Source organism: Lepisosteus platostomus, chromosome 6 (genome assembly GCF_059453375.1).
Source record: "Lepisosteus platostomus isolate fLepPlt1 chromosome 6, fLepPlt1.hap1, whole genome shotgun sequence".
Taxonomy (NCBI): domain Eukaryota; kingdom Metazoa; phylum Chordata; class Actinopteri; order Semionotiformes; family Lepisosteidae; genus Lepisosteus; species Lepisosteus platostomus.
The window spans coordinates 62,675,214-62,742,823 of NC_142616.1; the positions used below are offsets into that span (position 1 = coordinate 62,675,214).

At 38.8% G+C, this 67,610-nt stretch overlaps 1 protein-coding gene across 2 annotated transcripts; it reads right to left on the reverse strand.

Moving 5' to 3' along the window:
• Nucleotides 1–5,671: 5,671 nt before the first annotated feature.
• Nucleotides 5,672–60,622, reverse strand: LOC148662072 (POC1 centriolar protein homolog A-like). 2 transcript variants are annotated; one of them, XM_088636776.1, is made up of 12 exons: nucleotides 60,193–60,622; nucleotides 59,678–59,762; nucleotides 59,233–59,404; nucleotides 53,159–53,338; nucleotides 52,169–52,276; nucleotides 51,288–51,403; nucleotides 48,658–48,791; nucleotides 38,306–38,374; nucleotides 35,940–36,092; nucleotides 18,321–18,524; nucleotides 9,533–9,590; nucleotides 7,025–7,134 (listed from the first exon to the last, which is right to left on the reverse strand). In XM_088636776.1, exons 1-11 carry the CDS (start codon nucleotides 60,205–60,207, stop codon nucleotides 9,546–9,548), a joined length of 1,281 nt encoding a protein of 426 aa, XP_088492902.1. In that variant the 5' UTR covers nucleotides 60,208–60,622; the 3' UTR covers nucleotides 7,025–7,134; nucleotides 9,533–9,545. The 2 variants fall into 2 exon arrangements, with proteins under 2 accessions (XP_088492901.1, XP_088492902.1); XM_088636775.1 differs by lacking the exon at nucleotides 9,533–9,590 and having other exon boundaries at nucleotides 5,672–7,134; nucleotides 60,193–60,619.
• Nucleotides 60,623–67,610: the final 6,988 nt, after the last annotated feature.

Sequence of the window (67,610 nt, forward strand, 5' to 3'; positions counted from 1 at the left end):
GTGGGATTGACCAGCGGGTTGATTCAGTGGCTGCAGTAAAGCGGACACTGTAACAAACAGAAGTGGTCAAGCAGGAGCTGAACTTTTGGATGAAGCTCTCTGTTTCCTGGCTAAGCTGCACCCCCTTCCTCTCCTTTGGTGGCAAGCCTAGCGCAGTGACCAAAAAGAATGAGATTACAGGTACAAGCAGTGGAAATGAGGTTCCTCCATTTTGCTGCTGGGCTTGCGCTCTGTGGCAAGGTGTGGAGCTCGGCACGCTCGTCTAGAGGACCTGGGAATGGAGCTGCTGCTCCTCTGGATCGAGAGGAGCAGGTGGAGGAGATTCAGGCATGTGGCGAGGATGCCTCTAGGGCACCTCCTGCTGGAGGTGTACCAGGTACGACCAACTATGAAGAGACCCCCGGGCAGACCCAAGACACACCGGATGGATTGTATCTCTCAGGTGGCCTGGGAGCACAAAGGAATCAGCCAGAAGGAGCTGGAGACAGCTCTTGTTAAGTCTGGGCTGCCCTGCTCAACCAGTTACCACCACGACCATCACCAGGGGTGAGCAGCTAGAAGATGGATGGATGGAAGGTATTTCGTGTATTCCCATACTTAAAACACCAAACACTAAAATGTATTTTGTTTTTGAGCCTTTAAGAGGCTGCCATTGTTTGTAGTCAAACACAAGCGGTGAAGTGAAACTGAAATATTCAGGGCAACGACATTTTATGCATTTTTTTTAAACGCCAATAACATTTCAATAATTTATATTGTTGAGGTGCACTTCCTCCAATGCAAAGATAATGCAGAAAAGCACTGTGGAACAAATGCTAATGTGGTCCACAGAGATTGCAAGAGCAAGGAAAAACGGAATCAGTTAAAGATGGATTATTTAACAAAACAGTTTATTCCCCAGGAAAGGGGCGGCAGAATGGGGCGCTCACAGGATAGAAATGAGGAGCCGTGCAGGGACTCTCTTCCCAATGGATGATGGCCACCTGAACTTCAAGACTCACATATGAAGGCTGGTTAAAGAGCTTTGTAAAAAGACCCTACAGTGAGTCATGTTCTTAGTGAAGAGGCGTGCAAGGCAGAGAGAGAGAGAGAGAGAGAGAGAGAGAGAGAGAGAGAGAGAGAGAGAGAGAGAGAGAGAGAGAGAGAGAGAGAGAGAGAGAGAGAGAGAGAGAGAGAGAGAGAGGAGAGAGAGAGAGAGAGAGAGAGAGAGAGAGAGAGAGAGAGAGAGAGAGAGAGAGCCTTTTACCAGCACTTAATTTATCATGATCATTAAAGAACAGGGAGCTATTTAAAAAAAAACAGCAATAGCGTGGCCTAAATTGCCACTGTAATGCACCTCTACAAGCTTCGAGACAAGAGATGTGATCCCTGCGTACAGGTTTATAATGCTCTGATGAATCTCTGCTTTGAACACTTAGTCTACTTTTCGTTGTCACTTCACAAGAAAGAACATTGTGTCACTAAAATGACTCCAGGTCGAAGAAAGCAGAATAATAATGGGATTACAAGGAGTATCTTCAGAACAGAGATTAAAACTGACCTTTTGTGCCTGCAACATTTAAGGTATCAGGCAGGTCTTCCAAAACATGAAGCAAGACGTCAGGGGCGAAGCCCTCCCTCCACACACAGAGAGTGGGGCCACAGAACACTGCATGATACTGTAACGCATTCGGCCACCACTGCAGGTTGTGCGAGCCGGCTTACCAGCACGGTGACGTCACCGCCCTTCCCTGTGAATAGCAGGGGCCACAGCCGTCAGGCTGACGGGAGATCTCCCTTTAGCTCAGCTGGCTGGGTCCCTGTTGAGTGACGCCGGAGGCCCGGGTTCGAGCCCCCGATGGTGAGGGGCCGACCTGAGGCAGCAGCTGCAAAGGCGCATACCCACGTGAACCCTGGAGCGTTACAATACTAAGCACAGGCAGTTTCAGTACTTTTAAAAATGTATAAGGACAAAATTACCAAATCAAGTTTTATGTGATTTTGCAATTTAAAGATAAATTAGTTGGCTACAATGGAATGAATACTCGTATGAAGTGAGCAGCTTCATTTTTTCCCTCTCAAGTTTTACATTTTTATCCATTTGTGTTTGGATGTTTAACAAAATGTTAAACCCATAACCTGTAGTTTTAATTTATTCCTCTTATTCGCCATTTGGATTCCAAAGCAGAGGTCTGCCTTTCCAGTGTTGGTACCCTCTGTCCTTTTCTTTTTGTTTTTCCACATGGTAACACAAAACAGAAGAAAAATAAAGCTCCTTAGCAAGAAGGAAAATAGATAAAAATCTTCCAAAGCCTCAGTGGAATATTTTTAATGTTCCTGCATAATCTTCAAGCATGCATTTTAAACTGGTAGCCTCGGTCATAAAAGGGTCAGATTTTGAACGTAGGCCTGTTTACTTATTTTCTAAGATGCTTCCCTAAATGTGTTCCAAGCTGAGTCACCTCTGAACTTTGACAACTTTTCATCTCCTGTTATCTTAATTACAAACCTGTCACAGAACCAGGAACATTTTTCTAACAGCTCAAACTAGAAGTGACTCATACCTAATCTGCAGGGTTTAATTACAGCCTGTTTCATTGTAAGGTACAATAATACAAAAAAAAAAACATCTAGGCGGAGTCCACTTTGCTATTCACATGAAATATTTGTTTTACACCTTTCAGGTCATGTAACCAAGAAACAAGGAAAAAAATGGTTGACCAATTACTTAAACCACAGTCACAATGACACACAGTAAGGGAGGAATCCTCTAATTTGTTGTGAACTGTGATGTTTGGTTTATAAGCTATTTCCTCCTAGAGGTGTTGTTAAAGTAGGTCACTGAATGTAACCAAGTATAACACACAAGTGTTTATATACTTAACCTATGCATCACTGCAACAGTACCTTTTACTGTTTTAAAGGCTGCCCACAGAAGAATGAACCCCGTCCAATTATCGTATTCCTCATATTTTCAATTCTTCGTCAATAATTTTGACAATGAAACCAAGATCTCACTTGATTCCATTAAAAAACCTCATTCCTCCTAAAAAACACTAATGATTTCTTGACCTATGACAATAATTTGCAATTGCATACATCTCTCTATCCTTCTGTATATTCTTTAATCCATCCACAGCATATTCAGAAATAATATTTCAGATATTTAAACAGCTTTATCGGTAACACGTGAGAATAGGCTCACAGTGCTCTTACAGCCTCACGGCTCCACAAGACTGAAATGGGAAAAAGATCAAATGCAAATTAAAGCATAAAGCAATAGCAGAACAGGTGAAAGACATGAAGAACAAAACACCTTCAAGTAAGCTACTTCATATCCAGAGAACAGAAGGCCTGTGACAGAGGTCCTTTATTTTATATGAATTCAAAACCTTGTGCCAGCTTTTTTCTGCATGTGCGCGAATTCAAGAAATGGAGCTCAGCTCGCTTGGAACATAATTTTTGAGCAGGGGCCTGGGTTTCTATGGAAGACACACGTGGGGAATGACTGGATTCCTAGACAAACAAAAACTCCATACTCGCTCAGGGAGTGGGGAGAGGAAGTGAAGCAATGGAGTTCCGCGCCAAGCACATGCAATATGACTGTTCACAGAAACCTGAGGGTCAGAGGAGGTCTTTGTTAGAAGGTAATTTGTCTTAGCGCTTAAATATCCTGCACAACCAAACTGCTCCCAAGTAACAATCAAATCACTTAAAAGATGTTCCCTTATAAAAATAATTCACTGACTATTAGGAATTTAAGACATCACTACTGAAAATCACGAATTTAACTAAAGACACAATCTTTCCCAAGGTTAACTTACTTTGTGTTTTCAGTGTTTGGCCTGGTTCAGATCTGGTCTTCTTTTAAATGAAATAAATCTAAGAATGGCACAATGGCATGACGATTAGCTCTTGGGTACTGGGTTCAAGTCCATCCTTTTGTGTGGAGTTTGTTGCTTCTCCCTGTGTTTGCACTGTTTTTTGTTCTCAGTACCCTGGTTTCCTCCCACTTTGTAAAGCCGTATTTGTTAGATTAACTGGTTCTCTGTAAATTATGTTTTCTGTCCAGGGTATGTCCAGGGTACAGTACCTCTGGGTTGTTGACTTTCTAATAATGATGGATGTTGTGCAAGGACAAGTAATGCAGAAGAATGTGGTGAAGATAACCTTTTGTGATTACATGTCACAAAAGTATAGAGAGCACCGAAATGGGAAAATTATCATTTTATACTGCAAAATTTTACATTTTATACTTTTAAATATTGTCTTTTCTCCATAGGCTGTGGATCAAAGCTAGTTTATCTTTATATTTGCACAGGGCAGGAATTTCTGGCCCAAGTTCATTATCCGTTCACTGACAGGAGTGCTGCACAGCTATTGCAGAACAGCGACATCTCCTGGAAGACACTGACTATTACAATGGTAGCCAGCCTGTCAAAGTGCCATTCACTTCTGGCTGTTTTAACAGTATTGCAACCCTACACACGTGCTCGTCATTCAGGTATTTTCTTCTGTATTTCACTGCTGCTAGGTTCAAACCTTTGTAGATACTGCGAGAATGGGAATCCCTGCAAATTAGAGGCCAGAAAAACAGATAAAACAAAGCCTTGTGCTCGTCATTGTGCAGAGTGAATTAACCATGACACAGTGCTCACTTCCAAAACAAAGGCCATACCGCAGGAAAGAAAACTGCGCACAGATGTTATCTACAAAAGAGCTGGGAAACATTACGATCCAGAGGCTCCCCGGCCACACATGCTGTGCAAGCTGAAAGATATCTCCTGCAGACAGCCGCGCCAAGAAAGGGGAATGAGGGCAGTGAATAAGAAAAGCTTTGCCTCCAGAATCTGATAGTGATTAAAACGAGTCTTGGCCGTGCTCTCCTCGCACTCGCACTCTCTCACTCCTGGCGTGGTGGTGCGAGGGTAGTGCGCTCTGTGTATATACTGTGTCCCAGTGTAGCCCGAGCCCCCAGACAGGAAGGAAAAGAGTGGGCCCTGCTCGAAAAGGTCTGTTTTGTTTTTTTTCCACAGCCCCTAAATGCTTCTCAACAGACTCTTCAGGCAAAAATTCATTTTCTGCAGCTTTCAGGCACACACGTTCTCTCCCCCCCCGGGATCAATCAGAACACAAAAGACTCTTGCTGAAACTTCAGTGAGGTCATCCGTCTGGCAGCTTTAATGACAACAAACTTTCCTCCCCCCCTTTCCTTAAAAAAAGAACTTGGCCGAAGGCTTCACTTAGGGTTTTACACAGGACCAAAAAAAAGTGGTCTGATTTTTAATACATTACAAAATAAAAGACAAATAAGCTTTCGTTTTTCCTTGTCAGGGATGAAGAAAGATGTCAAAGTGAAAACATTCTGCCATGAATCATTCTTCAACTGTCCTTGATCAATAAGCTACCAACAAGCAAATGAGCTATGCAAGGCAAAAGCTCTTCTCCATTGTAACCTACCTTATGTATACAAACTGATTTGTAATGAACATTAACAAACAAGACACAGGTGTTAACATGTATTTCTGCAAGTCCTTAGACTTCTCCAAATGTGTATAAATAGGTGTGATGTTAAATTACAGTGCCAAGAAAAAGAGAAAGACTAAGGCTCAACTCAGGTGACAACTAAAGTGGAAAGGTGCTTTAAAATTTAACACTTTTTTGGAGGAATACAAAAAAAACACTCCTACAGTAAGGATCAGTAACTTTAATGATCAGAGAACAGAGTACATGGTTTTTATATCAACGTAAACAGAATACAAACAAATAAGTTTAACAGACATCACTGTACACCATTTAAATTAATAAAAAAATAAAAACTGATTGCAAAGACAGCAAAAGTGGAAAGAAATCCATATACGGAACTATTATTGCTTTCAGCACATGAATCTCTTTGAGGAGAAGGCATACAAAATTACTGGCTAACACTTCGATTTAAGGTTGCTGACAGAGTCTTCATAAATGCAGAACTAACAACCTATTAACACCCATAAATTTATAAAACACTATCACATGTTGGTAAATGTGATTATTAAAACAAGTCTATCTGTACCAGCCAATTGACACTATTAATGTCTTGTTAATAATAAATGGTTATAAAATTTATAAAAGGAATTTAATCTGATAAATGATTTTATGTCACAAACTTGTGGTTTTTATGTTTTTTTGCTATGCAAAGATTGAATTATTTTATGTATCTTTCAAGTATATTCTCTCAACAATAGCAAAACAGGTTGTGTGAAAAGTGTGAAATCACACAGCAAATCCTGGGAGACTTTTTACTTCACGAAATCTTAATCAGTGGGCCCTTACTGATGTATGGAGTCCTGTTTAACTTTCATCAGGTTAAGAAATTCTTTCCTTTTAAGGTGGTCACTCACCTCATCTCGGTAATTCAGAAAAAAATCTATTGAGGTCTCTGCGAAGAGATTCACTGACCTTCATGTTAAAATTAAGTCAGTTTGAGTATACTTCTGAAATTGAATGACGCTTATGTCTCAAATTATCTAATCCATCCTAATAAATTTCATCCCTAAAGAGACAGCACATGACAAAGGGTTCTATTGCTTGTAATGTAGCTTGCAATGCGAGATGAAAAGCCTGTTCTATTATGTAAACAGGTTTTGAGCCCCGTCAAGTTCACAGAACTAGGTCTGAGGGATTTCAGGATGGATGGCACCATTCAATGGGGCAACTTATTTTACATAAATTGTTTGAAGGAGCAATCTTCTGTCAAATAATAGGATTTATGGAAGAATTCCAGGATTAGACTTCCCTAATTCACTTTGGTACCTCATGCTAGATGTACAGGAAGGTTTAGAGAAACACAATGAAAACATTAAAGTATTGAGCAGTATGAGCTATACAAACCATACAAAAGCAAAGAAATTTGTATAGTGTAAGCAAGGCAAACTCATGGGAAAAACTGCTAGGCACATTTATCATTTTCTGAAAAGCGGTCCTCAGATAAACTCATGTTAAAAGTAGAAATTCTAAACTATTTAATAAAAACACATCAGGTCTTCTGCCACAGCACTGCAGAGGTCATCTGCTGTCACTTCGTCTCAGCTGGAGGGTGATCTTGTGCTGGTTGTCAATGCACTCTCTCAGTTTGTCTTCTGTCAATGTCAGCCTCTGTTCCAAGATAGCCACTGTCTGGTGGGTGGAAGGAATAGTAAAACATAAAAAGGGGAAAGTATGAATGCATCTACTTTAGTCTGCTAACAAATGTTCCGTTATCACCAAACAATCACGCTGATTATGACGATGGAGCCCCCAGCCTGCTCTGTGTTTCAGAGAAACATAACATGGCGCCTTGTATTTCTGACAAAATTCTAAAAAAACAGCAACCTATCTGCTCCCCACAAACACAGAGGAGAAGACGTAGTAGATCCTCAACGAGAAAGCAATCTTTGCTCTTTGAGAAAAAATGTGCTGATAATTTAATAAATGCTATACATTGGCCAGCTTCAGCAGACACATCAGCCACATTACTGAGCCTTCGGTCTTCCATCCGGCCTGCTAAGGCCTACAATAATCACATGAATGTGCTTTGGCTGCACTGACAGACATAATGGAAGAACAACCATTTCTGTCTGCTGAGTATCCGGTGGTAACTCCGGAAATTGTTCCCTAACAGTCCAGAAACACACATGTACAGTAGATGCCTTGTCTTACAAACAAATATGTTCAGTTTATTTAAAAAAATAAAATAACGTACTCAGGAACTTTCCTAATAAATCTGAGTTAGTCAATGAAAGCACTGCTAAACTCAGCTGATCTTTTGAAATTGGATTATTGCTTATTTATTGCTGGTTTAAATCACATTTTAAATAGATTTTAAAATTAAATACACAGATTTTTAATTGAATAGGTCACAGCTGACAGAATAGGTCAGTAATACCATCATTTAAATAATGCTAACCGTGCTTTTGACTATTATTGTTTATATTGTATAGTTATTATTTCAGTGTTTTGATGTCTCTTTTAATTATGTTGAAATACTACAAACAAAACCGAACACACACTTCCAAAATCGTACTTGGCAAGGAGGATAGCAGTCCAAAAAAGTGCGTTGCATTGAACAAGCCACCAAACTTCTGTGCCGTACATTATTTGCTTTCTACGGTTTGGTTCGGCTGCGGACATACCAAGCTCTGTAAATGCGAAATTGCTTCTGAGAAAGGCTCTCCATTAATTAAGATCAAACAGCTACTGTATTTAATGTCACTGCTGTTTGGACTGCACTTCCTCTAGTACGGGTGAGTGCTTAGAGATGAAAGGCAGACAGAGGGAACATTGTGTTGCGGATACACAGAACGTGGGTAATAACGTGATAAAAATGGCATATTCATTCCCAACCAAACGCAGGAAGTACATTATCGCTTGGACATTTTTTTTTTTAAGTTTTAAAGAACTCCTCAAAGACGGCACGGCAGTACTTCTTAAATTTATGGTTAGACAAATGTCCTTTCGCTCACTTTGTGATGACCATATGTAAATAGTAAATAAACGTTAATGTACAAGTACAAATAATAATGTAAATTTTTGAATTATTATGAAGCAGAATTTTAATGCGACAGTACCAGTGCAGAGAACTAGGTGAACTGCCTGTGGCAGAAAGAAGATGAAAAGGTGAAGCTAGGGTAAGTCATTCGGTGAAACGTGTTGTAGTACTAGCTTGCCATCTGAGGTAGAAGTCACTTGACAGATGAAGAAAACTAAAGTGTCATATCACAAGAACTGATTATCCCTAGTCCTCAATCAATTTTTCCTAAAGTAGCATTAGGCAACACACGATTACTGCTAATCAGCGTCTCTGAAACTAGCACCAAGCCTTAAGAGGCAATAATTTACTAGTTACTAAAGAAACAAGACTATTTTAATAGACCTTTGCTGCCGAAAGTCCTCCAACCACCCATTTTTAGAACTCAAGCTGCACACACAAGGCAAGAAAAAAAAAACATGCTCATGTATTTCTTGTACAGAGCTGACGATAAGAGTGGCTATTTTTAGGGCTTGAAAATGTAGTGATTCACAGTAAAAGTATGGTAATTCGAATCCTATTTTGGGGAACTGGGCTCATGCCTCTCGAGTTGTGTGTTGTCTCCTTATACTATGAACACAGGGCCCCTCGCGCTGCCTCAGCCCGAGAATGACCCTGTCTGGAGACTTCCAACATGTACGCGAGACCGAAAGGCAAACTGCAGCGAACAGGCTTCCTGAATACTCCCTCGGGGCCTGGGAGCCACAGCAAGATAACATCTGCTGGGATTTCATGCTACGGGGAAAGAGTTTGCGTTTCCTTCCTTTGTGAGTGTGCTTTTCCAATCAATACCCAGGGCTTATCGCACCATCTCGAGGTCTGAAATGCGAAAGATATTATTTGACCTGCCAGGACACAACGCGCCAGCCTCATCTCATCTCTCCTGGAAAGGGGTGCTTTAGCTGCCAGTTTAAATTATCCTGGCAGTGTTCTCTTCGTCAAATTGGGTAGTTTTTACGCAGCAGAAATAAAGGTCCCCCGTGAAGCTCATAATCAAAAGGGGTTTACCAGCCAATTTCTTTTATGTCTGTGTTTTCTTCTCGTCTCTCAGGGGTGACGAACTGCTCTACATACACAGGGGGGAGTGAAAAGAAAAATGGCACTTTATTGTGTGAAATGACATGACACGTGAAATCATAGTGGACGCTGTTGTGCAGCCTGTCCTATTTGACACTAATGATCACAGCTGTTATCTGAATGTCCTCGGATGGGCATTTGTGGGTAGTTTTTTTTGTACCTGTCATTTTGATCAAACTAAAATGTTCTACAGAACCACATTCATGCAAGGCTTTACTTAATCCCAACAACTCCTCTTGTCTCTTTCCATGGACTAACAACACAAGACACATGAAAACTGGAGTAAAAAAAACAACAAATTGCTTTTATACAGCATTGACACATAGCAGACGACTTCATCCACTCATCCACCACTGACTTACAGCGCCCACCCAGCTGACATGTTCCAGAGGTTATGAGCCAACAGCCCCATTGCACAGCAGATCAGATGAAGGTGTGAAATAAATCACTTTAGTAAGTAACATAAGGGGGGAATTTGGGGAGCTGTGATGAATTGTCATTCATCCCCGAGAATTCACAAAACGTACTTTAAAAAACAGTGTTATTTACCTTACAGTGAGGTCAGGCAGGGATAGGTTTTCTTGAAAGCGCACATGCCAAACTGCGTTTCTTTTTTAGGATTACGCCACAAAGAAATCGCAGCGTATGGGGAAAGCAACACAAAGACAGTAGCATGTTTCCGAGACGTTCATCAGGTCTAGTGCCAAGTTACAGTGTCGAATGCTAAAAAAAAAAAACTCTTCAACCTATGGAGTATATGTGCTTTGTGATATCATCATAGTCATAAGGAGACGAAACTTTTAGTCTCTGAAGGTTTTCGGCCCCTTTTGTAAGAACACACTAGAATTGTCCTTTGAAGTGGAGTGGGGAGTTTAAATCCTATTTTATAGTCAGGAGAGGGAAGGAGAAGAGAGGAGGCAAATATGTTTATACTCATGGCTGGCTCCCTATAGAAGGAGTTGCAATAGCTCAGAAAAGAGAAGACTACATTTTGTGAATAAGGATTGCCATTGCAACAGGCAACAGAAAGTTCATCACTTTTTTTTCCCCAATTTTGATTTTTTTTTATAGAAGAGGCTATACCAGGAATAATTTTTCCTTGTTTGTGGAGAATTATCCCCCCCCCCCAAAAAAAAATTTTTTTTTTCAAATTTCTTTCAATTTTACAACACAGTTTCTGATTACATTAGTGATTGTGCAAGCCTAAAGGGGAATTTAGCCAGGATACCAGCTCTACATATGCCACAGGATCTGTAATGACCACAAGTTAGCCATTTTAGACACCACCTCTTAGAGAATAGTGTGGTCTAGAGATCTGTGTCACCTGTTGGTCTACCAACACCTGGTTTTCCTTGGAGGTCTCCCATCCCAAAGGAAGCCCAGTCCTGCTTGGTTTCAGGAATCTACTGATATCAGGGGTGGTAACTGTCAAAGTCAAAGTGAATCTAAAACCAGCAAGGCTGCCAGTTAACTTCTTATTTGGATTATGAAATAAACAGTATTAAACAAATATGTCTGAGAAGACCTTTGGCACGATTAAAGAAAAATATTTATAATGAATGAATGATTAAATATTGACAGACTGCACATCCAAATAATAATTTTGATGAAGGAATATGTTTTTCATTACAACAAAAAAAGGACCATCTCTTTAACTGATGAAATAAGCACAAATCTAGAGAGTCATGCAAACAAATATTAGCTGAAAGTGTTAAAATCCACATTAAGAAACATAAATCTAGTGTTCAGTACAAATGGAAAATAAGCATAGATAAAAGCCAAGAGGAAGAAATGTTTCCCATTCCATCACTGATCAGACAGACAATGGGTAAGATGTACTGTAAACTGTAAGGACTGTAAGAACCTTATGAGAAGCAGTCACAACACTTGTGTTAATATTTTCCATTTACTGCCGATTTAGGCTTGAAGGAAACCTAAAAGACTATTAACTTCAAGTTAGTCTTCATAGACTGGAGCTATTTTTGTCTGCTGGCTGCTTAATTTGGCTCTTTTCAGCTGTGGTTGGGTGTTTGCGATCACTCTGGATATTTGTTTGGCGACTGCCAGGCTTGTTCTATGAGACGCTTACAAGTTTTGCTCTCATTTTAATGTGTTACGCTTTTAAATATTTCAAGCTGTCGCACCATACGGAGTTCACAACAAATGTTTCTCATATTCCCTATTATCTGTAAAATGTGGTTCAGAGGACAATCTACTGCGTCACTTGGGATGCAGAAAACTTTGTAAGCTTCAGTTGCTAATGCGGCAGATTCACGGGTTCACGTGCCTTTGAAAAAAAGTGAATTATTTCTCTCTTCATGCAACACAGTACGATTATGGTGGTACAGTTTTTGTTGCACATGAGCCCTGGTTTTGAAGCAAAGTGTTAGCAATCTGAATCTGTAATCATGTAAACGGATCAAGGGGAGACATTATGTTTTTTTTCCACCATGCATATACAACCAAAATCACATGTGGCAATTTTGCTGATTTGCCTCGGTTAGCGCTTTCATTGTTAATCGGGAAAGCCCAGATCCAAGCAGAAAAAGCGGTTACTTTACGAGACTTTGGAGAAGCTGAAGAAGTGTGACTAGGAAGGAGAGACGGCGAGTCCGAAAGGTCAGAGAGCACAATTCCCTGTACACGGCTGTAAGCCTGGAATGTCAATAAATGCTCCCACGTGCCTGGAAACCTCTTTCAAAACTGAATCTGCGAAGGTCAGAGCTATTTCCAACATGCCGCTGGAGGTGCACAGGGACGGAATGACTTCCACTTGCAATGGAAACCATCTGCTCACCCCAACCCTTAGGTAACAAACAAATACCAGCATTCAGCTGAAGCAGAAAAAACACATGGAAATGTTCTTTAGCAAAGGAAACACACTGGCATGGTTCTGTTTGTGAAGATCAGTGCACAGCACACATCAAAATGGAGGCCCTAGGGCCTATACAGGGTACAGCTAAATGCATCAGACCCGACCTATCTTCACTACTTGTTTAACACTTAAAAACATGAGACTGTTTACAAACACTTTAATGTGGTTTAAATGCATCAGAATTTTACTCCTACAAAAAATAACTCCTGGTATCACTCCTAATCGATAAGTTCTCTCTATCCAAGAGGGTGGCCAGCATGAAGGCTTTATTGTTGTGCTGCTGCTTCTTTCACTATAATAAGAACGAAAATCAAAACTCTTCCCTGTCCAGTCTAAAATATCACGATGATCCTTCAGTCACAACCTTTAACATGTTCCTCTCAAGCCAGATCAAAACTGAATTTAAAAAGAACTGCTAACTCACGCAAACTAATACACTTAAGGGGAACTGAGTAGCTTTCTGTATGTCTATTATCTTGAGCCTAAAGCTGAATACATTTGAATTATAGGTACATTAATATTTAATGTATTGCAAACCGTGGGAAAAAAGTTTAATGTGCCTTTGAAAGAGATATCTCTACCTGTTTTCCCCTCATCTGCTCTTGATATAATTTCCTGACTTTTTCCTAAAGAAACAACGAGCAGTTCTACCAGTGACATGTCTTCCACTGAGAAAATGAACGCTGAAATAAGACACAAAAAAACAAAGAACAGCACTTTCACCACAGTGAGCCACTCACAAACTTGTTATACAGGTCAAATAAGGAACATCTTGAATTCGTCCCCAAATGAGCAGATGTTTACCGTAAAATTCCAACAAAATAGTTTAGAATAATGAAAAGGCGTGTTGCCACAACATACAAAATCATATTGCTGCAACATATTTTAAAGCTATGAAAGGAAAACTAGGGACTAACAAGTAAGGAAGGGTACAGTACATCACCAGTGAGACTATAAAGTGAATTCATAATGCTAGATAAAACATAAAATGGAAAGAAAGGTGAGCTCTCTGGATTTAATTTTGCTTACCAAATTTCTAAAAGGGGTCAAATCAGATTTCAACACCCATCTTTAATTACTCTATGATTAACAATAAACTAGTAAGCAAATTGAGCGATTAAATATTTTAATGGCACGTTTTCTTACTAGTCCATTTTGTTTTTCCTTCCACTGACTAATACTGCATTTCAGCCTGTGGTAACAAAAATTAACAAATCTAAAAGTCATACAGGGTTGAGGCTCATATTCCAACTGAATGTCAATGACTATGGTCATTTAATAAAAGCCACTCTGAAAGAAAAAGAAAGCACCATACTACAGGTATGGTAAAATTACCTTCATGTTTCCCAAGGAGAATAAAAAATAATCTACTGAAAATGGAGAAGTTTATGCTGTTTAAGTACTAACAGATCAATAGATGTGAAGTCATGCTTTGCTTTAATAAAGATAAATAAGTTAAAGCTAAATAATATGCCTGCTGCTTTTCTCTAGTCAATCCGCTTGACGTTGTGTGGAATGGATTATTATTGGTAACCTCAGAACTGACATGCAGTTCGATATGCTTTCCAAACAGACCTGATTTCTCTTCCTCCTAGATGCAGCGTCTAAGGTGAAAGTATTAAAATGTGTTAGCACTGCTGCTGATTAGCTTTTATAACAGCGTGAACACAGTCCCACATTTCTTTGTTAAAATAAACACTGATAAAATATGGAATTTATGTAAGATGATCACAGTTTACACTGCAAACATAAAAAATGTAAGTGTATGCACTTCAAAGCATTAAACATTGTTGTTGTTAATAAGCACAGATTTGACAAGAGGTCATCCGGCTACACATCAGCTTCACTATTCTGTGGAATGCAACACAAAAATAAACGATTATGAAGAGGCAGCTAAGAATGACAAACTTGATCATATGGTGCTTAATAAAGGTAGTCTTGAATGCCAGACTGTGAAAGTAGGTTCATGAAACCTATGGAGGTCACAAACTCAACTGCACAGGTATTCACGATAAAGTAACTTGACATCTTTTTACATTCAATCTATCTATTAACAGATTCACTGAAAAAGACAAATGTAAACAAACTCTAACAGCCTTCTGTGTTACATCTGTTGGAGATATCTTTTATGGATTTAAGATTAAATACAATAATACAATACAATGTAATACAATAATGACTGTACAGTATATATCAGATCCCAATGTAATATCAATCAGCTATGCTGTCCTACAGTAATGACTTATCCCTGTGATGCACACAACCATTTCTCGAATATCAGTGGAAATCTCCATTTGTTAATCACTCATGACTTATTTTCCTGATGGGGAGCTCTAAAATAAGTAGAACAGAGTATTTTTTACAATACACATTTTTAAATGACAGAAATTACTACAAGAATACATCTTCATACTCAGTTATAACTTCATCTGTGTTTAAAAAAGGTATTTGGCAGATAAATATGAAAAGAACAAAGTCAGCGCCTGTTTCCTTGTAAGCTAGATTCTATTTTTAGATGTCACGATCTAGGCTTTTAAATTGTAATTCCCTTTTAGACAAATTTCATTAGAAAACTCTTAAAATAATCAATATTGCTTTGCACAAAGTTTTATGAGATGAACCATATGCTTTCAAGACTTTTGTAAGCATGCACCTGTGTTTCTAGGAATTTTCCTGATGAAGTCAGTGCATCAGGCTCAATGTGCTTACAAGGTCAGTCTTACAATCAGTTGTCCTTATAAGGGGCTTTGTTAATAACGTTCATGTTAGGATTCATTTTTTGGCTTGATTACAACTTCCTTAGGATGGTAAAATACTGCAATGCAAACGTGTGCATGCTGTCTGGAATCACATCTCTGTATTTTATTGATGAAACACTACGATTTTCAAATAAAATAAACTTGCACATAACTTAGACATAAATGGAGTTTGGAAAAACAGGTCTTAAAACAACTGAAGAAAATGGGGATTTTTGATAACCGATGAGACAGATCAAATCATTCTTAAACTTGTTTCAGAAATTTGCAGTTACTAAATAAGTCTTTCATTCCCTACATTTTCTGTATATCAACATTTATTGCACCTAATCCTAATGAAATAAATACATTGGTATCTGCGTTATATAACTTTCCATTATTACACGGAAGCCCTCTGAATTCACTTATTCCTTTTTCTAATGTTACATTCATCAAGTAACATACAATACCTAGCCTGACTTGCACAGTTTTAATGAGCAGGGATCAACTGAGGCAGCAAACAAATTAAACCCCCTCCTGATAAAAGCTAAAACTTAGATAAAAAGTTTATCTGACCTTGAGTCATGGATTACTCATAAAAGCACGTTCACCACCAACAAAAAAAACAGAGCATTGAGAATTGAATACTGTAGAAATGAAGTATCATTTACTAAATGTTTTTGAATAAATGGTTTCCACTAGAGACACAGGGTAGCATTTCTTAGTTGCAGCATGTTCAGGGCACAAGTGCGTGAACATATATCACTTGTTTCAGCTTTCTTGCACTGGCTTCCTGTGTATTTCAAAATAACACTCAAAAGACTCCTGCTCACCTTTAAGGGCTTAAACCGCTTGGGTTCTGACTACTTCAGTGAATTGTTAACTCCCAATACACTGACGCACTGTTTGCACTTCCTGGACTCTGGCCCTCTTTTTCATTGCCGATATGAGGCTTTTGTTTATCCAAGACTGTGGAGTGATCTTGCAGCTCAAATCAGATCTTGGAAGCCAGTCAGTACCTTTAAGATCCTGTCTTACAACATACTTTTACAATCTAGCTTTTAAATCTGGTTTCAGGATTCTAAATTAGTTTTAATTTATCCGTCTCCTGTTTTTGACTGTTTTCTTGTACACCACCTTGAAAGGATGTGCCACGAAATGTGTAATATAAAATATTATTTTAAGACTGCAGTCAGGACCCTGTGTGGTAAATTTATTCTTCAGTCTTGATTGCAGCTCACAGTTGCTTTGAGCGTAGCAGGAAAGTGTCCTCTATATAGTATATACATCATCTATCCCCATTCCTCCAATTCCATCCCCAAAACCACCAACCATCCTACTCTTATCTCCTTCACACTCACAAAGAAAAGATGCTTCCTGGCAAAATATTCCTGCCCACACCTGGAATATTCACACATTCATTCACAACACCAGGACCCATTTAGTAAGAAAGCACAACCCTATTCTGAAGCATTTAAGAACAATGACCCACTTCAAGCCAATTAAAGTCACCGTAATGTTTCCCATCCTGGTGACCTTCAGGTGATGAGGTGGACCCGCCATAAACCAAACCTAAAGAACATTACTCACGCAGAAACTACATTTTAATCATTTCAATGTAGTAAATGTAGTAATCCCACTTGATTACAATGTACAATGTACACATAGTACAGACATTCTGTTTGAAAAATGCAAAGACATGCGCCTGTTATGATGTGCTTTCATTAATGCACTTTAGCATGTATTGATCAAAAAGTTCTGAAGGTACATCCAAATCAGCTTTCTCAGGAGTAATGATCTTTATGTATATATGAACCGAGAAGCGGGAAGAGTTGAAGTGACACAAGAAATTCTATACCATGAAGATGCCTGTGTTTCAGGTTGCAATTTGTTTTGATGTTGTTGATAAAAAATAGGTAACTGGTACAACTGGGATTCCTGGGCTGCTCAGCCAGTATGGTGAGTGGGTTAGAGGAGTCACATTCTCCCATGTTACGGCCGTGAACCGAGATGTGAAAATATGCGCTGACAGTTCCACAGTGGGTGGGTACACAATACAATAACTGGCAATTCTGTGTCAGTAAAAAACTATTTTGATTGGGCCTTCTCGTGTTAGCAATAAAAGACAAATGTTTTGCAGTGCTTGACACGATGTCTTAGCCTGGGGTCCACTGCTGGGATTAGCCACAAACTTTAATACTTCTGATTTTAAAAAATCATTGTAAGAACAATTATGAAAATAAGAATGGAGGGAGAGGGAAACAAGCAAACATTTGAATTTAAAATAAATATTTGAATCATTGAAAAATTCAGCCTAGCATACCTGCAATTAGTAATTGTTCCTAAGCACCGTGCTCTTGAGACATGTAGAGCACGAGTCAATAATCTAATGCTGCACAGTAGAGTAAAACAGAATGTAAAGTCACAGTGCTGGTTAGTTCCCCTGCAGCTCCTTGGAAATGAACAGAATGAATTATTCATAGCAGCCTTCACTAGTCTTCAATGAAACCCATGAAAACTGATTAGACGTTTATATACAGGTCAGGCACAAAAAAAAAAGAACAAATTGCCGTGCTGTCTGATCATAATTAAGTATTGATTCCAAGGCTGGATCTTGAGGTAATGTAATATGCAGCTCATATACTGTAGGATGTTGAATTAAAAATGAGAAATTGAATTGTACATGTTCCTGTGAAACTGCAGCACTTGGTTTCATTAGGTAATAGATTTTTTTCAAACTAAAATTATTCATTGTATTTAAGAGCATAAGGTTTGCAAATGAAAAAAGGGTATTCTCCATCTCACTTGTCTGTTTCCTAGCAGGCAATAGGTAAGAGGCTCTCAGCCAGCTGTTTCATGAAAGAAGCAATAACACCACCTTCCTTTAATACAGCTGGATAGCTTGTTCCTGACTCCCACAACCCTTTTGCCAGAGTTATCAGCTGTTATCAGTTATCAGCTCTTTTGTCCTCATTATGCCTCATCAGCGGGGCATAGCCAACTCTTTTAGTGCACAGACACAATGAATGGAGCATACTTGCCCAAATTATGTTTCCTCACAATTTTTATTTGCTATTCAAAGGACTGTAAAAAGAGTCCTGCTGCTTACCTGAGTAAGGACATCAAGCTGACCAACAATGTGCTCCAAAGTGCTGGCCAGGGCCGCCGAGATTCCTGTCTCTGCAGTCTGCTGCTGGGAGCTGGAAGATTTGACTCCAGGGTCTCTTTCGATCTGGGAAGCCCTGCTTACGCTTTGACTCCTCTTTTCCTGATGAGAAACAGGAATGTCCAAGACGTCTACAGCTTCTGGGGGCTGAGGATGGAAAAAAAAGAGAGAGGCAGAAGGGTCAATAACAGAGTCCAAATAGCAGGATTGTTAGCTGCAGTAAACACAAAATGCGGTCCATGGGCCTTTCAGCCTACTGGCACAGGGAGGACTCACAGAAAAGTAACAAGTATTATTTAAAACTTTAAAGCCATACAATCAATTTCTGTAACAAATCCACTATTAGAGAAGCCACTAAGGCAACACGTAGACAAGCATTAAGAAAACCAACAAGCTACCCATAAATAAAGCAGAACAGAACATGTGGAATTCAAGTAAAACAGAAAAAAAACACTTAAAATGGATATTGTAGTACTGTTTTATGAGAGGAAGTCTTGTTTTGCCTTCTTCTGCTATTTCTAACATTTCAGGCACAATAAACAAGGAACCAAACAGTGAGATCGCAGGGCACTTTTCCTGTAATAAAGTGCTCCAGCCATTGCTGTCCTTAAAAGCACTTACTGGAAACATCTGGTGAACAGGTGCAGTAAAGGGCAGGCCCCTGATCCAAGGTGGAGAGGGTAAATATTTGCAGTATATCCCTGGTGATTGTGAGTTAAACAATAAGAGATGGACAGGTCAGGCGTGATACTCTTTAGAGCCCGGAACTAACAGCTATAATGACAAACCTTTTTATTGAGGGCTTTGTGATTACCAATACCAAACCTATTGTACATTTTGTGAATGACAGCTGCAGATCGCTGGGAAGATTGTACTATAAAAATATTAAGCAATACCGAGAAAGCTTCAGGGAGAAATTAAAATTTGCACATCCAGTCAAATATTAATTGCTCGGTTAAAGACTATAATGTGTATCTTGGCTGAAAACTATTTGATCTATTTTAAAGGAAGAGGCAGCGATATGGTAGTCAAGAACTCAATGAACACAAAAATCCTATGTCACTCAGGAAATCAAATACTACATGATTATGCCAACCTTCAGACATGAATCCATGAAATATCCAATGTTGAAGATGAAAAGTATATGTACAAATGTACATGAAAGAGCCACAGAATTTGTCTCTTAGTTTAGAATGAAAAGCAATGGAAAAAAGTGTTTCAGTCTTATGGCTATTTAATAGCATACAAATTTATGAATTCATTTTAAGTTCATATTTCATCTTTGTTTTATATTTTAGCCTTTTGAAATGTTTTGACCTAGACTAGATCAGGTGCATTGTGTGCTCCCGGTCAACTGCACAAGCCTGTCAGTTCAAATATTTATTAACAAAGGGGTATAGCCTAACATAAATCCAGAGCACTTAGAGAAGCACACTGCACAGCTATATTTAACATCTCAGGGTGGTGAGTGGAACTGGTCCAGAGTATACAGAATTAGGATAGGATACTCTTTTGTTCGAACAAGGACACGCTGTTGGTCTCCAATAGGAATCACAAAGTCAACAAAGCTAATGCTGGTTATCCACAAAAAGGGAAATGCTACATACAGACAAATATCATGGGGGAAGGAGATATAAACCGTAATACTATACCCATGTTACTTGAAAGAAATATTGTGCGAAGCTCCTAAAAGCTTCTCTTGCTGCATTATTCTTTTTGCAAAGGATAATTTCCAGTACTAAATATTCATCAAGGGTCTTTATGCGTAACATATCCTGCTCAGACACACATTTCCGCCTTCTTTGGACTTTCTAAAAACCTGGATTACTAGGGTATGTATCCTGCCTTTCTTCATGAAAGTCAGCTGCCCTCGTTGTTAGAATCTCTCCGCTGGAAGAGCAAAAGTAATGGACGTCAGAGCACCTTCTGCACATCAACTCAGCTCCAAACAGACAAGTCAGAGAGCCATCATCTTCCATTCTAATTATCCTTCACCATGCTGGCCAGTCATTGCAAACATTTCATTCACACCTGAGGCTTGACAGAGGAGGATGTCTTTGTTTGCTCAGTAAGTTACAAAGAGACCATCTTTCCATGCCCCCCTCCCACACATGCCTCTCCCCACAGGATATGAGATTTTTGCTGTGCACAGTAGCAGTGTGGAGCTGATGGATATAAAAAAATCCTGAGCTAGTGCCAAGCAAACAAAACTGCACCAAGGTGAAATTAACTCTTGGTGAAGAAACGAGCTATTTACAGAAGAGCAATAAAGCAGCTGCATACACATATGCTCATTTGCACCATCTGATTCAGAAAGACTTACACTGTGATTAAAAAGCCTTAATGAATCACCTGGACTGGAAAAACCAACAGTGGAAAATTTCCTGAGGCCCCAATGAAACTTTTGAGTTAGACTAGCTTGACAGAGCTATCAATGCCCCCTTGCATACAAAACCATTGGAAAAAAAGCACACTAACCAAATAAAGCCATTCGTATGGAGCATATACGAGGCAGGTGCATTTATGCATGTGATAGCTGTGAGCCAACACCTTACTCCCACACAACTTTTTAAACTACCTGACGGTCATGCTAGAATCTGGCTGTTATATGAATTAGGAAGCAAAAGTATCATTTTTCATTCTTACAAGAATGTTTTTCCATTCCATTCCAGTCTAAAAAGACAGAGCTTTCACCCTTCTGCAACAATTCAAAACAGAGAAATCCATTCTAATCCAAAACAAGGCACGGCCTACGGCTATCTGTCAGTACAGACACCAAAGGATTAACTGCAACTGAAATCTATTTTATTAGAAAATAAGACCGGCTGCCAAAACTGAAATTGCTGGTTTTAATTTGTTGCATTCACGTTTAGCTCCATTTTAATTTGTTTTTGGTGATTTAACACAAATATTTGTGGTTTTAGTTTGCAATTCACTCATGACTGGTCTTGATTCTCTTCGTTAGCAATATCATTGCAATGCTGTGAACTGTAATTGTCGTTTAAGGTACTTCTGAGATGTAGCATAAAGGCATAACACAAACAGAAGCCACTCTGAATGTCTGACTGCAGTCCACGTTAAAACCATAAAACACCTATCTAAAAGTTTAAGGAGCTGACAATCCACATTTCAATTAAAAATGTTCAGTAAGCGTTTGAATTGTTTGGAAAAACTGCTGAAAAAAACAATCGTTTCCTGACTCACATTTTATACCCACTGTCCCTTATAAGACGCAGCCATTGGTCGTGGGCTCAGTTCTGAAGTGTATAATGGAAAATGCTGATTTAGACACTGTAAGAGGTGGTGGGAGGTTGTTAGAAATACCTGGGTCTCTAGCATCCCTGAACTCAACCCTTTTTGAGAACCAAAATGGAAAAGATGTGAATGACACATTAAGTAAAGTAGAAATTACATATTTGCAATATCATTAGCAAGGCTGAAGTAGGCCAAAAGAGTTGCAGGAAATACATATAGATATATCATATAGAAAACCATTACAGGAGAACAAACGTATGCAAACAGTATGATGAATTTAGGATTTTGATCTCTCGATCGCAGTTCAAGTGAGACGGAAAAAATCATTCCTTCTACCTTATACTCCCATAGGCATAGCTTAAAAAGTGACATACAATGCCATATCCTTATAAAATAAGGAGGTTATGGTAAAGACATGAGAAACACGTGTTTGATCTCCATTCATCAGGACACATGAAAGTGAGCTGAAAGATAATGAATCCCTTTGTCTCCAGCCCCGTCTTCAGACATGAGCTTGACCGGTGGCTAAAGATTCTTTCAATGCTGCCTATTTTTTTTCATCTGACCTGGAGGAACAAAGATAATGTTTATAGAGTCTAGCTCAGCGTGTACCCCTGGCTTTGAAGTAGCTGGCTGCAACCTTTTCTGCTTTCAACACTCTCTTATCAATGTGACTGTTGGCACACTGGCCCTATCTGCAATGGGCATGCAAGAAGGAGAGGCAGCATGGGCGTCACAGAAATAAAGGCTCAGAAAGCCTATTACTGAAGGCCGCTTAGGCTCAGCACCAGAAATGATTAACATGAAAACAGCAGCAGGTAATCAGGTAGTAAACTGCGTGCACTCGCTACCTCTAGGAAAAATGTTTCCATATTGTTTCCTCACTCAACCATTGTCCCTTCTGAAGTCTTCTGAATTCTAAAACAATGTTAAATTATATCAGTATTAGTTCAGACTAGATCATCTAAATTTTTATCTACATGTATGGACGCATAGCTTTCCTAAACTGTTACATTAAATGACATACTACTGCTGACTGGTTTAAAAACAATGCAGTCATTATAAGCAGTATTTTGTAGGGATAAAGATGGGGCAGATAAAACGTGAAGCACATAAAAATCAAGAAAAAAAAGGAACCGGCAAATCACAAACTCGGCAGGATTGTGATCCAGAGATTCATGCCCCGAGAACCATCAATAGAGCTCACCAAATCTCCATGGGTGACTTCACTGACGTTTTTTGGTCTTGCCAAACATACAAGACAGTTTGAAAGGTATGGGATTAGGATTTTAGCTACAGAACCTTCCCTGTTTTCAGTGACAAGACTAAACAGATGTCATGAAGATCATAAGACCCCTCTGATACTCTCAGGTTGAACTGGAAATTAGGTTCTGTACTCCTTTTCATGTTTCCTCACATTTCTAATGAACTTAGATATTCACACCAGAGGGCCCTACTGAAAATCTACATTAATGGTGCTCTGCGCCATTAAATGAGGAAAGGTTTACGATTTATATATTATTGTTTCCCCATTCTCTTTCCCTCTACCAGTTTTGAAAGTGGGAAGAAAAAAATCCAGAACTGTAATGCATAAATAAATCTGCAGAACTACCATGCAGCATGTACAAAGGATGTACTGTGACACATATGTGAAACACGGCAGGAATTCAGCAGGATGCAATCAGCTCTCACCAGCACACAGTCACGTGTTCCAAAGACAGAACATCTTAGATTCATTATTACGGTAATCAGATGTACAAAGCAGGAGTCATTTTTTTGTTTTTGTAGAAATCTTCATAAAAGTGCCTTGCATTGATTTTTAACAACCTCTTTACAAACCTTTTAATTATTTTGAGCTCTGTTCAGTGCAGCAATAGCAACACCAAATTGGACACTATCAACAGGGCTCAATGAATCTGACTCCAAAACAGCCCCATTAGTCAGAGTGAAAGAGATGGACATATAAGGCTATATCTGGGCACGTAAAATGGGGCAATAAAGAAAGCTTCGTTGGTTTAAATTAAAGCCTCACGATTCAATTAAACATATACTGTGTTTCATAATTTAAATAACTGCCAATTAGTTCATATTGGATTGCCCTTTATCTATAGAAATGGCTCTACCACTTGTTGATGTATGTATGGAACTTGTTTCACTACTCTTCAATCCAGCATCAGAACAATTCTGTAAACCTCTTCACACTGCTTGACCTAGTTATTCTTCTAATTATGTCCCCTCAAATGAAATAAAAAAATCAAAAGGGAACAGCTTACATTTATTGACATTAACTGGACAAAGAACGGCATAACAACCCACTCTTTTTTATTGATCGCATTTTGTTAATCCTGTTTCTGAATTGACTCCCAGGGCGATGAGCAGTTTCTCTCTCCTTCGGAAACTCAAAGGGTCTTGCACTGCTGTAATTGGCCTGAAACGCAGCTATATGATTAATAAATAAGAACTATTTTTACACATCAGCAGGGCTCGCCCTTTGCCACATGACTCCGTGACATGTTTAAGGTTTCTGCCTGCTCCGTAGTTCAAAACTAGGACTATGTCCCAAAGTTAAAAAAAAACATCCACAGCCAATTCCAATTAAAACTCACCTGTTTATCTTCCAATGCTGACCTTTTCACACAAAAGAATAATATCGCGCTGAACTGTAGCTCTAAGTTGCAGAAATAATAATATGCACATGTATTCAAACACAAAAATGTACTTTTTATTAAACATTTTATAAGATTTTGTGTAAAAGTCACTAACAAGCTATAACAAAATAATATTAAGGCAGTAAAATGGAGTCAAGAATTATCCAGAGCTTTAAAACATTTTAAAATACTATGATGCATTAGACACAACATAACAATGCTAATATACTCAATCAGAAGGGTTTCCAGATGTGTAGGCTTTAGGCCATTATCCACTTTAAAATGCCCCATTTTCATATTTTATTACTTTTAAAAACAGTGCTGGAATGATGACACATTCTCTAAATATCTGAAATCTCCCTATTGGTTTTTAGTAATCAATAGCCAAATTTCTGTTCCCTGCCAGGGGAAAGCCAGCCAGCCAGCCTTTCAAACATTTTATAATAATCTCCCCACCTCCCCAACCAGGCATGTATAATTAAAAGAGAAAAAACAATCCCAAAGATTTCTCCAAATACATTTCATATGTTACACTCCCCTCAGTGAATAAAATAAAAAAAAATAAAGGACAGGAGATTCTTCAAGGGGAAACAGGTGCATAATGGGAATTAGCTGCTGGAAAATGCGACTGTTTCCCTAGGCGTTCTCAGACTCCGATAAAAGACGCCTTGTTAATAACATAAATGAGCTGCAAAAGGCCGTGGGGAAAGCCCGCTCTTCCATGTAAATTCACAGGTTAGTAGGTTCCCTGTTCTTTTTTTCCCCAATTTGCATTCTTAAAACAGAAATATGAGACAAGAAAACTGCTCTTTACCTGTAGAGGTCTTTGGGAGGGTGCTGTTTCTCAAATATTTAAAACTGCGACACACTGGATTGTGTTCAAGATTGGCTATATACTATGTATTATAATTGCAAGTGAATAACCATAGTGTAACTAATTCAGCTATTAGTTCAGTATTAATTCAGCTATTAATTCAGACGTAGTACTCTAGGTACTGCATTATAGCTGTCATTTAGTAATAATAGCATTGTTCAATATGTTTTAGTCATAAATAAATAGTAGGTTATAAAGAGCTACACTGTACTTCAACCCAGTAAAGAAACAAGAGTTTTAAAAAGCATTACATGAAAGACTAATTCTTACATTTAAAAAAAACAGTACTCATGAGTGAGGATGAATGATGAATGACTGAAGTCATTATTGATCAGGTTTAGGATCCCTGTTTTTCCTAAACTATATCAATGATCTGCAGCATGGTATATTAGGAAAACATGTCAAATTAGCAGATGACACAAAAATAGACTGCATTATGCAAAGAGTGCAACATTCACACACGCAATACAAGACATGAGACAAAATTCAAGAGTGGGCAAACAACCTAGTAAATGAAATTTAATTGATAAATGCAAGGTATTACAATCAGGTAGCAAGATTTCAAATCCCAATGGATGATGCCGAAACTGGAACAATATAAAATGATATTCTAGGCATTCATTAGTTTCCTCAACAGTTCAGGGAAACAATAAAAAGACTGAAATGCTTGCATATTTTTAGAATTATGCGACGTGTTGGGATGACCTTTTTTGGGACATTGTGCAGTTTTGGTCACCACACAAAACATCATTGCTGCTCCAGAGACAACACAAAGGAGAGCAACCAGATTTATTTCTGGCCTAAAGGGAACGTCTTACTCAGACACAGACACCAGTCTTCCAAGCACGGAAAACAAAAAATCACGTGGATTATTCTTTAAAGTATTTAAAATCCAACTAAAAGAAGTTGAAGAGAAAGTCAATTTAGGAGGTTTCTTCAAAATCAGCAACCAGACCAGACTTCCATCCAAGTGGAAATAAAATGTAAGGTCTTTCAGGACAATCAACAGGAGACTCTTCTTTGCACAGAAGGATTGTGGGAGTCTGGAACCAATTCTCGAGTTATGTATTTGAAGTGGACTCTGTGGAATCCCATATAAAATACATCGAAATTTTAGATCATCGAGTTACTAGCAAGATGGGCACAATTTGTAACCTTTTTGATGTTACTATATGAGTTAGTATAAAATGGAAATGGAAGAGTATTATATCTAACTGAAACCCAACACAAAGATAGTTCTGGACTGTTCCTTCGATTGACAAATGTAACAAGCAGATTTATTTTAAGAAGTGCCTGGAGCTCCAATCACTTTCTACAGATTTAACTTTTTGTAGTTTAATCTGGCGGGTATATCGAGTAGTGTCTATCTGCTTATACATTATGTTGAATGGTAAGGTCAAAGGAACAGAGAAAGGATGTAACACAAAAAGGAGATGTTACTTCAGTTTATTGATTTTTAATAAAGAACAAAATATTTTCTATTTAATTAAAATATTTTGTATTGTAAAATGATGCACTAATCATTAAAATTCATTATAAATAATGTCACTATGTAACAATTATTTATTAGAAGCGTTACTAGGTAGAAATACCATATACGTATAATGACATTACAAAATATTCTCAAATCTTGCTTTCACATCAGTAATGGTCAATATTTTAACAAATGTGGTTGAATATTGGTACAACATTAAGAGCAACAGATACACATTTAGAAGCAGAGGAAATCATTTCAAATGAGACTGAAATGATGAAAGATGAAATAGTTCAGAGCTCCGAAAATACAAACCCCAAACCAGATTTTTTTTATAAAACTTTTGCATTAGTAAATTGAGAAAATGTGGATAACCAATATTTTTTTCATATCCAAAATCCATCTGTTTGGGAAGAACTATAAAATCTTCCACATTCTGCGACTGGAAAAGATTAATATTATTGTATTAAACGTAACTTCCTTCTTAGTCGACTTTATAGTAAATGATGTAATATACCTTTGACTAAACACAATTTTACATAAAAAACAAATTCCCATAGATTTTCAAATTGTACTGGTGTCTGGTTTCCTAGATTGTACAATTAACATTCAAGGTCAAACCAATTTTAATTAAAATGAGTGACCCACTATACAATAAAATGCCTGTACAGATATTAAATAACGCATATTACATAACCTCCACAGCAGAAATTTTGTGCATCTAGAGAATGTGTTAGAGAAAAGGCTTGACACATTAATTTTTAATAAGTCAAAAGCATTGCACTGTACACAGATACTGTGTTTAGAACTCTTAAAGAAAAAGTAGGTTGCCTGGAGAGGAACATTTTTGCTGAGTGTCAAATTCTTGATGCTTTAGTATACAATTGTTTGAGACAGAATACAGATCCTCACACAAAGTTATACACAGTACAAGAATACAGTCTATAAATATTATTGTACAGTAAATTGTGCTTATCCAGTCAAATTAAAATGTGCTTATAGTTCTTTTAACAAAAACACCTATAGATAATTGTAACCTATATTCATACATACTTGTTGTAGAATTATGCCAAATCATAACTATGTTTTAAATTAATCACAGAATTAATCAAACCACATTTGTATACATTCCACACTATTTTCAACATTTCATAGAATAGAAAAGCAAGCGTGAATTCAGATGTGTGTCTTTGACTGAATGATAATACCATAATGGTCATCACTGCTAGGAAAGAACACATACTCTTGATAAGACATCAGTAAAATGAGGAGGCTCTCAGTACCTATCTGAAAAATGCATCTTCCTGAACACAAACTCTGCTGTGCGGCATCCAAAAAACATCAGAACCGAGACTAGAATTGAAACAGAAAGTCTTTATGATGCCCAACAGAGCCTCAAAGATGCATTTGGAATCGCAGGAATGGACTGAACCTAGCAAATCTTTCTGAACTTGTCAAGTAACAGGCAAAAAGACTGATTCAAGGAATTTTTAATTGGTTCCAATAAAGAGAAAGGCCATTTACCTTATGTGGTACAGACCTGTCTCCACGAATGTAATGATGGGATAATTAACCTACTTATTTGTAAACCACCCCGTCACAGAGAATAGGTTTTCTCTGGCTCATCATACATAAACCCCTTAGCAACTGGCACTGAATACATTTACCCTGAACCTCCACTGAATGTGAATAAAAGGCTGATAACTACTGTAGGACATCATTAATTTAAAATTGTCTCTGTCACCAGAGAGGGGTTGGTGCCATAATGACCTAAGCCTACACTTCAGATGGCTGTAATTATACCTTACAAATGTAAGAAATCTATTACAAGCTATTAGAGAAGGCTGTGATGGCAATATGCAGGAGAATATTAAAGTACCCAGCATAACATTGTCAATATAATGAATCACTTCACCTGCAGAGGACATTAAATGACTCACTCACCATCTCCCTAGAAGTGCCAATCTGTGGCTAGAAATGAACATCCTTTTAAAGAAGCAGTGTTCGCAAACCCCAACCTAGCATTAGGAGCTTAACCTAAAAAAATCTCTCCTAACCATGCGGTTTGTGAGATTTAAAAGCATGAATGAAGCATGTTTAAAGATCTCAACAAAATACACTACTACTTTTGTAACATTGTGGTTTGGTCTCAGAGATTTTCCATCTGAAATGTAATGCACTTTGGGGAAGAATCCACTTTTATTTAACTTGTTGATCTCAGAGCTGTGTACAACATTCCTAGCAGATGAAGTTTTTCACCTGTCTCATCCCTGGCTCTTTATTACTGGAGATGCTAGAAAACTATTCAAAAATATAATAAGGTTATTAAAGGACTTGATGAACGCTGACCACTAGTTAGTCCTTAATGTAATTAAAGCAAGAATGTCTAGAAGTATTGCTAACTGTAGTCTAAAACACTTCTCAGAGTTATTGATCCCTGTAACATTAGAAGCAGGTAGAGTGCAGTCACTTCCATAAAGTCTGTTTTTAAAAACAAAAGCATGGCTCTCATGAGGTTCTGAATGATACCTCTGAGTGCCCTTGTTCCTTTAAGTAACACTAATGAAGTGCTAGAATTATAAACCAGGACACTGCGCTGCGCCTTCACCAACTACAGTATATCCTATACTCAGTCAGGGCTTTTCTTTTAACAGCCTTTGTGACATTTGACTAGGGTTTTAAATATTTAACTAGCACTAATGGTCTGTTCCTTTATCCATTCTCCTGACAGAATAGCAGAACTCTAGAAGCTTTGGATGAAATCCAGGCAGCCCCATAAATGTGGTTAACAAGAAACTGTGCGACTATTTTCCACTTTTGGAATCGGCACATTCTGACCTCCAAAAGGCAACATAATTTCCACAAGTAACCTAACATGTTCACTTTGATTTGCAAGGGTTATTGCAAATATATAAAAAATGTGCAATATCTAATCAGTATCAGAGAGATATGAACTTTACAGCAGGTATTATTATTATTAAGGCGAATGCCTGGAGAATGTTTATTCTCCCCATGTTCATGTGGGTTGCCTCACACAGCCCAAAAACATATTGTTACTTTAGCTGGTTTCTGGGAAAATTGACCCTGGTGTAAGTGTACGTGTGTCTGTCTGCTCTGCCTTGATCCTGTTTCTTGCCAGGATTGGCCCCCCTCCACGACCCTGAATTGAATTGGAAGAAGCAGTTAGAAAACAGATGGATGTCAGTCAGTCAGCTGTCTTGATCCAGAAACATTCAAATTTTGGTTCCATCACTTGTGAAAGACAGAAGGCTTCAGCCTACTGTTCAACCCAAGTAACAAGGTGTGTTGTAGCACTGTTCTTCAGAAAAAAGAAATTGTATACAATAACTTCTCTTATTTGCTATTCCCTTCTTTCCCCTAGAGACAGGGACTGTCATTTCTGTTTTGTTTATGTCTCTTCCTTCCAGTTCAGCAGGGGGGACACTTTAGATTGAGAAGACAGGAAGCTGTCTGGCGGATCCTGCTATAAAGAGGTTTGTATTTATGGCACAGCACGTCAAGAAAATGAAGCCTCATAAGGCTGCAGCTTATGGACTGAATCACTCAGGACTGGATGTTCATTACTAACGAAGCAAGCTCACCACTCGAGCCCTAATGAACCCAGCCTGCTGAGCAAACAGATGGTTTCAGAATGTTCAAAAAGGCAGGATTGCCCTCAGGCCCATCACGCATCTCCAATTAGACAGGATCGAGACACTCTCGCGAGGAAAACCCCGTTACCTTTTTCCTCCAAGGAGTCCCACCTGCTACGACAAACTGAAACTAAACCTTTCTGGAGCTGCCAGGTCACCTTGCACTGAAGTCTTTTGGACAATTAGGAGAAGAAAAAACAACAACGAAAAGAGCCAAACCGAGCATAAAAGAGATTCCAGCGTTCTTCCACTGGCTCTTTGTTTTCCGCACAACAGTTCTGCGCCCCAGCTGACTGAGCCCAACACGTATCGCTCCCTGGAACAACTGCTAGCACATCATGGTGACGACAGCTGAACCCTCGCTCCACCGCTGACATGGTGTCAGGCTGAATCATACCAGGACCACAGAAGAGACACTAAGAACAAATCAACTGTTACATAATGTCCTCTGCCAGATGGCTCCACTTCTGAAGATGCAGCTCCTGGACGGTCACATGGTTTGTACTACTTCTTTACTTCTGCCTCAGCTTGGCAAGGTTAGAAAAAAAACGAGCAAGAACCCTTGACATTCTATTCTTTACCGAAATGTATGCTTCATTAAGACAAACGTTTTCATGAAGAACAGCATAAGCCTTACACTAGGGCTGTGTAAACTTTGGGCCTCAAGCCAAAACAGATGAGTGAAACCCTTTCTCCTTTTCTCAGATTGCAATCGTACTGTTTTATGTTCACGACATGCTTAGCAATTACATTCAATGACACAAAGGATGCACCACTGACAACCTTCAAAGACGTAGATTTCCACATGCATCTGGTACAATACACTTCACTGAAAGATAGCACTCTATGAACATGTATGAACTAAGACAAGAACATTAGTCAACAAAACAACGGGAAATATGTTAATTATACATAGGTAGCAAAGTATTTTCACAAGATTCTTAAAATCTTGATCACTGACGTACACTTAAAATATGTTGTGTTTACATTTTTGTGTAAGGTATGACACTCCTTTATCACACATATCATCTATTTATCCACTCCAGAATATTTAAAAACATATTTTGTATTGATGCAACACATCTTCCGAGTTTAAGAAATGCCCAGGTAGGACAGTCTTGTCTATAAGACATGTAAATACTTGAATTTTGTGTAATTCTAATTAATTCTATTTCTCTTAATTAAAACATCACACACATCAATTAATTTAACCTGAGGTATAAAACTGGAAAGGAAATTACGGCATAAGAAATTTAGAAGTATAATTTAACCTTTTTAAGCACTTAATAGCAGACAGTTAAACAATAGTCTGAAAAATGAACAAACCTTGCTTTGTACAGATCTGAGCAAGATATCAGTAAGTAAATGATTTGAACACTTTGCTGAGCTTACACATATTAATGATGTTCATTCTCATCATCTGTTTTTTTGAAATTTTAGAAAATCTGAGTAGGTGTTTTAGTTTCATTATTACACTACTGAAACAAACTTATATGGGAAAACAAACCAATAAAATGTTTAGCAATAAAGAAACCCATGGCTACAAAAAGAAGGAAAGCAATTGCCACATCCAAACCTTCATTCCGAAACATTTTTTATAGGGGAAATTGCCATTTATGAATGATGTGTGTGTGTAAATGTATGCTTCATTCTCTTAAAGCCAAGCGTCTATGGAAATATGATTGGCACTGAAGGTCTGATAGGTTGCTCTTATGTCAGCATACCCATGTTGCCTTTCAAATACCTGTTTATCAGGGAAACTCAGTCTAAAATCCCCTTGATTTGCTGCAAGTACATTTCAGTAAATAAATGAGTCAGCTACCCAGACAAATCATAACCCCCCGGTTGAGAGACACATGGACCTAGAAACCACAGTGCAGGATTAGGATAAACTATTCTTGAATAAATCATATAACTGTACATTTGGAACTATTTGACTCATCGAATATTTAGGCCCAAGACAGACTTCAACAAATTCTATCCAGCTATTGAATTATACACAGATTTGCACTTTGAATCTGATTCAAAAGAAGTCTGATTGCACAATTAGCATTACTAAAACGTGAAAATAGAGAACCCCATAGAGATGATCCTGAACCAAGTCCAAAGGTATTTGCCTCCGCCTGTGCTTACAAAATAACAAGCAGTTATGAAGTATGGACTGGTGCAAGGTTACTTCAGCGATACTTACATAACATCTTGTTGATTGAGAGGGTATAAAGAGTTAAGTCATGCGAAGGGCTTGAAAGTAAACCTCAGAATTTGGGAACTGCAAATATCCGGGAATAGAAAAAAGAAGTGCTCACTATCTCCCAGTCACAGCCAGAGTCAGCACTGTTCCATATGCTGAACAGTATTCCTCACCAAACGCCTGCTAGTACTTTGTTAGCCCTCCAAAGCAATATTACATTCTACAGATGCGGCACACATTCATTGAATCCTTTCTGCCATGTGAATATAAGCCCCAGGCCAAATTCTCTGAAAAACAGGATTGACTGGTCATACCTGGAACAAAATCCCATCCATCCATTTTCTAATTGCTTAATGCAAAATACCAAGCAAAATATATATATATATTAAAAAACGCTAAGTTTTTCAGCCTTGAAAGAATAAAAGCTAAAGAAAAAAAATACTTAGAATATTCTAAGGAAACACAAACCCCTGTTTCACTTAAATTAACATGATAAAGCTGGGCATCTGAAACTTAACCTCCGCACATTCAACAGAGGAGGGAGACCCGAACTACCTAGTCAAGCTTTAGCATCTGTTGCAGACTCTCATTTCAAAGCAAAAGATCCCTTTCCAGGCCTGATGCTGATCAGATGCCAAGAAAATAACCATCATCATACCCTACCTCCAAGACCCCCCTTATCCTGGCAGAAACCCCACCACGAGCACAGGACTATAATGAGAGAAAATTCAGACAGTAATCACTGAGAAAATATCATTCCTTCAGACAACCAAACTATAAAGGAGACAAATGCTAAAGGAATTCGGGGTTATTAAAATATTAAGACTCCAGCCTCCAATTTAAACTTGGAAGGAAAAAAAATCAAAAACAGACAATCAAATCTTTAAGCTTTAAGATGTAGCTCTACTCTGTGGCCCGCACTGTAGTTATGTCTTCTATGTCTGTAGTTATGCACCTCGTTAAAGAAAACAATCCAAGGGCACTGATAGGTTTTTGAAAGGAGAGCAATTGTATATGTGCCTGTTCTCTCATGCAAACTGTAAGAAATGTACTGTATTTACCATTTGAAGAGTCTAAACACTCCTGAGTAAGCAATGATTGATAGCTGAGAAATATAGATTAGAAGAGCACAGAAGGTCCAGAGTACAAGACAAAACATAAATCAGTCATCTGTGTTAGTGAGAAAAAAAAAGTTAAAATGAATCCCCTTCTTTGTTGGAAATATTTATTCCTGTGTAATTTATTCCTGACATCTTATAGCGTTTTGACAGATTCTGCTCTTCTCAGGTTCGAGACGCACTAACAGACAGCCCATCCTTCTAACTGTCATTCACCTGCCCATCAGCACAGTTCAATTCAAGTTCAATTCCATTCTGACAAGGATACTCATCACGGCAGGCTGCCGGGGTGAAGACCTGATCAAGTCTGTGCAAAAGTACCCGCAGCACGACGCGTTCGTACATCACCAGAGCTTCACCGCGGTTTCCAACTAGAATTTCATTCAGGTGCAAAAGCAATTCTCCCCAAAGTCCCCAACTGCACAACCTTGCAAATAAGCATTTTGAGGAAAATAATTTATTTTCTCCGTGTATGAAAAAGGGTTTAATTCATCAAGAATTTGTATACATGTTTTTCTGGAAAAAACTGCAATGGACAATTAAAAATAATTATAACAATCCTTGCAGCTGCACACTGAAATAATGCAGGGTAATTCAGACACAGGAAAGGACACTGTTCCTTCCTCCTGGAGGGGACAGGCTGGACTGTACCTTCTCCTCAGAGGACAGAAACATGTAGGAATCGTAAGTCTTACAGAACAACATATTCCACAGGCTGACGCTACTCATGTGTTTTATGCGATACCAGAAACGAATTAGCATCTTCTATGACAAAATGAACTTTTGCATTCAACAAATGAAGGACCTTAGAGCTAAAAAGTACTGAAGTCTGCTGTAGATGTTCATCTTAAAGCAAAGCTATACTTTTCCAGGCTTAGCCTTCAGTGTGATGGAGATCAACTCCAGCTGAACAATAACCCAAGTTTCTGAAAAAAGTTGCAAAGCTTTACTTGTACACCGACACTCTATGCCAGGGGAAAGGGAAATAAAGAATGAAAAATAAGTACAGCACATAAGGTACTGTACAAAAGATTCAGAAAAGGCTAATACAGTTTCTTACCATTGAATGAATTAAAGCTTACCTCAGAATTGTTAAAAGGATGAAAAGCACAAAGTCCTGTGGCTCACACACATAACCAGAAACCGAGACAAATTAATAATGAAACAGAGACATCACTGGATTTCAACTAGATAAATACAGAAACGTAAATATTGTATTTAAAATACAAATGATACTCGGCAAATGAAAGGTTGTTACATAAAAGTGCATAGCTCCCAAAATCAAAACCTATGGTGAAAAGCAGACCTGGAATGCTTTGTAATGTCAAACCTAAGACAACAGAGATATGTCGACTCAGGGCTCTCTCCCAAATTCCTTCTCAGCTGCTTGTTCTTTTTTCTGTTCTTTATCATAAAACACTGACAGTTATTACTGGAAAAGACCACCATGCTTCTTTTGTTATATAGGTGCACTGAGCAAAGCACAGAGTGGGTTGTGGGTGGTAGAGTCCCTTCTAAAAAGGAAACTTGTCATTTATTTCAGTGACATTGATAGCTTGATGTGGAAAGCAAGCATAATTGTTATCTGATGATTTCTGACGCACGGAAACAAACTGTATTGGCTTCAGGCCAGTTCGCTGCAGACACGAATCTCTGTCCAAAATCCAACCTCCTTACTGGCACTCATGCTTCTAAAAACTAAACAAGTCACACAGAGTGCGAGGAAGATAGAATGTGATTGCAAATCCATCTTAAGCTCTTAAAAGCATTAATCTCAGATCATCACTCAAAAGAGTTATGAAAGAAATGTATAATACGTGCTGTCGTTGGTCTTCAAAATAATCAAAATCTTTTTTAAAAAAGAGCTGATGTGACATTTGGAGTCATGGAGGAATATTTTTAGTGGAGGAGAGAGCATTTAATTTCAAGCTAAACCCACTTTAAAGTACAATTTAGTAAAGGGCTAGCACGAAACATTTTTATCAACGCGACCAAGAATTCATGATGAAAATCCCTGCCCTCTGACACACATCAGGGAATATTTTCTTTGGTTTGGAAACATCAGCAGGTGCTCAAAAGCTGAAAAATGTGAACTTCAGAAAAAGCTAAATGCAAAGCCGTGCATTCCCCCCCGTCATTGAGAGAAAACACTGGCCTGATATTTAATAACCAGGTACTGCAACTACAGTCACTCAAGTAAGATGCTTAAACGTCTTCCAATCAAAGGAACTGTAAGACAGAGATCTCCTTGCAGCCGCTTTTGGAAGCTGAAGTGTCTCCTCTTCTTTACAATTCATTTTTGTTACTGAAATTCCAGAAATTGTTTCAGGCGCCAGTTCCAACGCTTACCTCCTCTCTGTGGGACTGTGCTGGGACACGCCGCAATGACCTTGACTGTCGGTCTTCAGTCTGGGTAGCCCCGTTCACACTCGTGGATCTCTGTTGCAATCTCAACACCTCCCCGTAATCTGCAGTGTCAAAATTCGTTTTCCACACCATGACCTAAAGAAAAGCAGGGTTACCATCTTATAAACGCAGGCTGAGTGTGCGTCTGATCATTTTTTCCCTTTAAAATGCAAAGGCAGAAATACAATCAAATAGCAACAGTCATAGCGTTACGTAGTTCTCCTTCTCCCTCTAAAAAGAAATTCCTTAAGAAAGCAAGATTAAGACTAAAGTAATTAATCTGGATTTTTCTGGGTTTGAGATAAATCACAGTAACATACAAAAACTGTAGGAAAACAGTTTAGGTTTTGAATTTCACAATTTAATATTTTCAGAAACAGAAATAAGCAGAGAATTTTAATGTAATTTTCTGCATATACATACACATCTTTTTGTTTCATACACATTCAACTCGTTTTTCATTGCCTGTGGTGGTAATTGAATGCAAGAATCATGAGCTGTGGAAAAAAAAGTGTTCCTAATTACCAGACAGAATTATTCATGTCTCGGTGCAACTAGAGAATACAAAGACATGTTGTCCTCCTTTCAATTCATAGGACTAAAATAAACTGTGAAGAAAATTGATTTTAACACATAAAACTGATACTGAGGTCAGTCTTCTTACCAACGTAAGCATCTCTATATCTTATGAAGGGAGAAATCGAAACAATTAAAAATGTAGCTACAGCTTAAAAGAGAGCTCAAAAATCTATATCACAGATTAAAACAGCCAGAGTTATAAGACGTAAGGCTTTTAGATGTTTTTGTTTGTAATATTAAATCAGAAAGGCAGAAAGGAGAATTCCATAAAAAACAGGCGCTGGCTTCCCTTCTAAGAAAAGTAAGAGAATGCAGCTGCCAAAAATTGAGAAGCTGAAAAACATTTACAGTATCTTTCAACAAGAAAAGCAGAGTGCAAAAAGATCGGACAGGTACTCGACTCAACCATTTGACTTGCCATCAGCCAGCCTGTGGTTCACAAAATCTATGGAACAAATTCCTTCGGCATGATTCAGTCAGGCCTGAGCCGACCCGTTAACTAAAACATAGTGTGCACTCTTTGGCCCCTGGACATAGTGTGAAGTGCTGGCTCAGACCTCTGGAATGTGGGAATTAAAGACGGGCCTGAAAGGAGAGACTTATTCTTTTTCTTAAATTGCCTGGTTTATTTTTTGTTTTCACAACCACTTCTCTCAATGGGCTTAGCAAGACAACTTCTGGGCTGGAAATCACTGGGGTTTAATCGTCCGGAATATGTTACACGTTATTACGATCTGGTGTGAAACAGCTTGATGGAGTTCTAGCCCTCCTGTCGTTCCTCATTGAGTCAAGAAACTCTTGATAATACAAAAGAAATTAAGGTTTGCTTAGGGTATATATACCACATCCAAATGGGATAATGTGCAATAAAAATAAAACTACCTTCAGTTTTATGTTTTTACACTACTGAAGTATTTCTTACATTTGTATAATGTCAGCATAATGGCACAGTGGTTTGTATTGCTTCCTCATAACACTGGGGCCCAGGGTTTCAATTCCTGGGGTGCTATGTGGAATTTGTATATTTGTATATTTGTTTGCATGGGTTTCCTCCCACAGTCCAAAGACATGCTGGAAGGTTAACTGGCTTCTGGGAAAGGTGGCCCCAGTGTGAGTGCATACCCTGCTTTGCACCCATTGCTTGTTGGGATAGGCTCGAGCGTCCCTGCAACCTTGTGCTGGACAAAGCAGTTACCAAGTGGATGAATGGATGGATGGATAAAATCTAGATATCATCAGAGACATTGGCTGTTTAGAATTTGAATTTGACTATTTTATTTTTATCACATGTGCACCCGATTTGGATTGGGCAGTTCTTTTTAGATTCTGCACTCAGGCAGCATCTTCTGCATGCACACAGGAGAGGATGAGGCCTCTAGACATGCTCCTCCAATTCACCCACGTGCACTGGCATTCAATATTTGACACACCAGGTGCTGCATTGCTGCCTGACAGAGGAGGAGAGGCGCATCTCTCGCTGCAGTCACTGCAAGCTTGTAACATCTGGCAAAGTCACAGGACTCTCTTTTTTCTTTTGGGAAAGCCAAGAATGCCCTGCCCGGCCGATCCCAGCCCAACTCCAGTGCCTTGCTGCCACTTCAGGAAACCACATGTATCACACGCCAGGCTTGAACAGCTTCATATTTAAAGAGCAGACAGGCTTAGCCGGCCCTCTGCCCATGTCCCTGTTCAGACCACTTCAGTGTGGAGGGTATAAAACAAAGAGTCACCTGTTCATCTGAGCCACCTGAGGCGAAGTAATTCCCGGCCCTGGAGAAGGCCACACACGTAGCAGGGCCCTGCAAAGCAAACAGCAGCCATGAAAAAGCCATACAGCACGCTACATGGTGTGTGAAGGGGGTGTGGAGAATGCATGGGCCACAGATTACTGTGTATATAAAATAAGCCTTTTCTTTATTTTAGAAAAAAAACAAATATTATACTACGTAATTACATTCTGAAAGTTTAATCCCCAAAGTGACGTCAAATAGCCCTATAGGCCGGTGCTAATTTAGTCATCGGTTTTTGTTATAGTCATAGTCTTGGTCAAGTTAGCTAAAACAGGCTGAACCCCTCTAGACTGGCATTCTGCGTTCTGGCCGGACTTAAGCTAGCCAGATGTCCACTAATTGTGCGTGAAGCCAAATACCTATGGTTCTAGTTTGTTTACAGCTGCCAGTCCTGACCTGTACTGTTATTTAGCTCTAATTAACCCCTATAAATGTCTTCTAAGAGCTCGATAGGCAGGGAAAGCATTGACAACGCTGCTTAGTGCAAACATGTAAATACTGATACAGACAAAGGTGAAATTGTTGTACAAACTGGATGACTTGTGCGAGTTTTACAGTGTATGGACATCTAACGTGCATGATATGAAGAAATAAAAGCATCAGACCCTTTTTTTTCCCCCAGAAAATGAAACCTTTATATGGTGATCTTATACAATTGCTCAAGCTTCAATGGAAAACATGCGTTGGCATTTCAGACAAGGTGATAATGGAGAGGCTCAAACTATCAAAACCACTGCTGTACAAATCAATAAGCAGAACAAGGAAATCACTCATCACTCCATAATATACTGTCCCAGAGCAGTCAAGATTATTTTATCCAATTAGATTTTTTTAACCAATTGTGAGAAGAACCAAATGCATTTATAGTTTCAAGGAACATCCAGAACTTTGAAAAGTTAATGAAGTGTTTCCCAGGCTGAAACAGATTCTGTAAGTGTTCAGTAACGGATAAGTAGCCGTTTTCAATTTACTGCATGACATGCGCATGCACGACAGGCCACACTTCTTTGCAATGACGAAGAAATCAGCACTGAGACAAGCTTAAAATTTCAATTGCCTAGGATATTATTGCATTTTACTTGAACTGAAAATCTATAATACTTAACACAAAAAGGATGCATTTACTGTACTGCAACTAACATAGCTGATGCTATTATGGCATCATTCTTATTTTATCATTCAGTTTTCAGCCAGTTATTAGAAATTAAAACAAGTGGCATACTTCAACTGCATTGTTCCATCCCTAAATGCTTCTGTATTTTATTACACAATTCAATTTCTTCTCACATTGTCATTTTCTATGTCCGTCTTTTCACTGAAACTCCAGGAAACAGACAGGGGAATGTGTTCAGTTGATTGGGTAATTGAGCACTGATGCTATTTCTACAACCAGGTGTTGGAATATTACACCCCCTTTAGCCAAACAGAGAATCCGTGTTCTTTAAAATACATGAGTTGTTACTACTTTTGAACTACGACTGTCCTCTCTACAGGAGGAGCAAAACACTACTTTTGGGTAAAAACTAGCAAGGGTGCCCAAATACTTTTCCATGCCATCTTTGACAGAGAGACAATAACTGAAATATGAGAATGAGAAAGATACATGAACGCTAGCACATTAAATTGTTAAGCACTGAAGCGTGGCGAACATTTAGATTACACATCAAAACATTCTAAAACTGCATGCAGACAATTCCACTGAGTCTACTTGTGTGGCAGCTCAAAGCCGTATAATAAAATCAATGCTCTTTGAAGGGGACTGTGCTATTAAACAATAGAAGTGGGAAAAAAAGCAGGTCCTCTAAAAAAAACAAAACAGACACAAATATAAACAAAGAATCTGTATGCTGGTGTTCAGAGCAGCCAGCATGCCAAAAGACCACCAAGATCCTTCAGAAGTGGACTGGCAGTCAAAGCAGTCTCCAGATGTTATGAGTCACCCATAATGATGGGCAATATAGTCCTTCAGAGGCAATATTAGTCCACAATGTAAAAAAGCATTTACCAAAAAAGTATCTCAATCCACTGCCATTCACTCAAGGCACTGCTGCAGTCAATCCCAGAATTCCCTGCAGGTCTGGAGTCACCCAGAGCAAGAAACCCTGGCTCCCAACATCTTCAGTGTCTACTTTTAGAACGGCACAGCTGCAGTTGGCAAGACATGCCAACAAAGACCAGGATGCTCTATTTTCATAGTTGCTATGGTTACTTTTATACCTAATTTAGTTTGATGAGAAGCTGGATTTTGACGACATTGATCCAGCTCCTAAACCATGAAAGGTAACATATTTAGCAACAATCCAGACGTAGACTTCATTCTCCCGTACAACTCAACAGGAGGAGATGGCTTTTTCTTTTTTTTGTTAGGAAATGCATTTAGCGTCCATCGAAAGCACCATTATGAGGTTTCTGACACACATGCTTAAACAAAACCACCCATGGAACACCGCTAACATCAAGGCCCTCTGCTTTTAGATGCTGAAATAATAAATACCATGCCAAGATACCAGCGAAGGGCAGCCGTCTCTGAGGTTACAGCCAGACGCAGCCATTTAGCGCCAGCATCCAGCAAACCACAGCCCAGCCGCGGAGACAGCTCAAAAGGCAAATGAGGCAAAGAGCAAGGGAGCCAAAAATGAAACAGGGCACAGGGAAGATGGAGCGCAGGCAAGCCAAACTTTCAATCGGATCTGGCTGTAAAACACTGGGGTTAGCACTGCTCGTCTCGTCTTAAGGGTGTCTGGAGAGTTTCAATGGTTTGCCGAGAAAACCTCAAGCACCAGCCTAGATCAGCTCTTGGGGCCAGAAGAGACGAACCTCCAAGGAAGAGCAAGGCTCCAGGCCCTTTTCAGGAACGCACAAGCTATTAGCGGAAGCTCATCCCGTACAGAATCAGAATCTGAACTCTGCGACCCACTCAGCCTCTGGCAAAACAACTTTAAATCTGCATCAGAACTTTAATCTACACCTTGCTTTCTGATTCCAGGGATCATTTCAGGGTCAACAGAAGTATTTTTAACTAAATGTGAATATATTCAATTTACTACATAATTCCATGCACCTTTTCTGAGACTGAGTGAACGACTGGTCACAATTAGCATTCAAATGTCCTCGGATTGAACAAAAGATTCTCCTTTGGAAAGACTAAATGAAATCCATTACAAACACCATTCAGCTGCCTTTGTTGTTCGAGCACTACCTTGTCACGTAGATGAGCTTCTTTTTGTAAAATTCTTTTTAGATTTCATCTTTATGCTTGCATCTCTATAATCAAAACGCACGCCTTAACTCTCGGGCGGTAAGGTGGTGCATTGGTTAGCCTTGCGACCTCGCAGTCTGGGGCCCTGGGTTCAATTCAATTCTGCTGGATGTTATTTGTGTGGCGGTGGTATGTTCACCCGGGGTTTCTTCCGGGTGCTCCGTCTCCTCGTACAACCGTACAAGAAGTTAATTGGCTTCTGGGAAAACGTGCCCTAGGTGTGAGTGTGTATGTCCCTGTGTTTGTGTCTGCCTGCCCTGCAACAGACTGGTGTTCTCCCCAGGGTGTACCCTGCCTCGCGACCACTGCTTGCTGGGGTGGGCTTCAGCTCATCCGCGACCCTAAATTAGAAGAAGCGGTTAGAAAATGAATACATTGGATGGATGTCTTTACTCTCTGAACATTCTACCCAAACCAGGGTATACAATGCCTAAAAATTAAATGCAATGTTAAGAGCAGCTAATATTAATTAAAATCTGTTTTTTTCCCCCAATTCTGGGGCTTTCCATTTTCTGAAGGGTCCCACAGCAATCGTGAAGAACGACCTCAGGTGTCAAAAGACGGAAAAAGGAAAGGGAGTGGGGCTGATAAACGATAAGGCTAAACCGTTCTACATCTTAGCCAAAAAGAAGCGCTTATGTATGACCGAAAGACTTCAGTTAACGCAATTTCCAGAAAACACAAAATGTTTTAATTATAACTGTGGTCTTTGGAGCTGTTCTTCAGTATGAGTCATAGTGAATCACTCCTCTGACAGTTCTAGCAGGATGAAGTTTTTTTTTTTTTAGGAGTCTGAAGCACCAACGAGTAATGCTGTGCTTTTCAACCCTAGGAAATCTGCTTCAGAAATCTGGCTGCCGAGAAAACAATGCAGATGACTGTAAAATACACCGATATGAGAGCAGATCATTCATCTGCATGACTGACGCGTCAAAGCGTTTTGCTGAATTGGAAAATATAACAAGCAGCAACTTAACATGGAATTACGCCTCATTCCTGATCACAAAGCTTATGTTGACACCGCTGTCTCCAGTCAGTCCTGGTGACCACCGAATACCTGACATATCCATCTTCACTTCAGAACGTATTTCACTGGAATTAAGTTACTGGCTGACTGAATGAAACGGGGAAGAAAAACATGATTAACAGAGGATCTGTCCATAAAGAGGAACTTGTGCATGCTGAGCGTGACAGGAGAAGAGGCACGTATAATTTGGCGAATGGTGACTGAAAGTAGTTTTTTTTTTTCATGCACCTGCTGCTGGCTGCATAAGTATTATTTCCATCAAAAGGCTTGAGGCAAGTGAGTTTCACAAAGCCAGGGTAGGAGATTACAGCACTCTTTCACATATTCATGTTTCATTTTCAAGTTGCATGAGGCAGAAAAACACATTTTACTTAAGAGCAGGGCTCTCAAATTGCGGCCCTTCCAATCTACTCCAACAGAATTGTGCTGAAACCAGCTCCTTAATTATTTAACTGGTAATCAACAGGATCAATTTAGAAATATTGATATGGTATCAAAATACAGCCCTGGATGTTGAGTAGCTCTACTGTAGATTCTTAGAGTTTTTTATTGGGTGATATCATTAATCAGGTGACTGGACTTTCAATGTTTTATTCTTTGAATCGTAAAATGATACTGTAGGACCTTTACAATATCCAGAATCAATGTAAATTCTGAAGATAAGTTTGCTACACAAATACTTGTTAACAGATATTATGGTTACAGAAGATGTTGTTAACATATCCTGTACATATCTGCAAATTACAACCAGAAATGTCTGTGAAGGTTGAATGTAGAGCTGGGCGATAATTCGATAACGATAATTATCGCAATATAATTTTCCTCGATATAATTTTAACAAAAGTTCGATAAATGTTCGATATATATGTTTATGCTTTGCGCATGGTATGCGCATGCGCACAAAATACTGCGGGAGTGCGCGTGCGTGTTGCAGACCAGGCAGCTAACAGATTTGTTTAATGTTTCTGCTGTTTGGCAAGTGTTTGTTGTGTTCTTAAAATAAAAAGTTGTTTAATTTAGCAATTAACTGTCTGGTTTCTTCAACTTTCACTCAGGAGAAAAAATCTGCCTTTAAACTTTTTTTTAAAAGACATTTATCGTGATAATTATAGATATCGACTGATATAAACATTTTTATCGTGATAATGTTTTTGGCCATATCGCCCAGCCCTAGTTGAATGCACACATCTTTTCTTTCGATATGACAAACGTGTCATTCATTCACTATTACTCCAAATACAGAGCGTGGCTACAACAGCTCAGGAAGACATCACATTCAAGCAGCTTCAGAAACAGCCATGGTAATGTGCTAAAGGAAAGCCAAAGTGATCAATATGGACAAGTATGAAGACACGAGTCTTTAAAATTTCACAGCGAGTAAAAAGAATTTAGGAAGAAAATGAGCAACCAATTACATGATACAAAGGCTCAGCATAAAGTTAGCACCAATCTCCTACATTCCAATAAAATAAATGTCTGAGGCCATGTAGTACTAATCTAAGAATTTTACTGACAAAAAGACAAAATTAACAATGAAGTTATTCAGATGTGAGCCAGTTGTATCAATAACCTGGGACACACTTTCCTTCTGACCTGCATGATTTTCCTCAAAAAACACACATTATTTCCCTTAAAGCATTACTTGGGCAAGAGATGGAGACATAAAAGTATCATAGGATCATACGAAAGGATGAGACAACTTTTTGTTTAAGGACCTAAGCCGGATTTAATGTACGTAACTCAGAATTTTGTATTTCAAAACTATACAGAAGTTTATGTAGGGGGCTTTAAAAAATAATGTTTTATTCTGCACCTAACTTTTCCTAGCAAATGACTCTGAGATATTTTTATCGAACTCTTAAAGCGTACAAGATTCCGGGTGTGTTTTCCCACTGGAAACACTCTGCTGCTGGCTTGAAAGATTCTTGACAGCTAACATGGGCTAGCTGAACAAAACTCGGCTTGCGATTCAAGTGGTACAACCCTCAGGTTTGTTAGAGCAGCTCTGTGGAGGTGATAAGATAAAATAAAGTCAACAGCGCTTTTCTTGAAGACACTGCACATACGTCTTTCGGGCAGCAGGATAAAGAAGCCTTCCAGAAAGCAGTCCTTAAAAAAGGGCTTGAATGCATAGCAATCTGCACTTTAGCACGCTCACAGCATAGTTGAGTCTTAGCTCGTAAAGAACAGTGACAGCCTGTCAATGACACCCATAGGGTGGGATTTGTTTTTCCAGCTTGTTTACATTGCAGGATAGCACGTAGGCCAGCTAGGCCTATGACTCTCAGTGGGCAGACAGGATATACCTTATTTTATGAATTACAGCCCTTCATCAGCAGCTGACAGACATTACAGGAAAATCTTAGGTCTTGTGTGCTAGTTGACACACCACCCATCCACCTGTAACCTCTGCAATGTAACATTTTTGTTTCATTAAAAGGTTTGCATCTCTTTTACATTTTTACAGCTTTCCAATGTCCAATTTTAAAGAATTTTAAGGTTTTTTAAAACCTATTAAAAGATCCTTTGTCAAATAAGACTGCTTTATTCATACCAAATTTATTACTGTGCCTCAGATTGAGCCACATTTCAACCACCCAGCCAATCCTAAAAATAAACTAGTATTTAACTGCAGGTCTTCAATTGGTAGGAGGAAGAGACTCCTGGGAAGCAAGCAGCCAGCAGCACGTTAAGGGTGAAAGTTTTTATTCAACCCGGGCCTGCACATGCTGTGCACAGCTTCCTAAAAAGACACATGCTTGCTGGTAGATATCATTTGCAGGTAGAATCCGCCATCTCCATTGCGCAAACACGTACTTTTTAGATCCATACCAATCACGAACCTGACAAAGCTGTGCACGTCGGCTCACTGACAAAACATAAAGTCCGCCAAGCGGTGACTAAACCAAGAACTGAGAACAGCTGCCTCCGCCACAGCCCCCATTATGAGTGGGAAAGGGCCTGTACCATTGTATTGAAAGGGAAGAATGTAAACTTGGCACCAGCTCCTGTAATCTAAGATCAATCAGCTGGCAGTTTGCATTCCAGACACCTTGACCACAGATCCAATTGCGTCAAGTACAAAAGGACCCCATCCCTCGCCAGCTCACTTCCCAAAACGTTGCTTGTCAGGTGTATATACAGGAGACACCATCACTGCATTAGAGCAAAACAAACCAGATCCTAGCAACAAGTCTGAGGGACAGTCTGTTCTATTTCACAAGTGACTAATGCCCTTTCACAACCTCCCACGATACTGCCAGACAGTCTCGCTGGTGCATGAACCCAGCACAGTGTTGGAAAGAATAGGAACAGCAGCTCGTGCAGCTCACACAGCAGGGAGAACACACTTACGCACAAGACAGAAATTACAGAGGGCTCCCTGACAGTTTTTGCGCACCTGGCAGACATGTCTAGTGGAATACCGATCACACTGGCACGTCCAAAGAATCTGTAGTATTTCAAAAGTTTTCAGTCTCTTAAAATGAAAAAATGAATTCCAAAGCGCTATATACAAAAAAAAAGAATCCATGCTACACAAGCAAACTCTCGGACCCTGGGTGATGTCAACACAAAGCGCGCGCAGGCACGCCTTTCTCATGTTAACTTTTACATAATATACCCAGCCCTGGTGAGAAATGCACAAGGAGGACACAGGTTTTCAAAGCCTTTCAAAGAAGGAGAATCAGGATCCAGAGGGATATGCGAACAGAGAAATGTTTAGAAGGAGTTAACTAAAACTTATCTGATGAGGTTATGCAAGATGTTTGTGGCGTTCAAGTCACTCAAGGGGAAAGAAATATCACACATGATGCTTCACACAGCCAAACAGAAAACTAAGTGTGGTCCTCAGAGGATTTAAAAGTTGCAATTATACGCACTGTTTGACTTGGTAATTAAAATAAGTGCATCCATTTCTCACATCAGGCAGGGAAAAGTTTCAGCAAACATTTGTCCTACTAAAAGTGATAAAATAAGAAGGGATTTTTTAATTGTAAGACAGGAGAGGTGTCTCACAAGAGTTGCATGTGGTTTAGAAGACACCAAAGTAATGGTGTCTACATCTCAAAAAGAAACTGTCCACAAAATTCCCCACATTTCTTATAACTCCTAATTCACCTCCTAAATCTGTAAGAGCAACACCTTCAATCACCTTTGGCAAGACTATACTTCAATGCAATTAAGCTTAAATACATTTTCCTTGAACATATATTGCCGATCAGCACTAGTATGTAAAATTGCTCTGAATCACAGTTTTAACAGGCTCACAGGAAAATAAGCTGTCGATGCAAACAGAATAACCAAGATATAGTCATCTTATATGACATTTTGAATGGTGAGTCAAATTAATATTTCCAGGTGATACAATAGGAGGTAGATAATAGAATGATGTTTCTGGGCTGATAACCACAAAACACATATTTAGCTCTCCAAGGCTGTGTTAGGAAACCCTCCAAAAAATACAATTGCTGCAAGTCCACAAAATACATCTGTAGAGCTTTTTGTTTCATCAGTGTGATTCACTGTGTATTGCCCGAAGGACTCGGTTACAATTCTAAATATTCTAAAGAATTACTGGTTTAGCTGAGAACATGCCATTACAGACTGGCACAACTCAGAACCAACAAATATTCCTTGAAGCATTAATCCATCATCGCAATAAAAAAACGAAACCTCATCATTATCTGCAAGCACTGGACTGGATTTGGCTCACGAGCTGATATGGAGCAGTCATGTGTCACTTGTGACAAGGAAAAATAGCTTTACAGCTGTTATCACTTTGGTGGTTCTCAAGACTCCAGATTTTCTTTTGAGACTTCCTGTAAATTCTTAACATTGTGCAGCCTGACTCTCGTTGACAGGCGAAAAGCTCACCTATCATCTTACCTTAAAGCTGCAGCCATTACTGAAAAACAACACCACCCAATCTGTTCACACCACAAGCGAATCCCACACTGTTGAAGCTGTCAAACTCACTTTCTTTTTGTAGACTGCAAAAGAACTTTTCAAATAAAAAGGAAAGCCTGTTTTTTATTTTTTTTTAAAATATGTAATTGTAACTGCTGAAAAAATATTAAACAAAAAAGGCAGTAGGTCCCTAAATGGATGATAACTTTCAAACTGAGCAGAATTATAAGTATTTTAGGAAATACTTACTTCCCCAATTAAAAGAGAGGCACATACCGCAGAGAGGTGTAAAGTGCTTTGAGTGGAGTGTCCAGAAAAATGCTATATATGTATATGGAATTATTATTATTATTAGTCACTGTTGAACTTTGACTAATCTCATCCCTTTTCCCCCACTTCTCTCAGTCACGTTTGGAAATCCCAACCACAGCTGGCTAGCAACATCACCCAGGTCTTAACTTGCAACACACTGATCACTGAGTTCGACCTGCACCTGCAGAGAATACCATCACTGGTTAAGCCACGCAGAAGATCCCTTTTCCATGCCGTGCATAAATACTTTTAAAAAACCATTCTGGAATAGAACATTTGTCACGGCATCATCACCAGCTTGCCTGTACTACACCACACAATAAGACCCATGGGTTTGTGTTGTGTTGCAAGTCAGAATTACCCTCCCTAACTCAAGCCCACCCACTCCTGGAAATGCATGACCATTTGGATAGGGAGACGACCCGTCATGGATGCCCGATTATGCTGCCCAGACTCAATAGCTGAACTACAAGGCTCAACTTGTCCCTTTACTCCCTGCCACACTGGGACAGCCCTAGAACATTTTAATGTACTGAGTCATAACTCACAGAACTACAAGGCTGCATGACTTCATTTAATAGAAACAGCCCTTCAAACTTTCCACTGTACATGCATTCAAAGACAAAGCTTTTAATTGACTAGATTACATTCATTAGGATTTTTTTTTTTCTGAAAAGAATATGCCAACTTTAATCCATGGACAACACTGTGATCTTGGGAAAAAACCTTTAAGTTTGAGATTAATGGTTGTGTATGACAATGTCGACATTTTTGCAGTACTCTTACCTGATGGCCATGAAGTGTGTACAGTAGCCTTCCTTCCAATAAATCTAGTATTTTCAGTGTGGAGTCATTGGAAGCAGTGATGAGATAGTTCCCAGAGGGATGGAATGAAAGCCCATTCACTACGGCACTGTGCACTGTAACCAGACGTAAAACACAAGCATCACATAGCAAGAATTCACTCAAGAAAGCCTTACTTCAATCACACTACACTATGTTTGTCCAGACAGCTTGTGGACTTTCTGACAGATGTTGGTCATGTCAATTTTCAGCTAACAGACACTTACACAGATGAACGGCATGAAGATTAATTCAAAACGCCATCTTTTATTTTGAGAGACAAACCTGCCAGGCAGAGATGTGCAAACTGACAGAGACTGAGGTTTCGAAAACAACATTTGTGTCCATTATCGGTAGCGCAGTCTATAAAGACATCACTCTTTCAACAACTGCTCATTCAGCAAGCAGTCATTTCTATGCAGACATGAGAACTGACTGAATTCGTGATGTGTATTCTTTTCTGTACAAAACGCAAGTGACACATGTGTAGTTCCACTCTTACTTCAATTGGAAAAGCCCTTTTGCCTTTTCGTACCTGGGCACATGATCATGTCCAACTTAAGCAGTGTTTTTCGGAAGGCATGTGCTTCCCTCTACTGGACAACTATTTAAACTGCAAGTGTGTAAAAGAATGCCCTGGGGTCATTACAAAGTGTGCAAACTTGAAAAAACACACCAGACTTCCATTAATTACAGCGCAATAATATATTTCTAAAGCACGGGAAAAGCTTTTCTGAAGGCTTTTAACAAAGGAAATGAGAAAGGTTTTTAAGCCGATTATGAACTCTTTTAACAGTGCTTCAGAACTGCCTGTTCATTTTACACCTGACATATATAAGAATATATATTTTTAACAGACCTGAACTCACAGAAATTAAGACTTTTATATAAAAAGTTTCTTTGCAAAGGATGGAATCGTAAATTGACATAACTACTTGCAAAAGCTTTTTTTTAAATAAGCAAATATCCAAAAGTTCATAATGTTAATTTTAATGGATCTGTGCCTTGTCAGATTTTTGTTTAAATTTCCCATAAATCCATTAAAGTTCTCCATTTTACGCTTCATTCTTGAATCTCTAATGATGCTTTAACAAGTGCTGGACAGCGATGGTTGACACCCTGAATATCCTGACGTTTCAGACAAGTAATTGTACTCTTGAGTGGTTTCTAATCTGAAAAGAATTAAATCTAAATTGTTCCAACTTTATTGTTCTGCTTCAAGGCAATTACTGAAGGGTCCATCTAGCTTCACTTGTTTTTCTCCTTTATTATGAGCTTTAGATGGTATGTTCTGTTCACATTATTTGTCTCTTCACTTGCCCCAGGACACAGATGTATACTGGTGTAGCTGGTTAATGACAAAATACCTCAGCCCGTTATCAGATCCTCTGTCAATGAATCACAGATTTTTGTGACAAAAACTCTATCCTACTGTTACTGTGTGTCAGAGAAAATGAAGGAGCTGAAGGCTTCCTAGTCTTTTTATTTATTTTGTCCAGCTTCATTGCTTTGTAATAAGCTAAGGCAATTGCTTGAAATTTTTCTGTCATGTAACTTACAGCTTAAACAGTTTTACATCACATAATATAGACGTTTTGCCAAAACTAATCACACAGCCTGACAATTATTTGAATAAAAGTTCAGAGAAATACCAGAAGTAACCATATATTCCAGTGTCAAATCACAATTAAAAACAACCCAGAAACTCCGGTGAATTTAATATTCACTTATTACATTACTATAAATTCTTGAAACGTGTAAGATGCAGCCACATGAAGAAAATAAAATCAGTAATTTTTTAGTTGTCTTCATGCTGCTTTTATTTCCATTTCACATTACGTTTTGCCATTCTGGAGAAAAACTCTGGGCTCTTAATTATAAGGAACATGATTTGTAAACAAAATCCATGAATACATTTTGCAGATAGGTTTTGCATTTCCTCTGAAAAAGGAAATTAAGCACACACACTGATGGCCCCTCTGGCCATATCATGATCACTCAGCGGGCTTCCTGTTTGTCCAGCAATTGGCATTTCTTGCAAATCATGCCTTGCCATCGACAGGGAGCGCTACATACGGTCATTCTTGCCTTCTGCCATAAGACTCTACAACTCCTCCACTGTGTGTCTGAGCAGGGGGAACATGGACCTGTTTTTGGACTAAACATGAATTCTTTGTTTACAGCTGGTTTTCCTGTTTACAACTATTTTTTGTGCAATATATGCTAGGGATTTGTGTAATATATTTAGAATGTGCAATACATCTTTTTGTGTCCAGTACATGCAGGTTTGTTTTGTATCTTCGGTACTGTGAGCAAGTCTGTATACTCCATTCTTTTACTGCACTTCTCACCGACTGTACTTACTGTTTTGTATGGTATATTATTGTATCATTTCGTTACACTGCACTGGGTTGACTGTGCCAGGCTGCTGTTGCACTGCAATTTCCCTCACAGGATTAATGAAGTATCTATCTAATTAACGACTCGATTCCTTGGTGACCGTTTTACTGTATGTTTCAAGTTTTGCTTTCCTATTCAATCCTCAACAAGGGGGGTGAGAGAAAGCACTGTACCTTGGTAATGCTGGAGCAGTTTACTGGTTCGGATGTCCCACACTTTGACGGTGTTATCTGTGCTGGCAGCTGCAATGCACGTGCCGCTGGGGTGGAAATCTGTGTAATTTACATAGCTATGGAAGAAGATGACACGCGACTGAGAATCCAAAATGTTATGGTAGTTCATGCAGTAAGACACAGAGTGATGAACCTATAACACCAGAGAGATGCAATAGCCCACTGTGTGTCCAGAGGAGAAAGATTGTAGGATAATATTGTCGTACTTCTGCAGAAAAGAGCAGGCGGCAATAGGGATTTAACACAATGACATTGTCCAGTTTTTAAAAAGTAATAAAAGGATTTGCCAGAAAAAAAGGTAGGGCTAACCTACCTCACCAAACACCACAGCTTTGAGCTAGTCATGCTAAATGGCCCATCTGTGCTCATCAGTGTACTCATCAATTTCAGCAAAGCAAATCCAGATGATTTAAGCCATTAAAGAACTATTCATCTTAAACTCCACCCTCACGCATTAAACCGATCGGCAGCGTTAACTTACCGATTTAAGCAGATAAAAGTCACAGGAATGAAATAAGGCTGTCTTTTTCTACATATGAAAAATGTATAAGCTGGTTTTCTTAAAAAAAGGACTAATAACAGCCCCTAGAACTGGGAACTACAATACTTTGCAACACACACCTGCCTGCTTGTTGCCCCTCAACTACCAAATTGAAAGAACGCTGTGGCAAACCAATTCAAAAGAAATGCTTGAAGGTCTACGAATGGCAAGAATGCTAATCCAATATTGATGTGAAAGACTAGGTCTTCAAAGGTCCCCATAAACCACTCAGAACAGCAATAATAATAAAAAACTGTGGCAATTTACACTACACACTTACCCTCCATGCTCATAAAATGAGTGGATGCACTCACGGCTGGTTTTGTCCCATATTTTTATAGTTTTGTCATCACTTGCTGAGACTATCAGTCGCCCATCGGGTGAAAACCTGAAGATCAAAGGAATATAATGAGGACTGCATACTGTTCTTATCAAAGATAGGCCTCTTACATCAAAAATAATTTTTAGGGTTACTCACAGCCGTGTATTAAACTTGAAGCACATGCAAAAAATTGCTTTCTCTACAGCAGCACATCACATTCATAACTACATGAAGAAATATATTCTTAATTTCTTATATGAACATTTCTAAATTTACAGTATTTCATCACAAAAACGGAAGCTGTCCTCATTAAAGATTCAACGTCCTGTATATGTAAATGAGTTTTAAAATAATGCTCAAGCTATGTGAACATCTATCACAAATACTCCAACAGGTGTAAAAGAGGAAATGTATAAATCTGTTTCATATTCTGTACAAAATATATATATGTAACAGATATAAACAACCAAAACCAAGCAGTCTGAACATAAAGTGCCTTTACTTCCATGTTCATGTAAGGTGACAGACTCTAGAGAGCACAGTTAAAATGATCATTTTTCTTTAAAAAAAAGCACAGGTCCGCTGAACTGAACATTTCATAAAAGATCTAAGGCCAGACCTATTCAGCTGTGATGACTATCTCTCTATCATGAAGTTCTCCTTGAGACTTTACTAAACAAAGAGAGAGGACCAATTACAAAACCTCCACTATAGATGGCCATATTACTTTCTTTCAAAGGGTAATTAGATTATGAAATTGAAGACATTTACATCTTATAGTCTGAAGATTATGAGTGTTGTATTAACTCAAGTATTCTCTTGAAGCCGTGACTCATCCTGACTAAAAATGGGTACAATTCGAAGAGTCTGAAAAGACGATGCCTGCCCTGTGTGGTGTGTTACTTCCAAGAGCAGAAATGTCTCAGATGATCTTCAGACTGTACATACTTGGCACAGCGGACCCAGTTGATGTGTTGGTTCAGAGAGAACAAGAACTTCTGCCGATGCACTGTCCAGACTTTGACAGTCTTGTCATCTGAGGCTGTAACCAAAGACTGTCCGTCACTGGAGAAACTGACACTCCGCACTGTCCCTGTGTGAGCTTTGAACACTGTTGACTCTCCCTTCCTGAAAATAAAACACACACACACAAAGCTGCTAAAAAACACACAGACATATAGTTCAAATGAATCGCCTACAGGAATATTGTACTTGCCCCAGTCCAAGCTCATTAAAGTTACACCATGCACGTTAACAGACAAAATATGTCAACTGCCATTCATGACCCTTTAATTCAGGCTGATGTTTTTTTTTTGTGGTCAAAAAACAGTTCCCTCTCTAAAAAAATAATGAACTTGAATGTTCATTTTTGTTCACTGCTAATATAATAAAAAGATTATCACAAAACAAGTATTTATGAATTTTCCAAGTCATTCAAATTTGGTCAAATAAAAGCAAGGACCAAAAGAAAAGCGAATTGATATTCAAAGAGATTTCAACAGAGTGCACAAATAATAACTTCAAATCTCTCATGGCTTCAAATCCCCATTAGCTACTAGTATACACATAACCAGGTAAAGAAAAAGCCCTAAGGGTTTTGAGGTACACCTGCAGGAACCTACTGAATCTTACCTTCTGAGGAATAATGGTCACAGAAACGTATCATTTCCTTTTGACACTGAGGGAAAAGGGCTTTCAAGTGAGATTTCTTTAATACCAGGGTTAATTCTAAGACTGGAAACATGATTAATTAAGCTTAATGAAGAATACTGCATCATTTCGGTTTTAACAAACCTGTAAGGTCGGTTCTTGATTTTTTTTTTACAGAATGAAAACTATTTTGATACATCAATGTGACCAAGAAATATCTTGTCTTTAAACTACTTTATGCTGCTCAATGACACTTCAAACAAAGGGATTAGAATGATCATTAGAGACAATAAACATGTTATTAATAACTTGCCGTTAGACCTCCCCCTCCAAAAGCTGTATATGTGCTATGTTGGGAAAAGATTGGCCACTTATTTTTAAAACACAAGACAGGAATTTATCAAGAGTTTGGGGTCAGATACTTTAACAAAACTTACAACTTACAAAACCTACTTTACATAACAGTAAATAATAATTTATGAGTTTGGAATCCAACTATGATGGTACCACTTTCATTAACCAAAACCAAACTTCTCTGTAACTTAAAAATACAATAAAAAACACTAACCTGAAAAGCATTCACTCCACAGCAGAACGTACAATGTGACTAGGATCCTGACTGCATTAGGAGTTCAATTTTGGGCAACAAGTATGACAGTTGCTAGCATATAGCAAAGAAATGGTTACAGAAAAACTAAAAGGTGTTCTCCAAACATCCAAAAGGAGTACAATGCTTTCAAATAAAATTTGCTCTAGTCTCTTCAATTATCCACCAGCTCCCTCTGATATGATAAAAGCATTATACTGTGACACACTACCCACATACAGCTAACATCAAAAGAAACACTAAAGCAATAGCCTCCCTTCTAACAATAAAGGAAAACAAAAGAGAAATCAAAATAGAAGCGAGAAGTATGGTACATTACCGAAAGGAATGTACTTAAATGAAAGGAATGTTCTTAAATGAACACAGGCAATCTTTCCTGAGAGATACGAATGAACAAAGTACTGTACGTGTATTTACGTGTAAATATGTGTATTTATTAAAACCAAGCTAAATACACATCTCTTTTCTTCAGCAAAATAAGATCATGTCTGCAAGAGGCAGGGAGAGCATCCATTTGTGCATTAACGGTTGCTCGGCAGCACACCTTCCAAACTCACTGGTGTTTTAGTTGCCTCGCCATCATTTCGAAACCCAAAAATTAGGTCTTCTTGTGGGCTTTTAGATGCCTAAAAGAAGCTGCTTTTCCACGACAGAAGGAATGCACCAAAGTTCATATTTAAAGAGTATTCTATCAGTTCTCGCTAAAATCCGTGAGCTCTGGTATGAACAGGTACCTAGACGACAGTAAAAGAGCACCAGAAGCAGAGGGAGCAGTAAAATTAGGTCAAGAACCACTCTTTATAGATACGGATGTTGCCAACATGCTTTGTTTTTTGCATGTGTCTGAGGGAGTGAAACTGTATGATACGCTTTCTTGTTTTAGTTCACTAAAAAGTACTCTGGTGCAGAGTTCACAACTATGAGGGGGATGATCGAAGGTTATCACTGTCACTCCATTTGTAAATGCAGAACACAAATATGGAAATACGTGAGGTCTTCAGGCTTTTTTTCCCCACTATAACAGTTTACAGTACATCTTCTTAATGTTTTATCTATAGTGCACCATTTCTTTAGCTTACTGGATGCTGTGCACAATCACTCAATAATAAGGTTCGCAAGAACCAGAATTCCCTGATTTTTTTGGGGGGGGAAACAAATACAATTGTATCCCCATTTATAGCACTCTACAGTGAACATCCAAATTAAATTTGCTTTGTGGCAAACACAAGAGGGTGTGTCGGGTTTCTTTTTTTAATGTTAAGAATCTTCCAGAAACCCCATGGGAAGCCATTAGACCCAGATCAAAAATCATTCCTTTCAGTCTGCTCTAAGCACTGACATGGCTAGGTTCTCAAGGAATGCGTTCATCTGCTCAGAAATTAAACAGCTCTGTCTTTTTAACCTCAAGTGCTGCAGCAATATAAAATAACAATACCGTCAACCAGTGGGATCCAATCTTTGCCACATTCAGTACTACTCTTTCTTATGCAATATGCTCTTTCTAGGAAATTTAGCCATCGGCTAAATTGAATTGCAACTGCTAATGTTTGCCTTCTGCGTCAAAAGACTCTCTCCACCTCCTCGTCAACGTCTCCAAACAGAGTTCTCTCTATTACTATGACAACACTGTTAGTTGGCACGCATATCGAGACTTTTCTAGGTCTGGTTAAAGGACGAGGAACACTGGCAACACCAAAAAGGGAGTCTCTTAACCTTTTGAAGAAATTCAAATAGCCCTGTTAAAGCACTTAACATTGATGGATGTCACCAAGCTCCGCAGGAACTTTGCCATTTGAAGCAATTCAATTTAATAAGACCTTTATTGCATCTGGAAGTGTTTACAGAGTACAGTTAATTCTAAAACATGAGAGACGCTGCTGGAAATTTTCAAGCCTTTTTCCAATAAGTGAGCAAAAGAAAAGGGAGCTCCATTCCATGTGGGGGAAAAGCGAAATGTCATCTCAGAACCTACCATATTACTCGCTTAATTACGTTTGTGTCTTATTAAAAAGTGCCAGGCAGACTGCGGAAAAAGAGACAGTAAAGGACCGAAAGTTTAAGGGCTGTCAGGACAGCAGAGTATAAAGCAAAACTTTGATCATAATGCTTCACTGCAGGGATAGTCAGCAAGTCAGCAAGTTTTTATTTGCACTTATTACAGCTGTCAACTGTGGACCACTGAAATAATATCTTCATTAACAATTATTCAATAATACCCTTGCCAATATTTATCGTATAAATATTCTTTCCAACCATCCATTGTCCATTAGCATTAGAGGCTTCTATCACAGCTCTGACATGAACAACTCTGGGACATCTGGGTGACACTGCAAAAACAGACAGCCTAAATCCTACAGAATCCTTTTTTTGTTTCCCCAAAACCATGAGTTATCCAAATTGTTAGCAAGATAAGATAAGATCACTTAATTGGCCATATACAATTTCTTGTGTTAGGAATTTGTCTTTTCGCATACCCCAGCTTGCTCTCCATGAGACACACAGACAGGGAGAGAAGCTTGGGGTCACAGCGCAGGGTCAGCCATTTATACGGCACCCCTGGAGCAGCTGGGGTTAAGGGCCTTGCTCAGGGGCCCAACAGAGTAGGATTCCTCTGCAGGATACAAACCAGCAACCTTCCAACCACAGGCGCAGATCCTCAGCCCCAGAGCCACCAGTACTATGCAATATACAAGGCACTTATAAAGTCATCCAGGTGGATGCTGCACATTGGTGGTGGTGGAGGGGATTCCCATTACCTGTAAAGTGCTTTGAGTGGAGTGTCCAGAAAAGCGCTATATAAGTGTAAGCAATTATTATTAATTATTATAATCTGGCCAATCAGAATGGCTCTATGAATAGAACTGTGCACCACAGAGCAATAAATCATGATAGACATGGGACCATGAGGAACACATTTCCTTGCAAAAAAGACAGTAGACAGCAGAGGGCGCTACTCCAGCTCACTGTGACTATCATGTGTATCAATGGCAGCCTGCTGTAGGAAAGAACACAGTAGCAGAGCTACTGTCAAACTGTTCAGCATCCACTGTGAGCACCTATGTTAATGTGTTCCCATTTGCATGTGTACCAAAGTTCCACATTCCAAGGAAATGTTTTCTAGAAATCACCATTTAAACAATCCCATATATTACAGATGCGGGCAGTTAAATAGAAAACTGCCCTTAACCTTACATAAAACGCACTGTTTTTTTCCATTCCTGAAGATGAAAGATACACCATCATTGGCATAATACATGGCACACATGTATTACAACCAGCATATGCAGTATTACAGTATTTCAAATATTTGGGCGAAACATAATTACATTTGACAAACTTAACTAGAAACTGAAAGATGAGATTTGGTGGCTCAATGTTGCACCACTGCCATCTAGTGGCAGAATAAACACAGCAATATACCTCCATCCACTGATGAACACAAATCCCTTTAGGCTCCCTCCTTCCTCCCCTCTCCCAGCTTTTGTTCTTCTGTGCTATTTAATCTTTGCCACCTCCCCTGTCTTTCTCACAGCCAAAATACTGTATTTTCTCTCTTCTCTTTTCAGTTTGGAATAAACCTATTACTTGTTCCTTTGCAGACAAAGCATGCTGACGCAGCTCCCCACCTGAACTATAAATCCCTTTATTCCTGACAGAAGTAAGGACACAGCAAGACCAAGCAAACTGCACTCAGAAGGTGTAGCAGTCCAGACCTGAACCAAGGATCAGGGAGCTGAGAGCCTGCAGCACGAATAACCAAACCAGCAACCACATCACCCTGCAACTCACAGCTGACCACTCACTGAAGCTCAGCAGGTGTGAGCCTGGCCAGTTCCGGGATGGGAGACCTCCTGGGAAGCTAAGGTTGCTGCTGGGAGAGGTGTTAGTGGGCCAGTAGGGGGAGCAAAACCTTGCAGTCTGTGTGGGTCTTAATGCCCTAGTGGAGTAACAGGGACACCATACTGTAAAAAAGACACCGTCGTTCACATGAGACATAAAACCAAGGTGCTGACTTTCTGTAGTAAAGTAACTCCCAGGCTAGAGTAAGGGTGTTACCCTGGTGTCCTGGCCAAATTTCCCCCTGGCCTTTACCAATCATGGCCTCCTGATAATCCCCATCTATGAATTGGCTTCATCACTCTGTTCTCCTCCCCACTGAGAGCTGATGTGTGGTGAGCTTTCTGGTGTACTATGGCTGCCGTCACATTCTATCCAAGTGGGGGTACACAATGGTAATGGTGGAAGAGAGTCCTCATTACCCGTCAAGCACTTTGTGAAGTGCCCAAAAAAGAGCTCTAAAGTGAGAGGATTACCAATCACACCACTCTTGAATACTTTGACACTGGAGCATGCAGTCTCAATAAGTCTGTGATACAACAAAGGGTACAGCACACTGCCCAGCATTAAAGACAATCATAGGTGAAGATATGCAGCAAAATCACCATGGCAAAACAGATCAATCTAAATACCATCTACACAGAGAGTTTCCAAAGAAAGGTAAAAGCATTATGGAATGTGTGGCTCAATATCTCTACTGTCAAGTTAAACTACTCCCATCCGGGAAACGCCTCTGTGGCCACAAGTGTAGCAGTAATATACTCAGGAAAATGTTCATCCCCTCTGTAATCTCAATGTAAAGGAACTCCCTTATGTCCTGAACCACACCGTCGTGCTGCTGTATTCGGTACTGGAGATGTTTGTCTGTTCTTGAAGTTCTTGAGGAGTTGAAAACTGAACCTGAAATCTGACAGCACCCTTCACTTACACACTTGGCACCCAAAGGCGAACGGTTTTGTCCCTGGATGCAGATGCTACCAGGTGTCCCGATGGAGAAAACTGCACGGACATCACCGCATCCTTGTGACCCACAAAGCGATACGCTCTCATCTGAGGCTTCATGTTCCAGATCATCAGACAGGAGTCCATGGAGCCAGTGGCTGGGGGAGAGACAGTACAGCCTCAATAAGTCTTCGGTGCACAAAGGGAAAATCTTTTTTCTTAGTTCGAAATCACTTTTAAAAGAACTGTACTTGCTGAATGTAGAAATAATAAGTGCAACAGTTAACCCATAGTATTCCAAAATATGGCTTACTATATATCGCAATATTTATAAATATTAATAACGTGGTGCAATATCTATCCATCTGCCTACACGTTATTTTTCAACAGTATTAAAACAAATGTTCTTCACGGGCAGAACTGAACGTTACCGATCTGCTTCATGTTGCAGTTGAAGTCAACACTGGTGATGGTGTCTCTGTGGCCTTTAAAATGCCTTTCTAATGTTGGATCCTCCTGAAAGGCAAGATTGTATTTGAAATATTATGGTCGCAAAAGCTAGAAAGTTTTTTTCATCTTGAATATAATGAGATAAACATCGGTTAGACCAAAATAAAACTCTTCTATTCTACTCCAGAATACTTTAATACAATAGCATATTAATTAATGAGTTTCGGTTGCTGATGACAATACAACTCACAACTAAGTTACTGTTGTTGTGTTACTAAATTGCCACCGTCTGTAGATGATAATGATACAATGATACAATGGTACGGACACTCTAATCTTCTACATAAACACTCTACAAGCAAATCCATTTTAGACGTAACCCGTTTCTTAAACACGCGTTTTTAAAAGGACGATGCACCTTACAAATATAAACAAAAACACACTACAAACTTTCAAATGCGAATCTGCCACTCCGACACAAACTGCATTTACTTACCAAAGCGGAAGACATTTTCCCAGTGCTCCTTAAATTAATCTTTAAAATTCCTGCTCTAGAAGACGAAATCGATGCCTGATATTAATACCATCAAGTCACAGGTACAGTCGATAGCCTGTGCCTTTATTCGTTGGGAACTTCAGCTATCAAAATCACCCATACGGCTTTGGTTTAGCTACCTTGTACTTGCTATAAAAGTAGCAGCATTGTTTTCGAAAGACATAGATACATAACTATAGGAGAAAAACTAAACTTGTAAGTTATTTCTGCAGTTACTTTAAAAAAACATTAAAAATAAAATCCTAATCCACCACGACTGCTGTTGCAGATCGGCTCAAAAGAGTAAATACACCAGCTACTCTTTGATTTACGTTGGTTCAGTTTACGCGCCGCACTGAGCGCCTGCGAGCAACTGCTGAACCTTAAAGGGAAAGACACGCAAACTCGCCGTTTTGGCCGACAATTATTAAACTCGACAGTCGCAGAGCTATTTAATGACAAATGCACTTTTATCATTTTTCTTGTTTCTTGTTGTGTATTTTTCTCGTTGTGCGAAAATCTGTTCTTGTCACAATGCAGTGTAAGAGTTCGGGCGTGCACCCTGTTACTAACAATTAAAATGTGAAAATGCGGTTGTGTGCAGAACATATAAAGAAATGCCCAATAAACACAAACGATGGCTAACACCGCCGGTGTGCTCACCGAGGCCAAACCAAAAGCAGGCAGGTGAAGTGCCCTTAGATGTTTTGGAGTCAAACTATTTTGCAGTTCTTTAGTGAAAACTGCTCTCTTTTATTTTTTAAATATAAACCCATTGATTACTGTTCTATTTAATGACTGCAGGCTCCACCAGGTCGACATACGGTTAAAATCTTTATAAATGAGCCGTGCAGTTCTGCAATGTGGACGCCAGATGTCGCGATAAGCATTTACCATTTCTAAAGGCACATTTCTTAAACTGGTTTGAGAATTTCCCGTCGAGTTGGTGGTAATAAAACCGTGAGATCTCGTTTTGACGGAAATGGCAGATGATAGGTAAAAGATGACGATAGGGTGCGATTCAAAACGTTCAATTGCCAAATTGTACTTTTAGGAGCAAAACGTCTAATCGAATTTAAAAAAAAAATAGAACAGATTAAAAATGCCATTGTTGGGGAAAGTTCTAGTCATTCTAACAATCTACAACATAAAACGGAATGTGAGATTATTTTAAATTAAAATCCAGGATACAAAGATCATATGGGCAAAAACATCTATATGGGGGGAAAATACGATATGTTTATACATGTTTAAACTTACGTTATGCTGCTTTGATGGGGCAATTTTGCTCCAAGGCACGCTAACCAAGGATAATTATGTACTTCGCTGTAAGATAACTGTGTGCTTAGTAAATAAACACCAACAGATCATGCCACAGGCCACAGCGGTTTCTATAATCCATACGGCTAACTTAATAAGCATCTAGCCTGCCATCAGTGCCGCATTCCATTTAAACACTAAGGTTGTGGACATACTACATCGGTAGTATTACCCAGGCCTAATATTATGTGTCCGCGAGCTTTTGCCTCTAAAGCTGATGCTTAACACCTCATACCTGATGTAATTTTTTTTTCATTGAATCTTTTCCCCTAATAATACCCCTGAGAGTTTAATCATCAGTGGGGAAAGTGCCGAATGTTTAAACCAGTCCGTCAATCGTTGTGTGTTGTGCGGCAACGGGGGCTTGTTCCACATTCTTTCCATTTAGCGTGAGACAGCAGATATCGACTTAAACGGAGCCGGAATGACACCCCTACAGTAGCTCTCCTTCCACGCAATTTTTAGTGGTGGTGGGGGAGGTACTGAACATTACAGCTCCCTGATAAATCAGATCGGGGAAAAAGAAATACAGAAGTCTCAGGGTTTCGTAGTTTTGTAACTCATGTCATGTCATTTTACTAAGAATTGCCCCAGCACGCAGAGGCAAATCAAATGCAGATAGCATCCAGATGTCATACCGTGAGGGCACTTGGGTCAAACAGTGGAGCTCTGTGTGGCTGAGAAGCAAAGAGCCACCTGTTATCACGTGGATGACATTCTTATCAGCTACAAAGCTGCGCAAGTATTTAATCAATATTTGCTAAAGGGCAGACTGACAAGTCATTAAAAATAAATAATAGATCCATTTATCATGCTGAGGATTACTTTTTTGTGCATAAGAGTGTTATTTCCAACTCACAGTGCACAATGTTTTCCATTTTTGGAAAAAAAAAAACGTCCTCGATATATTAGAACAAGGCAGGTGTGTCCTTCCTCTAGTCCAGCTTTGAGCTTTGAAACTTCATATAGAACTGGTTAACAGCAAAGCAAATGATTTCTTGCAGTCACCATATAATCTTGCATTTTGAATATCCTGCTATAGTAAATTTCTGCAGAGATGTTGCAACAGCATATGCAAGAAATGTAAGCCAATGTGTAGAACAGTGCTACAGCTGAATCTGCTCATCTCTGTCTTCTATGACCTTCAAAAGCCTCCTTGATGCCATATTTTGAAAAATATTTTCATTTATGAGCCAGTTTTTTTTTTCAAAACTAGCCAGAACGTGGACGAAAAGAAAAATGTGTCTCACATTAGAAATCGTGTTAATTTTACATCCCTGCAAAACATTGATAATTTATTCCCTTAGGTTTTCTTTGTACACTAGTGACACAATCCCTTGCCACTGGACGGAGACATGTCTGGGAGGAAAAACAGATTAATAATTGAATTAGAGGTGTAAGGCATGACAAGAGAGTATTGAAATCTTACAACGATAAATAAAAGCATATTTCCAAGCACTTTATGAGAACTTGTTGATACAACAACATATAGATATAAAATTAGGTAACCCAATCAAAAAAAAAAGAAATTTGGTACTGTATGCGTCTACAGCGACAAAATTATTATAAAGTACTTCTGCTTATCATGCAGACTGCCTAGTCTCTGACTTCGAATTTTATTTGCTAAATGTTCTAATGTAGTATTCTACGATTCTAATTACCCTCTAAAAAAGATTGAAAAAAAAACATTCAACAGAAGTGTGTGCTGGGACAGGTATTACCTTGGGTTAAGATTTGCAATTAAAATGTTTTCCAGCATCACGACACAGTGGACCTGAACCCTTTGGTTATTTCTAGCTAAGAGCAATTGCATACTAACATGCACGTGTTTGTTCTTTCTGACACCCAGTTCATGGGAAAAGAAAAAACTGACATCAGCTACACATACATGGTTATATTTTAAAATGACAGACTGATGACTAAATGTGGCATGTCATTTTCCATGCTGATCTTGGGAATGCTTTGTCAGGCAAGGACGGCTGATTTGAGAAGATTTGTAGGCATTGAAAGCAAAGGCATCAATGGGCAGATGGGTCATGATGATCTTAAAACGTCTTCCGGCCTTGGTGACTAAAGGTGTTGTTTTAAACTGTTTTTTTTCTTTCAAGGTTCTCAGAGTATGGAAGGCTACAGCCCAGTGGAAAAATATACTTAAATAACTACTTTCATTCATTATGAAGGTTTCATAATTTCATATAAAAATTATATATTTAAATAATGCATGTATAAAATCTATAAGAAAAGACTTGTGTCATTAAATTAGATGTAGGTTTGTCAGCTTAATTATGACACATATACAGTATATCCTCAGCAAATATGGTTTGTAACCTGAATTATCTAATGACTTCATTATGCAACATGAGTCTGTTTTTAATCATTTTGGAAATGCAGAAGTAAACAATGTTTGGTGACTGTATCTAAACAGGCGCTGTTTACCAATAGGCCGTTGCCCAACCTTCGGTTCAACTGAAAACCTTGAACACCACAAAAAAGCCTTGGAATAAAACTCAGAGTGGATTGCTCTGAGGCAAGAACTCTGGAGCACATTCTATGATGAAGAGAAAAGGCCATGAAAGACTGGATATTTGTGATAAATTATCTCAGTTCTTGTGCAACACTATGTTTTCTGTGGTAGGTTAAGGGTATATCATGTAACACTGAAACAAACAGTAACTACCTGATCATTGATCTTTATAACTTTTTAAATAAAGACAAAGGTAGCATTTTAGCGTATATTTACAATGTATTGCCAGTGAATGCTTGCCTTTTTATGGTGTTAGTGTGTTTTAAAGCATCCTTTAATTACAGCTCTTGGCTGGATTGCGTGATTCCTTCACATGGAGTGAAATCCTAAACAAAGACTTCTTTTTCCTAGACATAAACAAAAAACTATCACTTCCTTCTTCCCTGAAAACATTCAGACCTGAGAATTGTGTTTCTGTAGTTTTTCTTGATCATCATGCACATTATTTCTGTGGGTGCATTTTGCTTCAAAAAAGGCAGATCTATTTATTGTGGTTAAAATTTACACTGAAAGGCGTCTTTCCTTAAAAATCTTATTAAAATCATATTTGTTCTTTTAAAACAAGAGAATCAAAAAAGGGTAAGTCCTTAGATGAGTACAAAATGCTACTATGAAAATGGAAAAGTACAATTGTTTAATAACCTGATTTTTCAAAATCCTTCTAAAACACACTATCCTTCTCAACCATGAAAATCACGTATTTATATGCCTCTTCTGAAGCATGACTCCTTATTTAATAGGATGAGAAATCTTGTGACAATCCCTTGAAAATATTGCCAACAGCAGATGTACCCATGTGTATTTTTGATTAAGTTTGACATTAGTTTCTTTATTAAACCTTTTTGCTATTATATATTATTATCTATACCACACCTAACAAATAACCTGGCAAGAATATCATTCCAGACCGATGAGACTAATAATGCATAGTCATGCTTCTAACAACAGTATTACTCCACCCTTCCATGGAAGAGCTGTGATCATCTTAACAGACACAATAATAACGAACGTGCTCTGAGGTTACATGTATTTACTTGCTTTTTGGTACATTTTTTGCAAAAACAGTTCAGCTGTGAGCCATTAGACATGCCTGTTTACGTACTGTATAATACAGTAAGAAGATCAGTCATGTGAATTTAATCATTTTAAAATGTAGGATGTCTTTCTAAATATAAATTAGAGTTCTACAGAATCTTTGCTGCCCATGCTACTTTTCTTTGAACAAGGAGAAAGTTAATTTACAAACAGGAACAACTGCTACTTGGAAACACTGGATGTGTTTACCTCTTGAAAGGAAACTGCTAGAAAGTGTTGGCACCAGTCCTGTGATTTAACTAAGAGTGAGACAAATGATAGCAGTGTCTTTGGCATTTTATTCTGATGAATCACTAGAGTTCAAGGAAAGTGACCTATGTGCAGTGTGCACATGCAGCCCCTGCACCATTAAAAATGGTAACAACACCATACTATAACAATATAAGATGTGATAATATGCAGCGGAAATACAAAAGTGTGTCTACTGTTGTAAAAGGTTTCTCTCAAAAAAGGGATTTTTGATCTGCCCTATGAGGTGGAAATCAGATCATCTGTGACTGGGAGAAGAATGTGACTGTAGAACTTGAGTAGAACTGAGTTTTTGACAAATATTCATATATATTCATATTATACTATATATAATATAGTTTTGTGAGAAGAGTCTTGAAAGAGAGAAATGATCGTGCAAACTGGTAAACAGCACCCATATTGTAAATATCCCAATACTGCAATCCAGCCCTCAGGTTTCCCACACTTTTTAAATATTGTCATTCCAGATTGTCGAATGACATTTCTGTGAGATAAAATATACTGTGTTTCGTAAACAACACTTTAATCACGTTCTGCAATTTTAAGAATTTATGCGCAAAACACAAAAATATACTGTTTCATACCCTATATGTTCTGAAAAGATTTCAATTTATCAAGAATGCCGCAATTTAAAAGATTTTAAACATTTCCTGTAACTGGGAGATTAACATCCACTGGCACATTGTCTTGGCTGTTTCTGAATGTCAGGAATTCCCATTGTTTTAAACTAGTGGAATTTGCACTTCAGGCTGTTCCCAATAAGTGCAGGCAGGGATAATGTGCTGTATTTAGCTTTATTTTAAATGTAGTAACAAGTTGAGGTCTTTTCATTAGACTAAACTCAACTGTTTCAACTTTTTGGGGGGGTTTCGATGAAGATCGTCAAAAAAATTTAATTAAAAATTAAATCTAATCTAAATTATTTTAAACTCACTCTTATCAGTGAAAATCACGTTTAGTCCAAGAATAAAAGATTTCCTAGAACACATCTATGGGTGACCTCAGTGTAATGTTATTACGATCGAATACCCTTGTTTTCTACTCAGGATGCACAGTGAAAGTGCTGCTATCTCACATCTCCTCTGTATGATTCTCGCCTGGAACAATTTTGTGTGGAATTCTCCTGTTTTCCTGAAGTTCAAATGGGTTTCTGCTGGTGCTCCTGTTTTCTTTCACATGACTTTGACTCAAGCAGGTTCAGTTAATTGATGTCTACTGATATACTGCATACTACTGTGTGTGCCCTGTGATAAACTGGGACTCTTTCCATGGTGAAGTGCCACCTTACACCCAGGGCACCCAGGAAAGACTGCAGCCTTTGTAGCAGTGACACCAGAAATAAGCAGCTTTATGGGAGTGGATGGGTGGTTATGTAACTCAGCAGCTCAGTAGATTAAAATGTGATAATTCAACATTCCAGTGTTCAAGACCATGATTCTTTCTGTTTCTGTTATTAAAGCAGGTTGTGTGTTTTTCCATTTACAGAGCCTTTAAAAAAAAAAGGTGACTTACTGTATTAGTTACATAATGCCAGAAATTCCTTTGCTCGTTTTGGAAATGCTTTTTTTCTTCCTCATTTTAATACCAGAGGTCTTTTCTTACAGTTCCTTCCTGGAAAGGACTAATTGTCTCCAACTCCACCCTTTTACAGAGAAATTTTAACAGCTGATTTCACCTCCCAGTGGGAAGAAATCACGCTATTTGAACCAAAATAAAGATGAGCACAATGTAGTTCTGCTATTTTCTGTACAGTAGGCATGTGATAATGCGTCCACCAGCAGAAATTAATGAAAATTCAATGTATTTACAGACACACCGAGATATACAGGGTTATGTTCGCAAAATTTATTGTAAGGCAAAACTTCAACTTACAAAAGTCATCATGGTACTTTAGAACTTACGAATGTTACCACTACACTAGAGTACTGCAAAAATGCAACATTACACCTCTCACATCACTAGATTCAGCCTTGATTAAAAACACCGCAGAAATTATTTGCGTTCGCCAAAGGGAATGCACAGCAAACCTGAGGAAGGCTGCCTCTTTCCTGTGCATGCTAAGTACAATTTCAAGAATTTTTATTGTACTTACTTAAAACTTTATAAATAATTATATACATTTGGGAGGGTCTGTATTTGCCAGCGGGCGTTCGATAGGCCGAGTAGCTCTTTCCAAAAACTGACTTGGCCT

Coding starts and splice junctions, on each gene's coding strand:
- LOC148662072 (XM_088636775.1), bottom strand. Junction 18,525..35,939: donor CACAGTCCCACAGAGAGGAG/GTAAGCGTTGGA, acceptor TTCCATCCTCAG/CCCCCAGAAGCTGTAGACGT. Junction 7,135..18,320: donor AGCTTGATGTCCTTACTCAG/GTAAGCAGCAGG, acceptor TCCACCCACCAG/ACAGTGGCTATCTTGGAACA.